At 60.2% G+C, this 69,398-nt stretch overlaps 4 protein-coding genes across 4 annotated transcripts; all 4 read left to right on the forward strand.

The window, feature by feature from the left end:
* Window positions 1–8,407: 8,407 nt before the first annotated feature.
* On the forward strand, window positions 8,408–10,540 carry LOC132344591 (testis-specific Y-encoded protein 1-like; the record flags this gene model as incomplete). Its single annotated transcript, XM_059884257.1, has 6 exons — window positions 8,408–8,423; window positions 8,520–8,935; window positions 9,733–9,810; window positions 9,994–10,105; window positions 10,201–10,346; window positions 10,463–10,540. Coding segments are annotated over 6 exons (846 nt in total), but the record flags the coding sequence as incomplete, so codon positions are not given.
* Window positions 10,541–23,204: 12,664 nt separating this feature from the next.
* LOC132344592 (testis-specific Y-encoded protein 1-like) lies at window positions 23,205–25,337 on the forward strand (the record flags this gene model as incomplete). Its single annotated transcript, XM_059884258.1, has 6 exons — window positions 23,205–23,220; window positions 23,317–23,732; window positions 24,530–24,607; window positions 24,791–24,902; window positions 24,998–25,143; window positions 25,260–25,337. Coding segments are annotated over 6 exons (846 nt in total), but the record flags the coding sequence as incomplete, so codon positions are not given.
* A 5,264-nt stretch (window positions 25,338–30,601) lies between these two features.
* LOC132344593 (testis-specific Y-encoded protein 1-like) lies at window positions 30,602–32,734 on the forward strand (the record flags this gene model as incomplete). Its single annotated transcript, XM_059884259.1, has 6 exons — window positions 30,602–30,617; window positions 30,714–31,129; window positions 31,927–32,004; window positions 32,188–32,299; window positions 32,395–32,540; window positions 32,657–32,734. Coding segments are annotated over 6 exons (846 nt in total), but the record flags the coding sequence as incomplete, so codon positions are not given.
* A 5,264-nt stretch (window positions 32,735–37,998) lies between these two features.
* LOC132344594 (testis-specific Y-encoded protein 1-like) lies at window positions 37,999–40,125 on the forward strand (the record flags this gene model as incomplete). The annotated part of the gene is made up of 6 exons (XM_059884260.1): window positions 37,999–38,014; window positions 38,111–38,526; window positions 39,318–39,395; window positions 39,579–39,690; window positions 39,786–39,931; window positions 40,048–40,125. Coding segments are annotated over 6 exons (846 nt in total), but the record flags the coding sequence as incomplete, so codon positions are not given.
* Window positions 40,126–69,398: the final 29,273 nt, after the last annotated feature.

Genomic DNA, 69,398 nt, shown 5'->3' on the forward strand with positions numbered 1-69,398 from the left:
ACCAGCGCCTGCTACACACGCGGAAGGACTGCCCAACACAGTGCTATGCCAGAAGCAAAGATACAGAGACACAGAGCGAGCGCTGTACACTAAGGCGCTGGTGTTCCCGAACAGTGGAGATCCACTGTAGCACTGTAGGTGGGGTTCTTCCCTACTCCCCTAGCATCCGGACAGCAGCAGGCTCTCTGTCCCTTGAAGAAAAGTATCCAGCCCCTTGGCACCCCTGCGTATCCCTTGGATACTCAGGGAGAGCTCTCAGTTATTGCCAGTCCCAGGGGACACAGGAGTGTGCGGTTCGGACTGCGGAGCAGGAACCCGTGCTTGGAATTTCCAGAGCCAGGTCAATGACAGCGCCTGGGGCTAGCCCGGCCACATGCAAAACCCTGTCCCTCCCTGGAGCAGAATCTGGCCACGTGGGGGCGCTGGAGCAGCACAGGAACCCCGGAAGATGCCCTCCGGTCTGGGGGCGTGTCCATAAGAGTGCCGCCCACTACCCTGTCGGCCATTGGTCTAGATTTGGGCCAGCAGTCTGTGCATGGCTCACAGCCTAGGCCCCCGCCTGTTCGCCGGATCTCCTAGGGCCCGTTCACCCCGTCCTGCGTTTCTGGCACCCCTTTCTTCGGCCTCACGCCAACACCCCCACACAGCAGCCCCCGCCTTCTGACAATCCCCCTCACTCCCCGCCCCCAAAAGAGCTAGTCGGTCCCACAGGTTTACTGCAGCCTGGGCCGCCATTACGCCCCACTTGTTGTGCTCTTATGTCGCGTCCCTTCGCCTCTGCCCCAGCTCGGGGTCACCGCCAAGGCCAAGAGGAACGTGAGAGGCGGTCAGAGGAAGGCGGGAGCGTCCCGGGACCCCGCACCTTCCAAGTTGTGAGCCCAGGTACTCAGGGGGCAGGGCCCCGCCCCCACCCCCCCTCCCCCACCCCGCAGCCTGCCGTCGTGATGCAGTGCGCAGCTGGGACCTTGTCACCAGCAGTTGTCACGCCAGGCCAAGAGGCCACCCTCTTCAGGGTGGAGGCGGTGGAGGAGGGTGAGGCCCTGGTGGACGGAGACGTGGCGGGGATCGGGCGGGAGTTCCAGCTGCTTGCGGAAGACATCGTGGAGGAGGTGGAGGTTGTGGCGGATGAGGAGCAGGAACAGCGGCCCTCCCAGGAGCTAGAGGAGAAGACGGTGGAGGAGCAGGGCCAGGAAAGGCCCGGAGGCCCTTGTGAGCGCCAGGAGCTGGATGCCCTGCAGGCACTGGCCGCCCTGCAGGTAGAACTGAGCTCTGAGCGTGAGCAAAACCGCAGGGCTTACGTTCAGTTCATGCGCAAGAACCATCAGAGGAGGAAGCGTCACTTGGCTCGGAGGAGCACCATCATCCAGGGCATCCCTGGCTTCTGGGCCAAAGCTGTATCCTTTGCGCTGCTCCTTGGGGTCCGCTGCTCAGGAGGACGAGGAAGGGGAGAAGGGGCAGGAGCAGGCGGAGGGGGTGGAGGCGAGGGCACAGGAAGGGCGCCGGAGGCCACTGAAGGAAATGCGGTCCTGGGCAATTGGCAGGCTCCAAAGGCACAGCCGAGTAGGGCCTGGGCAGGGCCACAGGTGGACGTGTCGCAGCCATGCCTTTGAGTGTCTCCTTCAGGCCTGCATCTGAGGAGGCGCAGCCCCCGAGGCCTCTAAGTCAACATTGACCAGAGACGGTACACAAGAGCAGCGTTCGCAGACAGTTATTGGTGTAAATGTGGGTGATCCCGGCACATTGCTGGGGCATGTGAGTCATTCACACACACACGCACACACGCACACGCACACGCACACACACACACACGTACACATAAACACACACACACATACCCAAGAAGCCCTTTACTTTCAGACACGGTTTGTCACAAGGACTGCAAGTCTGACCGTATAAGCAGTGACAGGCCACTACCCAGCATACACAGGTCTGGAGGAGCAGAGTAGCGGTCAGAAACAGCCCCTGCTTGGGGAATGCAGATGCACACCATCCCAAGGGGCCCAGAGCCATGAGCGTGTCTGATGGTATGGCAGGTCCTGAGGATATCAGCAGTGGCCGGGCAAGAGGCAGTGCCCGCCAAGCTCCTTGCAGATGCGTGTTCCAGTATCCTTGTTCCACCCCAGACTAGGGCTGATGCTCCTGGCTCTTCTTGGCCGGCATGTGGCCTGAATGGCTCCTTGACCTAAAGCAGATTATGAGCCACCCTCAAGTCTCCGTCCTGATCAGCGACCAAGATCAAGACTTTCTCGGCTACATGATGGACTTGAAGGTCAGTGAGGGAGACTGAGGAAGGGTGGGTATGGGACCTGGCGGGGAGTGGGAGGAACGTGTTAGCCATGTTCCTGTGCTGTGAGACTTTGGAGAGGCATCGGGGAAGCTGATCATGCCTGCCTTGGAGGCAAGCTGAGGCCCCTAGAAGCTTGCACCTTTTCCCTCCTCGCTATCCTGGCAGGTGCAGGTGCGGAGCCATCCGCCGTCCCGCTGCAAGCTGATCTTTTCCTTTCGGGACAACCCCTACTTCTTGAACTCGGTGATCATTAAGGAGTATTACCTTGACATCACTGGTAAAAGGTGGCTCCCGGGGTGATGAGTGTGGGTGTGCAAGCGTGTGGATGATGCACCTGCGGTGTCCACCCCAGTCTCCCCTGTCTGTCTGCAGGGTACAGGGCACGTCGATCCACTCCAGTCCACTGGTTCTGGGACTTTGAACGGGGAGCCCCCAGCCGCAGGCTGGACACCAGGAGCCTTAACTTTCTCAACTGGCTGTCAGGCCACAACGGCCCAGAATCGAACAGGATTGCTGAGGTGGGGTTGCTTTGGGCTTGCACACAGTTGGTGGTTGATGTTGGAGTTCTTGGCTGCTCATGGGAGGGTTGGGAGCCTGGTCAGCCCCTGGCTGACCTTGCTCGTGTTGCCTGCAGATCATCAGCGAAGACGTGTGGGACGATCCCCTGAAGTACTACCTCAGGGAGGAAGGTTCGTCCGTGAGAGACAACTGACAGAAACACATGTGGTGATGGGGTCTGGAGGTAGGCCCCGTAGGGACAGCCGAATAGTAGCTGGGGCACAGTACTTTCTTTCGCAAGTGGGGATGCTCAGGCTCATGCAAACTGGCTGCAGAGCCAGAGCCTGAGTCAAGCATGTAGCAGGTGACTTGCTGAGACTGGGTGCTGGGGGGGACTCGGTGTGTCCGAGAGCGCAGTAAGTCCCCCTCCAGTCAGCTGTGGTGGCAGCGCGAGAGTCCTAGGTGATACGACTAGAGGCAGGGTGAATTAAGTGCCTGTGTCAGAATCATCTGTCCTTGGGTCCTGCCATTCCCCCGGCGTCCTTCCTCTCACTGAGTTTGAGAATGCCTGGGCCCTTCACTTCCGCCCCTTAACCTAGGATGGCCTGTCATTGAAAGGGCGTCCTGTCCAGGGCCCCAGTGCACCTGTGCGCTGACTTTGGGATCTTGTGTGAATTTCCAGATCCAATACTCTGATCTCACCAGCACCACACCTGCTGAGCTTAAAGTTGCTTCAGGGAAAATCCGGACGTCTCTGGGAGGAGGTGGACAGGGAGCCCCAAGGGCAGGACATGGTGCCTAGTGACACCATCTCCGTCATTGCTGGACACGGGTCTTCGGCTCCTGAAACCCCTGTGTTCCCTGTTTGCGTCCGTGTCCACGTGCCAAGCATGTGTGTGTGTACACGCGTGTGCTTGTGTCACCTGTCTTTATGCGGGGGTGTGTGTGTGTGTCCGGCCCAGGGCGGACGCAGAGATGAAGGCGGCGGGAGAGGAGGTGACGAGCGACCAGAAGAGGAGGCACGAGGCGTCCCCAGGCTGACGGAGGTTGGTCACCGACTCTCCGCATGACCGTATCCGGGATGGGAATGAGGAAAAGATGGCCAGTGATACCTGCGGACCGTGGCTCGAGAAATCCGCAATTAGACCAAATCCAAAACACGCTCGCCACTTCTAACTTGTGGTTGTTTGTGCTTGGACCAGGGAGAGGGAAGTGCATGGTCTGAGGATTCCGCGAGGGCAAATCAGGTGGGGCGGGGCTTTGAAACCGCTGCCTGAGGAGCCCTCAGTCCATGGGGACGTGGGCCGGCCTCTGGAAATGGTGGGCGAGGGTACGGCTGGACCCGGGGTGGAGAGGAGGCCAAGTTCCTGTAGAGAAGAGCAGAGACCCGAAGGAGAAAGAGGCACAGATTGCCTGCTGCACTGGGGACTTGTTCCACACACGGAAGAAGGAGACCCGGGAGGGCCCTGGGCCAGTGCTGCCCAGGATCGGCCCATCGGCCCGCACGCTGTCTCCACGAGGGTGGCACACACTGGCATGATGCGAAACACAACGCAAGATGTGCTAAGCTAGGCTGTCCGTGCAAAACCACAGGCACGCGAGGAGAGACAGGGTGTGAGCGTGGCAGACGTCCAGGCATTTCCAGCCTCCTCGGCAGGGCAGAAAGGCGAGGGAGGCGCAGGTGTGGGTGTACGTGTGCGTCCCTCTGCCGGAGTGTGCCTGTGAGGGAGGGAAGAGGGAGGAAGCAAGGACGGTGGGCTACTTGCATGTGCCAAGGGACCTCGGGAGAATGGCAGACAGGGAAGCCCCTGGGGGCGGTTGAGAGCCTGCTGGTGGATTTCAGGGCCCAGGGGCTAGGCATTAGCGGCCCTGCCAAAGACACCCCATGGGTCGTGCTCCAAGTCCTGACGTGAATTCCTTCCTTCCTCTGGGGTCTTGCCCCCGGCTGTGGGGGTGGGGGGTGGGGGGTGCCAGAGGGGCTAAGGGGCGCGTCTGCCCCAGACGGAGGTTTCTGGCAGCGTCGCTGGAGCAGAATCTCTGATTCTGTCGTAGGGCATCTGCACCAGATGACACTCAGAGGCACCCTGCCTTCCAGGTGACCGTCTTGGATGTCCCCGGGCCCAAGCGGGGACTGGCTTCCTTGGCATGTGGGCTGTGTAGGCAAGCAGGGATGCCTGACTGTCGGGAATTCTAGCTGGGCCTAATGAGAGCAACTGAAAGAGAGTCTTGGCATTTAGCAAAGCAGTGAGGCCCGGGTGGTACAAGGCCTCTTGGTGCCTTTGAGGTAGCAAAGCTGCTTTCTGCCCAGGGAGGCATGAGCTGTGGGCCCAGACAGGGCCGGGTGCCCAGGGCAGCATCGGTTCAGGGACTGAGTGCGTCTGGGTAGTGTTAAAGAGAAGGGACGGCGTGTAGGGTTGCCGCCTTACCTTTACGGCCTCAGGTTCCGTGCCTTGTATCGGAAGAGTGCCTGTATCCACGTGCTCCTTCTTCACAAGATTGGATCAGACCCAGGCCTGTCACAGTCTCTTGGGGCCCTTGCAGGCCCGGGCGTCTCTTTGGCCTTTTCCTGCTACAGGGAGACAGGGAGACAGGTGCACTCAGCAAGCTACACAGGTGGGAAGCACAGGGGCCTCACTCGGAGTGTTGTGGGCCCTGACGGCTGGTGGGCTAGCAACAGGGCCACGCCATTGACAAGGAACGACCTAGATAGATGCACACGGAGAAAGCGGTTCTCCAAGTCAGCGGAGGCCAGCGCTCCTTGTTTTCTGGTTCCCTGAGGGAAGGCACAGACAATGGATCCGGCCAACGTGACTGGTACTGTGAAGCTGTCCAAGGTGATGGGAGAAGGCAGAACACAGGCGCCTGTCACTCAGCTGGCCACAGCGAGCAAATCCTGGGTCCTGCCCTTGCCCAAACCCCCGACAAATACTCCTGAGCGCACATCTCGGTTCCCTGCACCGAACCAGGCCAGGTCCTGCACTTCTTCAAGCCCCCGACCGACACTCCTGGGCCAGCATCGGACTCTCAGGCTTGTTCCTGGCCTTAGTCAAGCCCCCGGAACACATTCCTGAGCCCACAACGCGCTCTGTACCCCTGAACTACGGTGTGTCCTCCCCTTGTTCAAGCCCCCAGGAAACACTACTGAGCCCGCATCTCACTCGCTGCATTGAACCTGGCTGGCTCCTTGTCTTGTTCAAGCCCCCGACAGATACTCCGGAACCCACATCTCGGTCCCTGAACTGATCCCGGCTGGGTGCTGCCCTTGTTCCCGACCCCGACAAATACTCCTGAGCCCACATCTCGGGCCCTGCACTGAATCGGGTGGGCCCTGCCCATCTTCCAGCCCCGACAAACTCTCCTGAGCCCACATCACGGTCCCTGCACTGAAGCAGGCTGGGTGCTTCCCATGTTCAAGCCCCGACAAGCACTCCTGAGCCCACATCTCGGGCCCTGCACCGACGCAGTCTGGGTCCTGCCCTTGTTCAAGCCGCTGAACAAATACCCCTGAGCCGGCTTCTCTGTCCCTGCCGTGAACCAGGCCAGGAGCTGCACGTGTTGAAGCCACTGACCAACACTTCTGGGCCTGCCTCTGATTCTCAGGCTGGTTCCTGGCCTGAGGTAAGCCCCCAGCAAACAGTATTGAGCCCACAGCTGGCTCCCTGCTCCTGAACTCAACTAAGGTGTGTCCTCCCCTTGTTCAACCACCCTCCCCACCCCCACCCCCCAGGAAACACCACTGTGCCCGCATCTCACTCGCTGCATTGAACCAGGCTGGGTCCTGCGCTTGTTCAAACCCCCGACAAATCCTCCTGAGCCCACCCCTCGGTCCCTGCACTGAACCAGGCTGGATCCTCCCTTTGTTCAAGCCCCTGACAAACACACCTGACACCACCTCTCGGTCCCGTCATCGAGCCAGGCTGGGTCCTGCCCATGATCAAGCAGCCGATAAACACTCCTTGGAGCACATCTCGGTCCCTGCACTGATCCAGGCTGGATCCTGCCCTTGTTCATCCCGACAGACACTCCCGAGGCCACAGCACAGTCCCTGTCATGACCCAGGCTGGGTCCTGCCTTTGTTCAAGCCCCTGACAAACACTCTTGAGCCCACATCTCGGTCCATGCAACTGAATCGGGTCGGCCCTGCCCATGCCCAAGCTCTTTGTAGAACGCATATATCGTGTGTCAGGACTATAGGATGGCTGGTTTAGCTTGATCCTCTTGCTGCTCCAGGCCCCACAGGCTTGGGCCACAGGGCAGGCTGGGATGTGTTCTCACATGGAGAACAGAACCACTTTGAAAGGGCCTCCATAGGGTCGATGGCAGCCGTGCATGTCTCCGACACCGGTGAGTCGTGGGACTTAACGGGGAGCTGTCCTTAGCGTCTCCCTGGCCGGCATTCGCACAAGGTTCAGGGGGGGGTCCCTCATGCCAGCAGAGCGGGCCTCGTTTCTCCCTCTGCGCACAGTGTGGCCACGGCACCTCAGGCTTGTGCAGCTTTCACGTCGGCCCAGCGAGGGAGGGAGGGTCGCCCGTCCCCTTCTGCGCTTCAGCAGTGACCGCCCACTGTTGGCTTTCAAGGTCGAGAAAGCACTCTCCGAACGTGTGGACTAAAACCCTCTGAACTCCCACCGGTGAAACTCACTCAGGACGAGAAGGGCTTGCCTTCACGCCAAGGATAAGCGTCTCTTCTGAGCGCTGGTGTCCACAGAGTTGCAGACGGCAACAGCACTACTTAGAGAGACGGAGACACACAGACACCAGCGCCTGCTACACACGCGGAAGGATTGCCCAACACAGTGCTATGCCAGAAGCAAAGATACAGAGACACAGAGCGAGCGCTGTACACTAAGGCGCTGGTGTTCCCGAACAGTGGAGATCCACTGTAGCACTGTAGGTGGGGTTCTTCCCTACTCCCCTAGCATCCGGACAGCAGCAGGCTCTCTGTCCCTTGAAGAAAAGTATCCAGCCCCTTGGCACCCCTGCGTATCCCTTGGATACTCAGGGAGAGCTCTCAGTTATTGCCAGTCCCAGGGGACACAGGAGTGTGCGGTTCGGACGGCGGAGCAGGAACCCGTGCTTGGAATTTCCAGAGCCAGGCCAATGACAGCGCCTGGGGCTAGCCCGGCCACATGCAAAACCCTGTCCCTCCCTGGAGCAGAATCTGGCCACGTGGGGGCGCTGGAGCAGCACAGGAACCCCGGAAGATGCCCTCCGGTCTGGGGGCGTGTCCATAAGAGTGCCGCCCACTACCCTGTCGGCCATTGGTCTAGATTTGGGCCAGCAGTCTGTGCATGGCTCACAGCCTAGGCCCCCGCCTGTTCGCCGGATCTCCTAGGGCCCGTTCACCCCGTCCTGCGTTTCTGGCACCCCTTTCTTCGGCCTCACGCCAACACCCCCACACAGCAGCCCCCGCCTTCTGACAATCCCCCTCACTCCCCGCCCCCAAAAGAGCTAGTCGGTCCCACAGGTTTACTGCAGCCTGGGCCGCCATTACGCCCCACTTGTTGTGCTCTTATGTCGCGTCCCTTCGCCTCTGCCCCAGCTCGGGGTCACCGCCAAGGCCAAGAGGAACGTGAGAGGCGGTCAGAGGAAGGCGGGAGCGTCCCGGGACCCCGCACCTTCCAAGTTGTGAGCCCAGGTACTCAGGGGGCAGGGCCCCGCCCCCACCCCCCCTCCCCCACCCCGCAGCCTGCCGTCGTGATGCAGTGCGCAGCTGGGACCTTGTCACCAGCAGTTGTCACGCCAGGCCAAGAGGCCACCCTCTTCAGGGTGGAGGCGGTGGAGGAGGGCGAGGCCCTGGTGGACGGAGACGTGGCGGGGATCGGGCGGGAGTTCCAGCTGCTTGCGGAAGACATCGTGGAGGAGGTGGAGGTTGTGGCGGATGAGGAGCAGGAACAGCGGCCCTCCCAGGAGCTAGAGGAGAAGACGGTGGAGGAGCAGGGCCAGGAAAGGCCCGGAGGCCCTTGTGAGCGCCAGGAGCTGGATGCCCTGCAGGCACTGGCCGCCCTGCAGGTAGAACTGAGCTCTGAGCGTGAGCAAAACCGCAGGGCTTACGTTCAGTTCATGCGCAAGAACCATCAGAGGAGGAAGCGTCACTTGGCTCGGAGGAGCGCCATCATCCAGGGCATCCCTGGCTTCTGGGCCAAAGCTGTATCCTTTGCGCTGCTCCTTGGGGTCCGCTGCTCAGGAGGACGAGGAAGGGGAGAAGGGGCAGGAGCAGGCGGAGGGGGTGGAGGCGAGGGCACAGGAAGGGCGCCGGAGGCCACTGAAGGAAATGCGGTCCTGGGCAATTGGCAGGCTCCAAAGGCACAGCCGAGTAGGGCCTGGGCAGGGCCACAGGTGGACGTGTCGCAGCCATGCCTTTGAGTGTCTCCTTCAGGCCTGCATCTGAGGAGGCGCAGCCCCCGAGGCCTCTAAGTCAACATTGACCAGAGACGGTACACAAGAGCAGCGTTCGCAGACAGTTATTGGTGTAAATGTGGGTGATCCCGGCACATTGCTGGGGCATGTGAGTCATTCACACACACACGCACACACGCACACGCACACGCACACACACACACACGTACACATAAACACACACACACATACCCAAGAAGCCCTTTACTTTCAGACACGGTTTGTCACAAGGACTGCAAGTCTGACCGTATAAGCAGTGACAGGCCACTACCCAGCATACACAGGTCTGGAGGAGCAGAGTAGCGGTCAGAAACAGCCCCTGCTTGGGGAATGCAGATGCACACCATCCCAAGGGGCCCAGAGCCATGAGCGTGTCTGATGGTATGGCAGGTCCTGAGGATATCAGCAGTGGCCGGGCAAGAGGCAGTGCCCGCCAAGCTCCTTGCAGATGCGTGTTCCAGTATCCTTGTTCCACCCCAGACTAGGGCTGATGCTCCTGGCTCTTCTTGGCCGGCATGTGGCCTGAATGGCTCCTTGACCTAAAGCAGATTATGAGCCACCCTCAAGTCTCCGTCCTGATCAGCGACCAAGATCAAGACTTTCTCGGCTACATGATGGACTTGAAGGTCAGTGAGGGAGACTGAGGAAGGGTGGGTATGGGACCTGGCGGGGAGTGGGAGGAACGTGTTAGCCATGTTCCTGTGCTGTGAGACTTTGGAGAGGCATCGGGGAAGCTGATCATGCCTGCCTTGGAGGCAAGCTGAGGCCCCTAGAAGCTTGCACCTTTTCCCTCCTCGCTATCCTGGCAGGTGCAGGTGCGGAGCCATCCGCCGTCCCGCTGCAAGCTGATCTTTTCCTTTCGGGACAACCCCTACTTCTTGAACTCGGTGATCATTAAGGAGTATTACCTTGACATCACTGGTAAAAGGTGGCTCCCGGGGTGATGAGTGTGGGTGTGCAAGCGTGTGGATGATGCACCTGCGGTGTCCACCCCAGTCTCCCCTGTCTGTCTGCAGGGTACAGGGCACGTCGATCCACTCCAGTCCACTGGTTCTGGGACTTTGAACGGGGAGCCCCCAGCCGCAGGCTGGACACCAGGAGCCTTAACTTTCTCAACTGGCTGTCAGGCCACAACGGCCCAGAATCGAACAGGATTGCTGAGGTGGGGTTGCTTTGGGCTTGCACACAGTTGGTGGTTGATGTTGGAGTTCTTGGCTGCTCATGGGAGGGTTGGGAGCCTGGTCAGCCCCTGGCTGACCTTGCTCGTGTTGCCTGCAGATCATCAGCGAAGACGTGTGGGACGATCCCCTGAAGTACTACCTCAGGGAGGAAGGTTCGTCCATGAGAGACAACTGACAGAAACACATGTGGTGATGGGGTCTGGAGGTAGGCCCCGTAGGGACAGCCGAATAGTAGCTGGGACACAGTACTTTCTTTCGCAAGTGGGGATGCTCAGGCTCATGCAAACTGGCTGCAGAGCCAGAGCCTGAGTCAAGCATGTAGCAGGTGACTTGCTGAGACTGGGGGCTGGGGGGGACTCGGTGTGTCCGAGAGCGCAGTAAGTCCCCCTCCAGTCAGCTGTGGTGGCAGCGCGAGAGTCCTAGGTGATACGACTAGAGGCAGGGTGAATTAAGTGCCTGTGTCAGAATCATCTGTCCTTGGGTCCTGCCATTCCCCCGGCGTCCTTCCTCTCACTGAGTTTGAGAATGCCTGGGCCCTTCACTTCCGCCCCTTAACCTAGGATGGCCTGTCATTGAAAGGGCGTCCTGTCCAGGGCCCCAGTGCACCTGTGCGCTGACTTTGGGATCTTGTGTGAATTTCCACATCCAATACTCTGATCTCACCAGCACCACACCTGCTGAGCTTGAAGTTGCTTCAGGGAAAATCCGGACGTCTCTGGGAGGAGGTGGACAGGGAGCCCCAAGGGCAGGACATGGTGCCTAGTGACACCATCTCCGTCATTGCTGGACACGGGTCTTCGGCTCCTGAAACCCCTGTGTTCCCTGTTTGCGTCCGTGTCCACGTGCCAAGCATGTGTGTGTGTACACGCGTGTGCTTGTGTCACCTGTCTTTATGCGGGGGTGTGTGTGTGTGTCCGGCCCAGGGCGGACGCAGAGATGAAGGCGACGGGAGAGGAGGTGACGAGCGACCAGAAGAGGAGGCACGAGGCGTCCCCAGGCTGACGGAGGTTGGTCACCGACTCTCCGCATGACCGTATCCGGGATGGGAATGAGGAAAAGATGGCCAGTGATACCTGCGGACCGTGGCTCGAGAAATCCGCAATTAGACCAAATCCAAAACACGCTCGCCACTTCTAACTTGTGGTTGTGTGTGCTTGGACCAGGGAGAGGGAAGTGCATGGTCTGAGGATTCCGCGAGGGCAAATCAGGTGGGGCGGGGCTTTGAAACCGCTGCCTGAGGAGCCCTCAGTCCATGGGGACGTGGGCCGGCCTCTGGAAATGGTGGGCGAGGGTACGGCTGGACCCGGGGTGGAGAGGAGGCCAAGTTCCTGTAGAGAAGAGCAGAGACCCGAAGGAGAAAGAGGCACAGATTGCCTGCTGCACTGGGGACTTGTTCCACACACGGAAGAAGGAGACCCGGGAGGGCCCTGGGCCAGTGCTGCCCAGGATCGGCCCATCGGCCCGCACGCTGTCTCCGCGAGGGTGGCACACACTGGCATGATGCGAAACACAACGCAAGATGTGCTAAGCTAGGCTGTCCGTGCAAAACCACAGGCACGCGAGGAGAGACAGGGTGTGAGCGTGGCAGACGTCCAGGCATTTCCAGCCTCCTCGGCAGGGCAGAAAGGCGAGGGAGGCGCAGGTGTGGGTGTACGTGTGCGTCCCTCTGCCGGAGTGTGCCTGTGAGGGAGGGAAGAGGGAGGAAGCAAGGACGGTGGGCTACTTGCATGTGCCAAGGGACCTCGGGAGAATGGCAGACAGGGAAGCCCCTGGGGGCGGTTGAGAGCCTGCTGGTGGATTTCAGGGCCCAGGGGCTAGGCATTAGCGGCCCTGCCAAAGACACCCCATGGGTCGTGCTCCAAGTCCTGACGTGAATTCCTTCCTTCCTCTGGGGTCTTGCCCCCGGCTGTGGGGGTGGGGGGTGGGGGGGGGCCAGAGGGGCTAAGGGGCGCGTCTGCCCCAGACGGAGGTTTCTGGCAGCGTCGCTGGAGCAGAATCTCTGATTCTGTCGTAGGGCATCTGCACCAGATGACACTCAGAGGCACCCTGCCTTCCAGGTGACCGTCTTGGATGTCCCCGGGCCCAAGCGGGGACTGGCTTCCTTGGCATGTGGGCTGTGTAGGCAAGCAGGGATGCCTGACTGTCGGGAATTCTAGCTGGGCCTAATGAGAGCAACTGAAAGAGAGTCTTGGCATTTAGCAAAGCAGTGAGGCCCGGGTGGTACAAGGCCTCTTGGTGCCTTTGAGGTAGCAAAGCTGCTTTCTGCCCAGGGAGGCATGAGCTGTGGGCCCAGACAGGGCCGGGTGCCCAGGGCAGCATCGGTTCAGGGACTGAGTGGGTCTGGGTAGTGTTAAAGAGAAGGGACGGCGTGTAGGGTTGCCGCCTTACCTTTACGGCCTCAGGTTCCGTGCCTTGTATCGGAAGAGTGCCTGTATCCACGTGCTCCTTCTTCACAAGACTGGATCAGACCCAGGCCTGTCACAGTCTCTTGGGGCCCTTGCAGGCCCGGGCGTCTCTTTGGCCTTTTCCTGCTACAGGGAGACAGGGAGACAGGTGCACTCAGCAAGCTACACAGGTGGGAAGCACAGGGGCCTCACTCGGAGTGTTGTGGGCCCTGACGGCTGGTGGGCTAGCAACAGGGCCACGCCATTGACAAGGAACGACCTAGATAGATGCACACGGAGAAAGCGGTTCTCCAAGTCAGCGGAGGCCAGCGCTCCTTGTTTTCTGGTTCCCTGAGGGAAGGCACAGACAATGGATCCGGCCAACGTGACTGGTACTGTGAAGCTGTCCAAGGTGATGGGAGAAGGCAGAACACAGGCGCCTGTCACTCAGCTGGCCACAGCGAGCAAATCCTGGGTCCTGCCCTTGCCCAAACCCCCGACAAATACTCCTGAGCGCACATCTCGGTTCCCTGCACCGAACCAGGCCAGGTCCTGCACTTCTTCAAGCCCCCGACCGACACTCCTGGGCCAGCATCGGACTCTCAGGCTTGTTCCTGGCCTTAGTCAAGCCCCCGGAACACATTCCTGAGCCCACAACGCGCTCTGTACCCCTGAACTACGGTGTGTCCTCCCCTTGTTCAAGCCCCCAGGAAACACTACTGAGCCCGCATCTCACTCGCTGCATTGAACCTGGCTGGCTCCTTGTCTTGTTCAAGCCCCCGACAGATACTCCGGAACCCACATCCCGGTCCCTGCACTGAAGCAGTCTGGGTGCTTCCCATGTTCAAGCCCCGACAAGCACTCCTGAGCCCACATCTCGGGCCCTGCACCGACGCAGTCTGGGTCCTGCCCTTGTTCAAGCCGCTGAACAAATACCCCTGAGCCGGCTTCTCTGTCCCTGCCGTGAACCAGGCCAGGAGCTGCACGTGTTGAAGCCACTGACCAACACTTCTGGGCCTGCCTCTGATTCTCAGGCTGGTTCCTGGCCTGAGGTAAGCCCCCAGCAAACAGTATTGAGCCCACAGCTGGCTCCCTGCTCCTGAACTCAACTAAGGTGTGTCCTCCCCTTGTTCAACCACCCTCCCCCCCCCCCCACCCCCCAGGAAACACCACTGTGCCCGCATCTCACTCGCTGCATTGAACCAGGCTGGGTCCTGCGCTTGTTCAAACCCCCGACAAATCCTCCTGAGCCCACCCCTCGGTCCCTGCACTGAACCAGGCTGGATCCTCCCTTTGTTCAAGCCCCTGACAAACACACCTGACACCACCTCTCGGTCCCGTCATCGAGCCAGGCTGGGTCCTGCCCATGATCAAGCAGCCGATAAACACTCCTTGGAGCACATCTCGGTCCCTGCACTGATCCAGGCTGGATCCTGCCCTTGTTCATCCCGACAGACACTCCCGAGGCCACAGCACAGTCCCTGTCATGACCCAGGCTGGGTCCTGCCTTTGTTCAAGCCCCTGACAAACACTCTTGAGCCCACATCTCGGTCCATGCAACTGAATCGGGTCGGCCCTGCCCATGCCCAAGCTCTTTGTAGAACGCATATATCGTGTGTCAGGACTATAGGATGGCTGGTTTAGCTTGATCCTCTTGCTGCTCCAGGCCCCACAGGCTTGGGCCACAGGGCAGGCTGGGATGTGTTCTCACATGGAGAACAGAACCACTTTGAAAGGGCCTCCATAGGGTCGATGGCAGCCGTGCATGTCTCCGACACCGGTGAGTCGTGGGACTTAACGGGGAGCTGTCCTTAGCGTCTCCCTGGCCGGCATTCGCACAAGGTTCAGGGGGGGGTCCCTCATGCCAGCAGAGCGGGCCTCGTTTCTCCCTCTGCGCACAGTGTGGCCACGGCACCTCAGGCTTGTGCAGCTTTCACGTCGGCCCAGCGAGGGAGGGAGGGTCGCCCGTCCCCTTCTGCGCTTCAGCAGTGACCGCCCACTGTTGGCTTTCAAGGTCGAGAAAGCACTCTCCGAACGTGTGGACTAAAACCCTCTGAACTCCCACCGGTGAAACTCACTCAGGACGAGAAGGGCTTGCCTTCACGCCAAGGATAAGCGTCTCTTCTGAGCGCTGGTGTCCACAGAGTTGCAGACGGCAACAGCACTACTTAGAGAGACGGAGACACACAGACACCAGCGCCTGCTACACACGCGGAAGGATTGCCCAACACAGTGCTATGCCAGAAGCAAAGATACAGAGACACAGAGCGAGCGCTGTACACTAAGGCGCTGGTGTTCCCGAACAGTGGAGATCCACTGTAGCACTGTAGGTGGGGTTCTTCCCTACTCCCCTAGCATCCGGACAGCAGCAGGCTCTCTGTCCCTTGAAGAAAAGTATCCAGCCCCTTGGCACCCCTGCGTATCCCTTGGATACTCAGGGAGAGCTCTCAGTTATTGCCAGTCCCAGGGGACACAGGAGTGTGCGGTTCGGACGGCGGAGCAGGAACCCGTGCTTGGAATTTCCAGAGCCAGGCCAATGACAGCGCCTGGGGCTAGCCCGGCCACATGCAAAACCCTGTCCCTCCCTGGAGCAGAATCTGGCCACGTGGGGGCGCTGGAGCAGCACAGGAACCCCGGAAGATGCCCTCCGGTCTGGGGGCGTGTCCATAAGAGTGCCGCCCACTACCCTGTCGGCCATTGGTCTAGATTTGGGCCAGCAGTCTGTGCATGGCTCACAGCCTAGGCCCCCGCCTGTTCGCCGGATCTCCTAGGGCCCGTTCACCCCGTCCTGCGTTTCTGGCACCCCTTTCTTCGGCCTCACGCCAACACCCCCACACAGCAGCCCCCGCCTTCTGACAATCCCCCTCACTCCCCGCCCCCAAAAGAGCTAGTCGGTCCCACAGGTTTACTGCAGCCTGGGCCGCCATTACGCCCCACTTGTTGTGCTCTTATGTCGCGTCCCTTCGCCTCTGCCCCAGCTCGGGGTCACCGCCAAGGCCAAGAGGAACGTGAGAGGCGGTCAGAGGAAGGCGGGAGCGTCCCGGGACCCCGCACCTTCCAAGTTGTGAGCCCAGGTACTCAGGGGGCAGGGCCCCGCCCCCACCCCCCCTCCCCCACCCCGCAGCCTGCCGTCGTGATGCAGTGCGCAGCTGGGACCTTGTCACCAGCAGTTGTCACGCCAGGCCAAGAGGCCACCCTCTTCAGGGTGGAGGCGGTGGAGGAGGGCGAGGCCCTGGTGGACGGAGACGTGGCGGGGATCGGGCGGGAGTTCCAGCTGCTTGCGGAAGACATCGTGGAGGAGGTGGAGGTTGTGGCGGATGAGGAGCAGGAACAGCGGCCCTCCCAGGAGCTAGAGGAGAAGACGGTGGAGGAGCAGGGCCAGGAAAGGCCCGGAGGCCCTTGTGAGTGCCAGGAGCTGGATGCCCTGCAGGCACTGGCCGCCCTGCAGGTAGAACTGAGCTCTGAGCGTGAGCAAAACCGCAGGGCTTACGTTCAGTTCATGCGCAAGAACCATCAGAGGAGGAAGCGTCACTTGGCTCGGAGGAGCGCCATCATCCAGGGCATCCCTGGCTTCTGGGCCAAAGCTGTATCCTTTGCGCTGCTCCTTGGGGTCCGCTGCTCAGGAGGACGAGGAAGGGGAGAAGGGGCAGGAGCAGGCGGAGGGGGTGGAGGCGAGGGCACAGGAAGGGCGCCGGAGGCCACTGAAGGAAATGCGGTCCTGGGCAATTGGCAGGCTCCAAAGGCAGAGCCGAGTAGGGCCTGGGCAGGGCCACAGGTGGACGTGTCGCAGCCATGCCTTTGAGTGTCTCCTTCAGGCCTGCATCTGAGGAGGCGCAGCCCCCGAGGCCTCTAAGTCAACATTGACCAGAGACGGTACACAAGAGCAGCGTTCGCAGACAGTTATTGGTGTAAATGTGGGTGATCCCGGCACATTGCTGGGGCATGTGAGTCATTCACACACACACGCACACACGCACACGCACACGCACACACACACACACGTACACATAAACACACACACACATACCCAAGAAGCCCTTTACTTTCAGACACGGTTTGTCACAAGGACTGCAAGTCTGACCGTATAAGCAGTGACAGGCCACTACCCAGCATACACAGGTCTGGAGGAGCAGAGTAGCGGTCAGAAACAGCCCCTGCTTGGGGAATGCAGATGCACACCATCCCAAGGGGCCCAGAGCCATGAGCGTGTCTGATGGTATGGCAGGTCCTGAGGATATCAGCAGTGGCCGGGCAAGAGGCAGTGCCCGCCAAGCTCCTTGCAGATGCGTGTTCCAGTATCCTTGTTCCACCCCAGACTAGGGCTGATGCTCCTGGCTCTTCTTGGCCGGCATGTGGCCTGAATGGCTCCTTGACCTAAAGCAGATTATGAGCCACCCTCAAGTCTCCGTCCTGATCAGCGACCAAGATCAAGACTTTCTCGGCTACATGATGGACTTGAAGGTCAGTGAGGGAGACTGAGGAAGGGTGGGTATGGGACCTGGCGGGGAGTGGGAGGAACGTGTTAGCCATGTTCCTGTGCTGTGAGACTTTGGAGAGGCATCGGGGAAGCTGATCATGCCTGCCTTGGAGGCAAGCTGAGGCCCCTAGAAGCTTGCACCTTTTCCCTCCTCGCTATCCTGGCAGGTGCAGGTGCGGAGCCATCCGCCGTCCCGCTGCAAGCTGATCTTTTCCTTTCGGGACAACCCCTACTTCTTGAACTCGGTGATCATTAAGGAGTATTACCTTGACATCACTGGTAAAAGGTGGCTCCCGGGGTGATGAGTGTGGGTGTGCAAGCGTGTGGATGATGCACCTGCGGTGTCCACCCCAGTCTCCCCTGTCTGTCTGCAGGGTACAGGGCACGTCGATCCACTCCAGTCCACTGGTTCTGGGACTTTGAACGGGGAGCCCCCAGCCGCAGGCTGGACACCAGGAGCCTTAACTTTCTCAACTGGCTGTCAGGCCACAACGGCCCAGAATCGAACAGGATTGCTGAGGTGGGGTTGCTTTGGGCTTGCACACAGTTGGTGGTTGATGTTGGAGTTCTTGGCTGCTCATGGGAGGGTTGGGAGCCTGGTCAGCCCCTGGCTGACCTTGCTCGTGTTGCCTGCAGATCATCAGCGAAGACGTGTGGGACGATCCCCTGAAGTACTACCTCAGGGAGGAAGGTTCGTCCGTGAGAGACAACTGACAGAAACACATGTGGTGATGGGGTCTGGAGGTAGGCCCCGTAGGGACAGCCGAATAGTAGCTGGGGCACAGTACTTTCTTTCGCAAGTGGGGATGCTCAGGCTCATGCAAACTGGCTGCAGAGCCAGAGCCTGAGTCAAGCATGTAGCAGGTGACTTGCTGAGACTGGGGGCTGGGGGGGACTCGGTGTGTCCGAGAGCGCAGTAAGTCCCCCTCCAGTCAGCTGTGGTGGCAGCGCGAGAGTCCTAGGTGATACGACTAGAGGCAGGGTGAATTAAGTGCCTGTGTCAGAATCATCTGTCCTTGGGTCCTGCCATTCCCCCGGCGTCCTTCCTCTCACTGAGTTTGAGAATGCCTGGGCCCTTCACTTCCGCCCCTTAACCTAGGATGGCCTGTCATTGAAAGGGCGTCCTGTCCAGGGCCCCAGTGCACCTGTGCGCTGACTTTGGGATCTTGTGTGAATTTCCACATCCAATACTCTGATCTCACCAGCACCACACCTGCTGAGCTTGAAGTTGCTTCAGGGAAAATCCGGACGTCTCTGGGAGGAGGTGGACAGGGAGCCCCAAGGGCAGGACATGGTGCCTAGTGACACCATCTCCGTCATTGCTGGACACGGGTCTTCGGCTCCTGAAACCCCTGTGTTCCCTGTTTGCGTCCGTGTCCACGTGCCAAGCATGTGTGTGTGTACACGCGTGTGCTTGTGTCACCTGTCTTTATGCGGGGGTGTGTGTGTGTGTCCGGCCCAGGGCGGACGCAGAGATGAAGGCGACGGGAGAGGAGGTGACGAGCGACCAGAAGAGGAGGCACGAGGCGTCCCCAGGCTGACGGAGGTTGGTCACCGACTCTCCGCATGACCGTATCCGGGATGGGAATGAGGAAAAGATGGCCAGTGATACCTGCGGACCGTGGCTCGAGAAATCCGCAATTAGACCAAATCCAAAACACGCTCGCCACTTCTAACTTGTGGTTGTGTGTGCTTGGACCAGGGAGAGGGAAGTGCATGGTCTGAGGATTCCGCGAGGGCAAATCAGGTGGGGCGGGGCTTTGAAACCGCTGCCTGAGGAGCCCTCAGTCCATGGGGACGTGGGCCGGCCTCTGGAAATGGTGGGCGAGGGTACGGCTGGACCCGGGGTGGAGAGGAGGCCAAGTTCCTGTAGAGAAGAGCAGAGACCCGAAGGAGAAAGAGGCACAGATTGCCTGCTGCACTGGGGACTTGTTCCACACACGGAAGAAGGAGACCCGGGAGGGCCCTGGGCCAGTGCTGCCCAGGATCGGCCCATCGGCCCGCACGCTGTCTCCACGAGGGTGGCACACACTGGCATGATGCGAAACACAACGCAAGATGTGCTAAGCTAGGCTGTCCGTGCAAAACCACAGGCACGCGAGGAGAGACAGGGTGTGAGCGTGGCAGACGTCCAGGCATTTCCAGCCTCCTCGGCAGGGCAGAAAGGCGAGGGAGGCGCAGGTGTGGGTGTACGTGTGCGTCCCTCTGCCGGAGTGTGCCTGTGAGGGAGGGAAGAGGGAGGAAGCAAGGACGGTGGGCTACTTGCATGTGCCAAGGGACCTCGGGAGAATGGCAGACAGGGAAGCCCCTGGGGGCGGTTGAGAGCCTGCTGGTGGATTTCAGGGCCCAGGGGCTAGGCATTAGCGGCCCTGCCAAAGACACCCCATGGGTCGTGCTCCAAGTCCTGACGTGAATTCCTTCCTTCCTCTGGGGTCTTGCCCCCGGCTGTGGGGGTGGGGGGTGGGGGGGGCCAGAGGGGCTAAGGGGCGCGTCTGCCCCAGACGGAGGTTTCTGGCAGCGTCGCTGGAGCAGAATCTCTGATTCTGTCGTAGGGCATCTGCACCAGATGACACTCAGAGGCACCCTGCCTTCCAGGTGACCGTCTTGGATGTCCCCGGGCCCAAGCGGGGACTGGCTTCCTTGGCATGTGGGCTGTGTAGGCAAGCAGGGATGCCTGACTGTCGGGAATTCTAGCTGGGCCTAATGAGAGCAACTGAAAGAGAGTCTTGGCATTTAGCAAAGCAGTGAGGCCCGGGTGGTACAAGGCCTCTTGGTGCCTTTGAGGTAGCAAAGCTGCTTTCTGCCCAGGGAGGCATGAGCTGTGGGCTCAGACAGGGCCGGGTGCCCAGGGCAGCATCGGTTCAGGGACTGAGTGCGTCTGGGTAGTGTTAAAGAGAAGGGACGGCGTGTAGGGTTGCCGCCTTACCTTTACGGCCTCAGGTTCCGTGCCTTGTATCGGAAGAGTGCCTGTATCCACGTGCTCCTTCTTCACAAGACTGGATCAGACCCAGGCCTGTCACAGTCTCTTGGGGCCCTTGCAGGCCCGGGCGTCTCTTTGGCCTTTTCCTGCTACAGGGAGACAGGGAGACAGGTGCACTCAGCAAGCTACACAGGTGGGAAGCACAGGGGCCTCACTCGGAGTGTTGTGGGCCCTGACGGCTGGTGGGCTAGCAACAGGGCCACGCCATTGACAAGGAACGACCTAGATAGATGCACACGGAGAAAGCGGTTCTCCAAGTCAGCGGAGGCCAGCGCTCCTTGTTTTCTGGTTCCCTGAGGGAAGGCACAGACAATGGATCCGGCCAACGTGACTGGTACTGTGAAGCTGTCCAAGGTGATGGGAGAAGGCAGAACACAGGCGCCTGTCACTCAGCTGGCCACAGCGAGCAAATCCTGGGTCCTGCCCTTGCCCAAACCCCCGACAAATACTCCTGAGCGCACATCTCGGTTCCCTGCACCGAACCAGGCCAGGTCCTGCACTTCTTCAAGCCCCCGACCGACACTCCTGGGCCAGCATCGGACTCTCAGGCTTGTTCCTGGCCTTAGTCAAGCCCCCGGAACACATTCCTGAGCCCACAACGCGCTCTGTACCCCTGAACTACGGTGTGTCCTCCCCTTGTTCAAGCCCCCAGGAAACACTACTGAGCCCGCATCTCACTCGCTGCATTGAACCTGGCTGGCTCCTTGTCTTGTTCAAGCCCCCGACAGATACTCCGGAACCCACATCCCGGTCCCTGCACTGAAGCAGCCTGGGTGCTTCCCATGTTCAAGCCCCGACAAGCACTCCTGAGCCCACATCTCGGGCCCTGCACCGACGCAGTCTGGGTCCTGCCCTTGTTCAAGCCGCTGAACAAATACCCCTGAGCCGGCTTCTCTGTCCCTGCCGTGAACCAGGCCAGGAGCTGCACGTGTTGAAGCCACTGACCAACACTTCTGGGCCTGCCTCTGATTCTCAGGCTGGTTCCTGGCCTGAGGTAAGCCCCCAGCAAACAGTATTGAGCCCACAGCTGGCTCCCTGCTCCTGAACTCAACTAAGGTGTGTCCTCCCCTTGTTCAACCACCCTCCCCCCCCCCACCCCCCAGGAAACACCACTGTGCCCGCATCTCACTCGCTGCATTGAACCAGGCTGGGTCCTGCGCTTGTTCAAACCCCCGACAAATCCTCCTGAGCCCACCCCTCGGTCCCTGCACTGAACCAGGCTGGATCCTCCCTTTGTTCAAGCCCCTGACAAACACACCTGACACCACCTCTCGGTCCCGTCATCGAGCCAGGCTGGGTCCTGCCCATGATCAAGCAGCCGATAAACACTCCTTGGAGCACATCTCGGTCCCTGCACTGATCCAGGCTGGATCCTGCCCTTGTTCATCCCGACAGACACTCCCGAGGCCACAGCACAGTCCCTGTCATGACCCAGGCTGGGTCCTGCCTTTGTTCAAGCCCCTGACAAACACTCTTGAGCCCACATCTCGGTCCATGCAACTGAATCGGGTCGGCCCTGCCCATGCCCAAGCTCTTTGTAGAACGCATATATCGTGTGTCAGGACTATAGGATGGCTGGTTTAGCTTGATCCTCTTGCTGCTCCAGGCCCCACAGGCTTGGGCCACAGGGCAGGCTGGGATGTGTTCTCACATGGAGAACAGAACCACTTTGAAAGGGCCTCCATAGGGTCGATGGCAGCCGTGCATGTCTCCGACACCGGTGAGTCGTGGGACTTAACGGGGAGCTGTCCTTAGCGTCTCCCTGGCCGGCATTCGCACAAGGTTCAGGGGGGGGTCCCTCATGCCAGCAGAGCGGGCCTCGTTTCTCCCTCTGCGCACAGTGTGGCCACGGCACCTCAGGCTTGTGCAGCTTTCACGTCGGCCCAGCGAGGGAGGGAGGGTCGCCCGTCCCCTTCTGCGCTTCAGCAGTGACCGCCCACTGTTGGCTTTCAAGGTCGAGAAAGCACTCTCCGAACGTGTGGACTAAAACCCTCTGAACTCCCACCGGTGAAACTCACTCAGGACGAGAAGGGCTTGCCTTCACGCCAAGGATAAGCGTCTCTTCTGAGCGCTGGTGTCCACAGAGTTGCAGACGGCAACAGCACTACTTAGAGAGACGGAGACACACAGACACCAGCGCCTGCTACACACGCGGAAGGATTGCCCAACACAGTGCTATGCCAGAAGCAAAGATACAGAGACACAGAGCGAGCGCTGTACACTAAGGCGCTGGTGTTCCCGAACAGTGGAGATCCACTGTAGCACTGTAGGTGGGGTTCTTCCCTACTCCCCTAGCATCCGGACAGCAGCAGGCTCTCTGTCCCTTGAAGAAAAGTATCCAGCCCCTTGGCACCCCTGCGTATCCCTTGGATACTCAGGGAGAGCTCTCAGTTATTGCCAGTCCCAGGGGACACAGGAGTGTGCGGTTCGGACTGCGGAGCAGGAACCCGTGCTTGGAATTTCCAGAGCCAGGTCAATGACAGCGCCTGGGGCTAGCCCGGCCACATGCAAAACCCTGTCCCTCCCTGGAGCAGAATCTGGCCACGTGGGGGCGCTGGAGCAGCACAGGAACCCCGGAAGATGCCCTCCGGTCTGGGGGCGTGTCCATAAGAGTGCCGCCCACTACCCTGTCGGCCATTGGTCTAGATTTGGGCCAGCAGTCTGTGCATGGCTCACAGCCTAGGCCCCCGCTTGTTCGCCGGATCTCCTAGGGCCCGTTCACCCCGTCCTGCGTTTCTGGCACCCCTTTCTTCGGCCTCACGCCAACACCCCCACACAGCAGCCCCCGCCTTCTGACAATCCCCCTCACTCCCCGCCCCCAAAAGAGCTAGTCGGTCCCACAGGTTTACTGCAGCCTGGGCCGCCATTACGCCCCACTTGTTGTGCTCTTATGTCGCGTCCCTTCGCCTCTGCCCCAGCTCGGGGTCACCGCCAAGGCCAAGAGGAACGTGAGAGGCGGTCAGAGGAAGGCGGGAGCGTCCCGGGACCCCGCACCTTCCAAGTTGTGAGCCCAGGTACTCAGGGGGCAGGGCCCCGCCCCCACCCCCCCTCCCCCACCCCGCAGCCTGCCGTCGTGATGCAGTGCGCAGCTGGGACCTTGTCACCAGCAGTTGTCACGCCAGGCCAAGAGGCCACCCTCTTCAGGGTGGAGGCGGTGGAGGAGGGCGAGGCCCTGGTGGACGGAGACGTGGCGGGGATCGGGCGGGAGTTCCAGCTGCTTGCGGAAGACATCGTGGAGGAGGTGGAGGTTGTGGCGGATGAGGAGCAGGAACAGCGGCCCTCCCAGGAGCTAGAGGAGAAGACGGTGGAGGAGCAGGGCCAGGAAAGGCCCGGAGGCCCTTGTGAGCGCCAGGAGCTGGATGCCCTGCAGGCACTGGCCGCCCTGCAGGTAGAACTGAGCTCTGAGCGTGAGCAAAACCGCAGGGCTTACGTTCAGTTCATGCGCAAGAACCATCAGAGGAGGAAGCGTCACTTGGCTCGGAGGAGCGCCATCATCCAGGGCATCCCTGGCTTCTGGGCCAAAGCTGTATCCTTTGCGCTGCTCCTTGGGGTCCGCTGCTCAGGAGGACGAGGAAGGGGAGAAGGGGCAGGAGCAGGCGGAGGGGGTGGAGGCGAGGGCACAGGAAGGGCGCCGGAGGCCACTGAAGGAAATGCGGTCCTGGGCAATTGGCAGGCTCCAAAGGCACAGCCGAGTAGGGCCTGGGCAGGGCCACAGGTGGACGTGTCGCAGCCATGCCTTTGAGTGTCTCCTTCAGGCCTGCATCTGAGGAGGCGCAGCCCCCGAGGCCTCTAAGTCAACATTGACCAGAGACGGTACACAAGAGCAGCGTTCGCAGACAGTTATTGGTGTAAATGTGGGTGATCCCGGCACATTGCTGGGGCATGTGAGTCATTCACACACACACGCACACACGCACACGCACACGCACACACACACACACGTACACATAAACACACACACACATACCCAAGAAGCCCTTTACTTTCAGACACGGTTTGTCACAAGGACTGCAAGTCTGACCGTATAAGCAGTGACAGGCCACTACCCAGCATACACAGGTCTGGAGGAGCAGAGTAGCGGTCAGAAACAGCCCCTGCTTGGGGAATGCAGATGCACACCATCCCAAGGGGCCCAGAGCCATGAGCGTGTCTGATGGTATGGCAGGTCCTGAGGATATCAGCAGTGGCCGGGCAAGAGGCAGTGCCCGCCAAGCTCCTTGCAGATGCGTGTTCCAGTATCCTTGTTCCACCCCAGACTAGGGCTGATGCTCCTGGCTCTTCTTGGCCGGCATGTGGCCTGAATGGCTCCTTGACCTAAAGCAGATTATGAGCCACCCTCAAGTCTCCGTCCTGATCAGCGACCAAGATCAAGACTTTCTCGGCTACATGATGGACTTGAAGGTCAGTGAGGGAGACTGAGGAAGGGTGGGTATGGGACCTGGCGGGGAGTGGGAGGAACGTGTTAGCCATGTTCCTGTGCTGTGAGACTTTGGAGAGGCATCGGGGAAGCTGATCATGCCTGCCTTGGAGGCAAGCTGAGGCCCCTAGAAGCTTGCACCTTTTCCCTCCTCGCTATCCTGGCAGGTGCAGGTGCGGAGCCATCCGCCGTCCCGCTGCAAGCTGATCTTTTCCTTTCGGGACAACCCCTACTTCTTGAACTCGGTGATCATTAAGGAGTATTACCTTGACATCACTGGTAAAAGGTGGCTCCCGGGGTGATGAGTGTGGGTGTGCAAGCGTGTGGATGATGCACCTGCGGTGTCCACCCCAGTCTCCCCTGTCTGTCTGCAGGGTACAGGGCACGTCGATCCACTCCAGTCCACTGGTTCTGGGACTTTGAACGGGGAGCCCCCAGCCGCAGGCTGGACACCAGGAGCCTTAACTTTCTCAACTGGCTGTCAGGCCACAACGGCCCAGAATCGAACAGGATTGCTGAGGTGGGGTTGCTTTGGGCTTGCACACAGTTGGTGGTTGATGTTGGAGTTCTTGGCTGCTCATGGGAGGGTTGGGAGCCTGGTCAGCCCCTGGCTGACCTTGCTCGTGTTGCCTGCAGATCATCAGCGAAGACGTGTGGGACGATCCCCTGAAGTACTACCTCAGGGAGGAAGGTTCGTCCGTGAGAGACAACTGACAGAAACACATGTGGTGATGGGGTCTGGAGGTAGGCCCCGTAGGGACAGCCGAATAGTAGCTGGGGCACAGTACTTCCTTTCGCAAGTGGGGATGCTCAGGCTCATGCAAACTGGCTGCAGAGCCAGAGCCTGAGTCAAGCATGTAGCAGGTGACTTGCTGAGACTGGGGGCTGGGGGGGACTCGGTGTGTCCGAGAGCGCAGTAAGTCCCCCTCCAGTCAGCTGTGGTGGCAGCGCGAGAGTCCTAGGTGATACGACTAGAGGCAGGGTGAATTAAGTGCCTGTGTCAGAATCATCTGTCCTTGGGTCCTGCCATTCCCCCGGCGTCCTTCCTCTCACTGAGTTTGAGAATGCCTGGGCCCTTCACTTCCGCCCCTTAACCTAGGATGGCCTGTCATTGAAAGGGCGTCCTGTCCAGGGCCCCAGTGCACCTGTGCGCTGACTTTGGGATCTTGTGTGAATTTCCACATCCAATACTCTGATCTCACCAGCACCACACCTGCTGAGCTTGAAGTTGCTTCAGGGAAAATCCGGACGTCTCTGGGAGGAGGTGGACAGGGAGCCCCAAGGGCAGGACATGGTGCCTAGTGACACCATCTCCGTCATTGCTGGACACGGGTCTTCGGCTCCTGAAACCCCTGTGTTCCCTGTTTGCGTCCGTGTCCACGTGCCAAGCATGTGTGTGTGTACACGCGTGTGCTTGTGTCACCTGTCTTTATGCGGGGGTGTGTGTGTGTGTCCGGCCCAGGGCGGACGCAGAGATGAAGGCGACGGGAGAGGAGGTGACGAGCGACCAGAAGAGGAGGCACGAGGCGTCCCCAGGCTGACGGAGGTTGGTCACCGACTCTCCGCATGACCGTATCCGGGATGGGAATGAGGAAAAGATGGCCAGTGATACCTGCGGACCGTGGCTCGAGAAATCCGCAATTAGACCAAATCCAAAACACGCTCGCCACTTCTAACTTGTGGTTGTGTGTGCTTGGACCAGGGAGAGGGAAGTGCATGGTCTGAGGATTCCGCGAGGGCAAATCAGGTGGGGCGGGGCTTTGAAACCGCTGCCTGAGGAGCCCTCAGTCCATGGGGACGTGGGCCGGCCTCTGGAAATGGTGGGCGAGGGTACGGCTGGACCCGGGGTGGAGAGGAGGCCAAGTTCCTGTAGAGAAGAGCAGAGACCCGAAGGAGAAAGAGGCACAGATTGCCTGCTGCACTGGGGACTTGTTCCACACACGGAAGAAGGAGACCCGGGAGGGCCCTGGGCCAGTGCTGCCCAGGATCGGCCCATCGGCCCGCACGCTGTCTCCGCGAGGGTGGCACACACTGGCATGATGCGAAACACAACGCAAGATGTGCTAAGCTAGGCTGTCCGTGCAAAACCACAGGCACGCGAGGAGAGACAGGGTGTGAGCGTGGCAGACGTCCAGGCATTTCCAGCCTCCTCGGCAGGGCAGAAAGGCGAGGGAGGCGCAGGTGTGGGTGTACGTGTGCGTCCCTCTGCCGGAGTGTGCCTGTGAGGGAGGGAAGAGGGAGGAAGCAAGGACGGTGGGCTACTTGCATGTGCCAAGGGACCTCGGGAGAATGGCAGACAGGGAAGCCCCTGGGGGCGGTTGAGAGCCTGCTGGTGGATTTCAGGGCCCAGGGGCTAGGCATTAGCGGCCCTGCCAAAGACACCCCATGGGTCGTGCTCCAAGTCCTGACGTGAATTCCTTCCTTCCTCTGGGGTCTTGCCCCCGGCTGTGGGGGTGGGGGGTGGGGGGGGCCAGAGGGGCTAAGGGGCGCGTCTGCCCCAGACGGAGGTTTCTGGCAGCGTCGCTGGAGCAGAATCTCTGATTCTGTCGTAGGGCATCTGCACCAGATGACACTCAGAGGCACCCTGCCTTCCAGGTGACCGTCTTGGATGTCCCCGGGCCCAAGCGGGGACTGGCTTCCTTGGCATGTGGGCTGTGTAGGCAAGCAGGGATGCCTGACTGTCGGGAATTCTAGCTGGGCCTAATGAGAGCAACTGAAAGAGAGTCTTGGCATTTAGCAAAGCAGTGAGGCCCGGGTGGTACAAGGCCTCTTGGTGCCTTTGAGGTAGCAAAGCTGCTTTCTGCCCAGGGAGGCATGAGCTGTGGGCCCAGACAGGGCCGGGTGCCCAGGGCAGCATCGGTTCAGGGACTGAGTGGGTCTGGGTAGTGTTAAAGAGAAGGGACGGCGTGTAGGGTTGCCGCCTTACCTTTACGGCCTCAGGTTCCGTGCCTTGTATCGGAAGAGTGCCTGTATCCACGTGCTCCTTCTTCACAAGACTGGATCAGACCCAGGCCTGTCACAGTCTCTTGGGGCCCTTGCAGGCCCGGGCGTCTCTTTGGCCTTTTCCTGCTACAGGGAGACAGGGAGACAGGTGCACTCAGCAAGCTACACAGGTGGGAAGCACAGGGGCCTCACTCGGAGTGTTGTGGGCCCTGACGGCTGGTGGGCTAGCAACAGGGCCACGCCATTGACAAGGAACGACCTAGATAGATGCACACGGAGAAAGCGGTTCTCCAAGTCAGCGGAGGCCAGCGCTCCTTGTTTTCTGGTTCCCTGAGGGAAGGCACAGACAATGGATCCGGCCAACGTGACTGGTACTGTGAAGCTGTCCAAGGTGATGGGAGAAGGCAGAACACAGGCGCCTGTCACTCAGCTGGCCACAGCGAGCAAATCCTGGGTCCTGCCCTTGCCCAAACCCCCGACAAATACTCCTGAGCGCACATCTCGGTTCCCTGCACCGAACCAGGCCAGGTCCTGCACTTCTTCAAGCCCCCGACCGACACTCCTGGGCCAGCATCGGACTCTCAGGCTTGTTCCTGGCCTTAGTCAAGCCCCCGGAACACATTCCTGAGCCCACAACGCGCTCTGTACCCCTGAACTACGGTGTGTCCTCCCCTTGTTCAAGCCCCCAGGAAACACTACTGAGCCCGCATCTCACTCGCTGCATTGAACCTGGCTGGCTCCTTGTCTTGTTCAAGCCCCCGACAGATACTCCGGAACCCACATCCCGGTCCCTGCACTGAAGCAGCCTGGGTGCTTCCCATGTTCAAGCCCCGACAAGCACTCCTGAGCCCACATCTCGGGCCCTGCACCGACGCAGTCTGGGTCCTGCCCTTGTTCAAGCCGCTGAACAAATACCCCTGAGCCGGCTTCTCTGTCCCTGCCGTGAACCAGGCCAGGAGCTGCACGTGTTGAAGCCACTGACCAACACTTCTGGGCCTGCCTCTGATTCTCAGGCTGGTTCCTGGCCTGAGGTAAGCCCCCAGCAAACAGTATTGAGCCCACAGCTGGCTCCCTGCTCCTGAACTCAACTAAGGTGTGTCCTCCCCTTGTTCAACCACCCTCCCCCCCCCCACCCCCCAGGAAACACCACTGTGCCCGCATCTCACTCGCTGCATTGAACCAGGCTGGGTCCTGCGCTTGTTCAAACCCCCGACAAATCCTCCTGAGCCCACCCCTCGGTCCCTGCACTGAACCAGGCTGGATCCTCCCTTTGTTCAAGCCCCTGACAAACACACCTGACACCACCTCTCGGTCCCGTCATCGAGCCAGGCTGGGTCCTGCCCATGATCAAGCAGCCGATAAACACTCCTTGGAGCACATCTCGGTCCCTGCACTGATCCAGGCTGGATCCTGCCCTTGTTCATCCCGACAGACACTCCCGAGGCCACAGCACAGTCCCTGTCATGACCCAGGCTGGGTCCTGCCTTTGTTCAAGCCCCTGACAAACACTCTTGAGCCCACATCTCGGTCCATGCAACTGAATCGGGTCGGCCCTGCCCATGCCCAAGCTCTTTGTAGAACGCATATATCGTGTGTCAGGACTATAGGATGGCTGGTTTAGCTTGATCCTCTTGCTGCTCCAGGCCCCACAGGCTTGGGCCACAGGGCAGGCTGGGATGTGTTCTCACATGGAGAACAGAACCACTTTGAAAGGGCCTCCATAGGGTCGATGGCAGCCGTGCATGTCTCCGACACCGGTGAGTCGTGGGACTTAACGGGGAGCTGTCCTTAGCGTCTCCCTGGCCGGCATTCGCACAAGGTTCAGGGGGGGGTCCCTCATGCCAGCAGAGCGGGCCTCGTTTCTCCCTCTGCGCACAGTGTGGCCACGGCACCTCAGGCTTGTGCAGCTTTCACGTCGGCCCAGCGAGGGAGGGAGGGTCGCCCGTCCCCTTCTGCGCTTCAGCAGTGACCGCCCACTGTTGGCTTTCAAGGTCGAGAAAGCACTCTCCGAACGTGTGGACTAAAACCCTCTGAACTCCCACCGGTGAAACTCACTCAGGACGAGAAGGGCTTGCCTTCACGCCAAGGATAAGCGTCTCTTCTGAGCGCTGGTGTCCACAGAGTTGCAGACGGCAACAGCACTACTTAGAGAGACGGAGACACACAGACACCAGCGCCTGCTACACACGCGGAAGGATTGCCCAACACAGTGCTATGCCAGAAGCAAAGATACAGAGACACAGAGCGAGCGCTGTACACTAAGGCGCTGGTGTTCCCGAACAGTGGAGATCCACTGTAGCACTGTAGGTGGGGTTCTTCCCTACTCCCCTAGCATCCGGACAGCAGCAGGCTCTCTGTCCCTTGAAGAAAAGTATCCAGCCCCTTGGCACCCCTGCGTATCCCTTGGATACTCAGGGAGAGCTCTCAGTTATTGCCAGTCCCAGGGGACACAGGAGTGTGCGGTTCGGACTGCGGAGCAGGAACCCGTGCTTGGAATTTCCAGAGCCAGGTCAATGACAGCGCCTGGGGCTAGCCCGGCCACATGCAAAACCCTGTCCCTCCCTGGAGCAGAATCTGGCCACGTGGGGGCGCTGGAGCAGCACAGGAACCCCGGAAGATGCCCTCCGGTCTGGGGGCGTGTCCATAAGAGTGCCGCCCACTACCCTGTCGGCCATTGGTCTAGATTTGGGCCAGCAGTCTGTGCATGGCTCACAGCCTAGGCCCCCGCTTGTTCGCCGGATCTCCTAGGGCCCGTTCACCCCGTCCTGCGTTTCTGGCACCCCTTTCTTCGGCCTCACGCCAACACCCCCACACAGCAGCCCCCGCCTTCTGACAATCCCCCTCACTCCCCGCCCCCAAAAGAGCTAGTCGGTCCCACAGGTTTACTGCAGCCTGGGCCGCCATTACGCCCCACTTGTTGTGCTCTTATGTCGCGTCCCTTCGCCTCTGCCCCAGCTCGGGGTCACCGCCAAGGCCAAGAGGAACGTGAGAGGCGGTCAGAGGAAGGCGGGAGCGTCCCGGGACCCCGCACCTTCCAAGTTGTGAGCCCAGGTACTCAGGGGGCAGGGCCCCGCCCCCACCCCCCCTCCCCCACCCCGCAGCCTGCCGTCGTGATGCAGTGCGCAGCTGGGACCTTGTCACCAGCAGTTGTCACGCCAGGCCAAGAGGCCACCCTCTTCAGGGTGGAGGCGGTGGAGGAGGGCGAGGCCCTGGTGGACGGAGACGTGGCGGGGATCGGGCGGGAGTTCCAGCTGCTTGCGGAAGACATCGTGGAGGAGGTGGAGGTTGTGGCGGATGAGGAGCAGGAACAGCGGCCCTCCCAGGAGCTAGAGGAGAAGACGGTGGAGGAGCAGGGCCAGGAAAGGCCCGGAGGCCCTTGTGAGCGCCAGGAGCTGGATGCCCTGCAGGCACTGGCCGCCCTGCAGGTAGAACTGAGCTCTGAGCGTGAGCAAAACCGCAGGGCTTACGTTCAGTTCATGCGCAAGAACCATCAGAGGAGGAAGCGTCACTTGGCTCGGAGGAGCGCCATCATCCAGGGCATCCCTGGCTTCTGGGCCAAAGCTGTATCCTTTGCGCTGCTCCTTGGGGTCCGCTGCTCAGGAGGACGAGGAAGGGGAGAAGGGGCAGGAGCAGGCGGAGGGGGTGGAGGCGAGGGCACAGGAAGGGCGCCGGAGGCCACTGAAGGAAATGCGGTCCTGGGCAATTGGCAGGCTCCAAAGGCACAGCCGAGTAGGGCCTGGGCAGGGCCACAGGTGGACGTGTCGCAGCCATGCCTTTGAGTGTCTCCTTCAGGCCTGCATCTGAGGAGGCGCAGCCCCCGAGGCCTCTAAGTCAACATTGACCAGAGACGGTACACAAGAGCAGCGTTCGCAGACAGTTATTGGTGTAAATGTGGGTGATCCCGGCACATTGCTGGGGCATGTGAGTCATTCACACACACACGCACACACGCACACGCACACGCACACACACACACACGTACACATAAACACACACACACATACCCAAGAAGCCCTTTACTTTCAGACACGGTTTGTCACAAGGACTGCAAGTCTGACCGTATAAGCAGTGACAGGCCACTACCCAGCATACACAGGTCTGGAGGAGCAGAGTAGCGGTCAGAAACAGCCCCTGCTTGGGGAATGCAGATGCACACCATCCCAAGGGGCCCAGAGCCATGAGCGTGTCTGATGGTATGGCAGGTCCTGAGGATATCAGCAGTGGCCGGGCAAGAGGCAGTGCCCGCCAAGCTCCTTGCAGATGCGTGTTCCAGTATCCTTGTTCCACCCCAGACTAGGGCTGATGCTCCTGGCTCTTCTTGGCCGGCATGTGGCCTGAATGGCTCCTTGACCTAAAGCAGATTATGAGCCACCCTCAAGTCTCCGTCCTGATCAGCGACCAAGATCAAGACTTTCTCGGCTACATGATGGACTTGAAGGTCAGTGAGGGAGACTGAGGAAGGGTGGGTATGGGACCTGGCGGGGAGTGGGAGGAACGTGTTAGCCATGTTCCTGTGCTGTGAGACTTTGGAGAGGCATCGGGGAAGCTGATCATGCCTGCCTTGGAGGCAAGCTGAGGCCCCTAGAAGCTTGCACCTTTTCCCTCCTCGCTATCCTGGCAGGTGCAGGTGCGGAGCCATCCGCCGTCCCGCTGCAAGCTGATCTTTTCCTTTCGGGACAACCCCTACTTCTTGAACTCGGTGATCATTAAGGAGTATTACCTTGACATCACTGGTAAAAGGTGGCTCCCGGGGTGATGAGTGTGGGTGTGCAAGCGTGTGGATGATGCACCTGCGGTGTCCACCCCAGTCTCCCCTGTCTGTCTGCAGGGTACAGGGCACGTCGATCCACTCCAGTCCACTGGTTCTGGGACTTTGAACGGGGAGCCCCCAGCCGCAGGCTGGACACCAGGAGCCTTAACTTTCTCAACTGGCTGTCAGGCCACAACGGCCCAGAATCGAACAGGATTGCTGAGGTGGGGTTGCTTTGGGCTTGCACACAGTTGGTGGTTGATGTTGGAGTTCTTGGCTGCTCATGGGAGGGTTGGGAGCCTGGTCAGCCCCTGGCTGACCTTGCTCGTGTTGCCTGCAGATCATCAGCGAAGACGTGTGGGACGATCCCCTGAAGTACTACCTCAGGGAGGAAGGTTCGTCCGTGAGAGACAACTGACAGAAACACATGTGGTGATGGGGTCTGGAGGTAGGCCCCGTAGGGACAGCCGAATAGTAGCTGGGGCACAGTACTTCCTTTCGCAAGTGGGGATGCTCAGGCTCATGCAAACTGGCTGCAGAGCCAGAGCCTGAGTCAAGCATGTAGCAGGTGACTTGCTGAGACTGGGGGCTGGGGGGGACTCGGTGTGTCCGAGAGCGCAGTAAGTCCCCCTCCAGTCAGCTGTGGTGGCAGCGCGAGAGTCCTAGGTGATACGACTAGAGGCAGGGTGAATTAAGTGCCTGTGTCAGAATCATCTGTCCTTGGGTCCTGCCATTCCCCCGGCGTCCTTCCTCTCACTGAGTTTGAGAATGCCTGGGCCCTTCACTTCCGCCCCTTAACCTAGGATGGCCTGTCATTGAAAGGGCGTCCTGTCCAGGGCCCCAGTGCACCTGTGCGCTGACTTTGGGATCTTGTGTGAATTTCCACATCCAATACTCTGATCTCACCAGCACCACACCTGCTGAGCTTGAAGTTGCTTCAGGGAAAATCCGGACGTCTCTGGGAGGAGGTGGACAGGGAGCCCCAAGGGCAGGACATGGTGCCTAGTGACACCATCTCCGTCATTGCTGGACACGGGTCTTCGGCTCCTGAAACCCCTGTGTTCCCTGTTTGCGTCCGTGTCCACGTGCCAAGCATGTGTGTGTGTACACGCGTGTGCTTGTGTCACCTGTCTTTATGCGGGGGTGTGTGTGTGTGTCCGGCCCAGGGCGGACGCAGAGATGAAGGCGACGGGAGAGGAGGTGACGAGCGACCAGAAGAGGAGGCACGAGGCGTCCCCAGGCTGACGGAGGTTGGTCACCGACTCTCCGCATGACCGTATCCGGGATGGGAATGAGGAAAAGATGGCCAGTGATACCTGCGGACCGTGGCTCGAGAAATCCGCAATTAGACCAAATCCAAAACACGCTCGCCACTTCTAACTTGTGGTTGTGTGTGCTTGGACCAGGGAGAGGGAAGTGCATGGTCTGAGGATTCCGCGAGGGCAAATCAGGTGGGGCGGGGCTTTGAAACCGCTGCCTGAGGAGCCCTCAGTCCATGGGGACGTGGGCCGGCCTCTGGAAATGGTGGGCGAGGGTACGGCTGGACCCGGGGTGGAGAGGAGGCCAAGTTCCTGTAGAGAAGAGCAGAGACCCGAAGGAGAAAGAGGCACAGATTGCCTGCTGCACTGGGGACTTGTTCCACACACGGAAGAAGGAGACCCGGGAGGGCCCTGGGCCAGTGCTGCCCAGGATCGGCCCATCGGCCCGCACGCTGTCTCCGCGAGGGTGGCACACACTGGCATGATGCGAAACACAACGCAAGATGTGCTAAGCTAGGCTGTCCGTGCAAAACCACAGGCACGCGAGGAGAGACAGGGTGTGAGCGTGGCAGACGTCCAGGCATTTCCAGCCTCCTCGGCAGGGCAGAAAGGCGAGGGAGGCGCAGGTGTGGGTGTACGTGTGCGTCCCTCTGCCGGAGTGTGCCTGTGAGGGAGGGAAGAGGGAGGAAGCAAGGACGGTGGGCTACTTGCATGTGCCAAGGGACCTCGGGAGAATGGCAGACAGGGAAGCCCCTGGGGGCGGTTGAGAGCCTGCTGGTGGATTTCAGGGCCCAGGGGCTAGGCATTAGCGGCCCTGCCAAAGACACCCCATGGGTCGTGCTCCAAGTCCTGACGTGAATTCCTTCCTTCCTCTGGGGTCTTGCCCCCGGCTGTGGGGGTGGGGGGTGGGGGGGGCCAGAGGGGCTAAGGGGCGCGTCTGCCCCAGACGGAGGTTTCTGGCAGCGTCGCTGGAGCAGAATCTCTGATTCTGTCGTAGGGCATCTGCACCAGATGACACTCAGAGGCACCCTGCCTTCCAGGTGACCGTCTTGGATGTCCCCGGGCCCAAGCGGGGACTGGCTTCCTTGGCATGTGGGCTGTGTAGGCAAGCAGGGATGCCTGACTGTCGGGAATTCTAGCTGGGCCTAATGAGAGCAACTGAAAGAGAGTCTTGGCATTTAGCAAAGCAGTGAGGCCCGGGTGGTACAAGGCCTCTTGGTGCCTTTGAGGTAGCAAAGCTGCTTTCTGCCCAGGGAGGCATGAGCTGTGGGCCCAGACAGGGCCGGGTGCCCAGGGCAGCATCGGTTCAGGGACTGAGTGGGTCTGGGTAGTGTTAAAGAGAAGGGACGGCGTGTAGGGTTGCCGCCTTACCTTTACGGCCTCAGGTTCCGTGCCTTGTATCGGAAGAGTGCCTGTATCCACGTGCTCCTTCTTCACAAGACTGGATCAGACCCAGGCCTGTCACAGTCTCTTGGGGCCCTTGCAGGCCCGGGCGTCTCTTTGGCCTTTTCCTGCTACAGGGAGACAGGGAGACAGGTGCACTCAGCAAGCTACACAGGTGGGAAGCACAGGGGCCTCACTCGGAGTGTTGTGGGCCCTGACGGCTGGTGGGCTAGCAACAGGGCCACGCCATTGACAAGGAACGACCTAGATAGATGCACACGGAGAAAGCGGTTCTCCAAGTCAGCGGAGGCCAGCGCTCCTTGTTTTCTGGTTCCCTGAGGGAAGGCACAGACAATGGATCCGGCCAACGTGACTGGTACTGTGAAGCTGTCCAAGGTGATGGGAGAAGGCAGAACACAGGCGCCTGTCACTCAGCTGGCCACAGCGAGCAAATCCTGGGTCCTGCCCTTGCCCAAACCCCCGACAAATACTCCTGAGCGCACATCTCGGTTCCCTGCACCGAACCAGGCCAGGTCCTGCACTTCTTCAAGCCCCCGACCGACACTCCTGGGCCAGCATCGGACTCTCAGGCTTGTTCCTGGCCTTAGTCAAGCCCCCGGAACACATTCCTGAGCCCACAACGCGCTCTGTACCCCTGAACTACGGTGTGTCCTCCCCTTGTTCAAGCCCCCAGGAAACACTACTGAGCCCGCATCTCACTCGCTGCATTGAACCTGGCTGGCTCCTTGTCTTGTTCAAGCCCCCGACAGATACTCCGGAACCCACATCCCGGTCCCTGCACTGAAGCAGCCTGGGTGCTTCCCATGTTCAAGCCCCGACAAGCACTCCTGAGCCCACATCTCGGGCCCTGCACCGACGCAGTCTGGGTCCTGCCCTTGTTCAAGCCGCTGAACAAATACCCCTGAGCCGGCTTCTCTGTCCCTGCCGTGAACCAGGCCAGGAGCTGCACGTGTTGAAGCCACTGACCAACACTTCTGGGCCTGCCTCTGATTCTCAGGCTGGTTCCTGGCCTGAGGTAAGCCCCCAGCAAACAGTATTGAGCCCACAGCTGGCTCCCTGCTCCTGAACTCAACTAAGGTGTGTCCTCCCCTTGTTCAACCACCCTCCCCCCCCCCACCCCCCAGGAAACACCACTGTGCCCGCATCTCACTCGCTGCATTGAACCAGGCTGGGTCCTGCGCTTGTTCAAACCCCCGACAAATCCTCCTGAGCCCACCCCTCGGTCCCTGCACTGAACCAGGCTGGATCCTCCCTTTGTTCAAGCCCCTGACAAACACACCTGACACCACCTCTCGGTCCCGTCATCGAGCCAGGCTGGGTCCTGCCCATGATCAAGCAGCCGATAAACACTCCTTGGAGCACATCTCGGTCCCTGCACTGATCCAGGCTGGATCCTGCCCTTGTTCATCCCGACAGACACTCCCGAGGCCACAGCACAGTCCCTGTCATGACCCAGGCTGGGTCCTGCCTTTGTTCAAGCCCCTGACAAACACTCTTGAGCCCACATCTCGGTCCATGCAACTGAATCGGGTCGGCCCTGCCCATGCCCAAGCTCTTTGTAGAACGCATATATCGTGTGTCAGGACTATAGGATGGCTGGTTTAGCTTGATCCTCTTGCTGCTCCAGGCCCCACAGGCTTGGGCCACAGGGCAGGCTGGGATGTGTTCTCACATGGAGAACAGAACCACTTTGAAAGGGCCTCCATAGGGTCGATGGCAGCCGTGCATGTCTCCGACACCGGTGAGTCGTGGGACTTAACGGGGAGCTGTCCTTAGCGTCTCCCTGGCCGGCATTCGCACAAGGTTCAGGGGGGGGTCCCTCATGCCAGCAGAGCGGGCCTCGTTTCTCCCTCTGCGCACAGTGTGGCCACGGCACCTCAGGCTTGTGCAGCTTTCACGTCGGCCCAGCGAGGGAGGGAGGGTCGCCCGTCCCCTTCTGCGCTTCAGCAGTGACCGCCCACTGTTGGCTTTCAAGGTCGAGAAAGCACTCTCCGAACGTGTGGACTAAAACCCTCTGAACTCCCACCGGTGAAACTCACTCAGGACGAGAAGGGCTTGCCTTCACGCCAAGGATAAGCGTCTCTTCTGAGCGCTGGTGTCCACAGAGTTGCAGACGGCAACAGCACTACTTAGAGAGACGGAGACACACAGACACCAGCGCCTGCTACACACGCGGAAGGATTGCCCAACACAGTGCTATGCCAGAAGCAAAGATACAGAGACACAGAGCGAGCGCTGTACACTAAGGCGCTGGTGTTCCCGAACAGTGGAGATCCACTGTAGCACTGTAGGTGGGGTTCTTCCCTACTCCCCTAGCATCCGGACAGCAGCAGGCTCTCTGTCCCTTGAAGAAAAGTATCCAGCCCCTTGGCACCCCTGCGTATCCCTTGGATACTCAGGGAGAGCTCTCAGTTATTGCCAGTCCCAGGGGACACAGGAGTGTGCGGTTCGGACGGCGGAGCAGGAACCCGTGCTTGGAATTTCCAGAGCCAGGCCAATGACAGCGCCTGGGGCTAGCCCGGCCACATGCAAAACCCTGTCCCTCCCTGGAGCAGAATCTGGCCACGTGGGGGCGCTGGAGCAGCACAGGAACCCCGGAAGATGCCCTCCGGTCTGGGGGCGTGTCCATAAGAGTGCCGCCCACTACCCTGTCGGCCATTGGTCTAGATTTGGGCCAGCAGTCTGTGCATGGCTCACAGCCTAGGCCCCCGCCTGTTCGCCGGATCTCCTAGGGCCCGTTCACCCCGTCCTGCGTTTCTGGCACCCCTTTCTTCGGCCTCACGCCAACACCCCCACACAGCAGCCCCCGCCTTCTGACAATCCCCCTCACTCCCCGCCCCCAAAAGAGCTAGTCGGTCCCACAGGTTTACTGCAGCCTGGGCCGCCATTACGCCCCACTTGTTGTGCTCTTATGTCGCGTCCCTTCGCCTCTGCCCCAGCTCGGGGTCACCGCCAAGGCCAAGAGGAACGTGAGAGGCGGTCAGAGGAAGGCGGGAGCGTCCCGGGACCCCGCACCTTCCAAGTTGTGAGCCCAGGTACTCAGGGGGCAGGGCCCCGCCCCCACCCCCCCTCCCCCACCCCGCAGCCTGCCGTCGTGATGCAGTGCGCAGCTGGGACCTTGTCACCAGCAGTTGTCACGCCAGGCCAAGAGGCCACCCTCTTCAGGGTGGAGGCGGTGGAGGAGGGCGAGGCCCTGGTGGACGGAGACGTGGCGGGGATCGGGCGGGAGTTCCAGCTGCTTGCGGAAGACATCGTGGAGGAGGTGGAGGTTGTGGCGGATGAGGAGCAGGAACAGCGGCCCTCCCAGGAGCTAGAGGAGAAGACGGTGGAGGAGCAGGGCCAGGAAAGGCCCGGAGGCCCTTGTGAGCGCCAGGAGCTGGATGCCCTGCAGGCACTGGCCGCCCTGCAGGTAGAACTGAGCTCTGAGCGTGAGCAAAACCGCAGGGCTTACGTTCAGTTCATGCGCAAGAACCATCAGAGGAGGAAGCGTCACTTGGCTCGGAGGAGCGCCATCATCCAGGGCATCCCTGGCTTCTGGGCCAAAGCTGTATCCTTTGCGCTGCTCCTTGGGGTCCGCTGCTCAGGAGGACGAGGAAGGGGAGAAGGGGCAGGAGCAGGCGGAGGGGGTGGAGGCGAGGGCACAGGAAGGGCGCCGGAGGCCACTGAAGGAAATGCGGTCCTGGGCAATTGGCAGGCTCCAAAGGCACAGCCGAGTAGGGCCTGGGCAGGGCCACAGGTGGACGTGTCGCAGCCATGCCTTTGAGTGTCTCCTTCAGGCCTGCATCTGAGGAGGCGCAGCCCCCGAGGCCTCTAAGTCAACATTGACCAGAGACGGTACACAAGAGCAGCGTTCGCAGACAGTTATTGGTGTAAATGTGGGTGATCCCGGCACATTGCTGGGGCATGTGAGTCATTCACACACACACGCACACACGCACACGCACACACACACACACGTACACATAAACACACACACACATACCCAAGAAGCCCTTTACTTTCAGACACGGTTTGTCACAAGGACTGCAAGTCTGACCGTATAAGCAGTGACAGGCCACTACCCAGCATACACAGGTCTGGAGGAGCAGAGTAGCGGTCAGAAACAGCCCCTGCTTGGGGAATGCAGATGCACACCATCCCAAGGGGCCCAGAGCCATGAGCGTGTCTGATGGTATGGCAGGTCCTGAGGATATCAGCAGTGGCCGGGCAAGAGGCAGTGCCCGCCAAGCTCCTTGCAGATGCGTGTTCCAGTATCCTTGTTCCACCCCAGACTAGGGCTGATGCTCCTGGCTCTTCTTGGCCGGCATGTGGCCTGAATGGCTCCTTGACCTAAAGCAGATTATGAGCCACCCTCAAGTCTCCGTCCTGATCAGCGACCAAGATCAAGACTTTCTCGGCTACATGATGGACTTGAAGGTCAGTGAGGGAGACTGAGGAAGGGTGGGTATGGGACCTGGCGGGGAGTGGGAGGAACGTGTTAGCCATGTTCCTGTGCTGTGAGACTTTGGAGAGGCATCGGGGAAGCTGATCATGCCTGCCTTGGAGGCAAGCTGAGGCCCCTAGAAGCTTGCACCTTTTCCCTCCTCGCTATCCTGGCAGGTGCAGGTGCGGAGCCATCCGCCGTCCCGCTGCAAGCTGATCTTTTCCTTTCGGGACAACCCCTACTTCTTGAACTCGGTGATCATTAAGGAGTATTACCTTGACATCACTGGTAAAAGGTGGCTCCCGGGGTGATGAGTGTGGGTGTGCAAGCGTGTGGATGATGCACCTGCGGTGTCCACCCCAGTCTCCCCTGTCTGTCTGCAGGGTACAGGGCACGTCGATCCACTCCAGTCCACTGGTTCTGGGACTTTGAACGGGGAGCCCCCAGCCGCAGGCTGGACACCAGGAGCCTTAACTTTCTCAACTGGCTGTCAGGCCACAACGGCCCAGAATCGAACAGGATTGCTGAGGTGGGGTTGCTTTGGGCTTGCACACAGTTGGTGGTTGATGTTGGAGTTCTTGGCTGCTCATGGGAGGGTTGGGAGCCTGGTCAGCCCCTGGCTGACCTTGCTCGTGTTGCCTGCAGATCATCAGCGAAGACGTGTGGGACGATCCCCTGAAGTACTACCTCAGGGAGGAAGGTTCGTCCGTGAGAGACAACTGACAGAAACACATGTGGTGATGGGGTCTGGAGGTAGGCCCCGTAGGGACAGCCGAATAGTAGCTGGGGCACAGTACTTCCTTTCGCAAGTGGGGATGCTCAGGCTCATGCAAACTGGCTGCAGAGCCAGAGCCTGAGTCAAGCATGTAGCAGGTGACTTGCTGAGACTGGGGGCTGGGGGGGACTCGGTGTGTCCGAGAGCGCAGTAAGTCCCCCTCCAGTCAGCTGTGGTGGCAGCGCGAGAGTCCTAGGTGATACGACTAGAGGCAGGGTGAATTAAGTGCCTGTGTCAGAATCATCTGTCCTTGGGTCCTGCCATTCCCCCGGCGTCCTTCCTCTCACTGAGTTTGAGAATGCCTGGGCCCTTCACTTCCGCCCCTTAACCTAGGATGGCCTGTCATTGAAAGGGCGTCCTGTCCAGGGCCCCAGTGCACCTGTGCGCTGACTTTGGGATCTTGTGTGAATTTCCACATCCAATACTCTGATCTCACCAGCACCACACCTGCTGAGCTTGAAGTTGCTTCAGGGAAAATCCGGACGTCTCTGGGAGGAGGTGGACAGGGAGCCCCAAGGGCAGGACATGGTGCCTAGTGACACCATCTCCGTCATTGCTGGACACGGGTCTTCGGCTCCTGAAACCCCTGTGTTCCCTGTTTGCGTCCGTGTCCACGTGCCAAGCATGTGTGTGTGTACACGCGTGTGCTTGTGTCACCTGTCTTTATGCGGGGGTGTGTGTGTGTGTCCGGCCCAGGGCGGACGCAGAGATGAAGGCGACGGGAGAGGAGGTGACGAGCGACCAGAAGAGGAGGCACGAGGCGTCCCCAGGCTGACGGAGGTTGGTCACCGACTCTCCGCATGACCGTATCCGGGATGGGAATGAGGAAAAGATGGCCAGTGATACCTGCGGACCGTGGCTCGAGAAATCCGCAATTAGACCAAATCCAAAACACGCTCGCCACTTCTAACTTGTGGTTGTGTGTGCTTGGACCAGGGAGAGGGAAGTGCATGGTCTGAGGATTCCGCGAGGGCAAATCAGGTGGGGCGGGGCTTTGAGACCGCTGCCTGAGGAGCCCTCAGTCCATGGGGACGTGGGCCGGCCTCTGGAAATGGTGGGCGAGGGTACGGCTGGACCCGGGGTGGAGAGGAGGCCAAGTTCCTGTAGAGAAGAGCAGAGACCCGAAGGAGAAAGAGGCACAGATTGCCTGCTGCACTGGGGACTTGTTCCACACACGGAAGAAGGAGACCCGGGAGGGCCCTGGGCCAGTGCTGCCCAGGATCGGCCCATCGGCCCGCACGCTGTCTCCACGAGGGTGGCACACACTGGCATGATGCGAAACACAACGCAAGATGTGCTAAGCTAGGCTGTCCGTGCAAAACCACAGGCACGCGAGGAGAGACAGGGTGTGAGCGTGGCAGACGTCCAGGCATTTCCAGCCTCCTCGGCAGGGCAGAAAGGCGAGGGAGGCGCAGGTGTGGGTGTACGTGTGCGTCCCTCTGCCGGAGTGTGCCTGTGAGGGAGGGAAGAGGGAGGAAGCAAGGACGGTGGGCTACTTGCATGTGCCAAGGGACCTCGGGAGAATGGCAGACAGGGAAGCCCCTGGGGGCGGTTGAGAGCCTGCTGGTGGATTTCAGGGCCCAGGGGCTAGGCATTAGCGGCCCTGCCAAAGACACCCCATGGGTCGTGCTCCAAGTCCTGACGTGAATTCCTTCCTTCCTCTGGGGTCTTGCCCCCAGCTGTGGGGGTGGGGGGGGGGGGCAGAGGGGCTAAGGGGCGCGTCTGCCCCAGACGGAGGTTTCTGGCAGCGTCGCTGGAGCAGAATCTCTGATTCTGTCGTAGGGCATCTGCACCAGATGACACTCAGAGGCACCCTGCCTTCCAGGTGACCGTCTTGGATGTCCCCGGGCCCAAGCGGGGACTGGCTTCCTTGGCATGTGGGCTGTGTAGGCAAGCAGGGATGCCTGACTGTCGGGAATTCTAGCTGGGCCTAATGAGAGCAACTGAAAGAGAGTCTTGGCATTTAGCAAAGCAGTGAGGCCCGGGTGGTACAAGGCCTCTTGGTGCCTTTGAGGTAGCAAAGCTGCTTTCTGCCCAGGGAGGCATGAGCTGTGGGCCCAGACAGGGCCGGGTGCCCAGGGCAGCATCGGTTCAGGGACTGAGTGGGTCTGGGTAGTGTTAAAGAGAAGGGACGGCGTGTAGGGTTGCCGCCTTACCTTTACGGCCTCAGGTTCCGTGCCTTGTATCGGAAGAGTGCCTGTATCCACGTGCTCCTTCTTCACAAGACTGGATCAGACCCAGGCCTGTCACAGTCTCTTGGGGCCCTTGCAGGCCCGGGCGTCTCTTTGGCCTTTTCCTGCTACAGGGAGACAGGGAGACAGGTGCACTCAGCAAGCTACACAGGTGGGAAGCACAGGGGCCTCACTCGGAGTGTTGTGGGCCCTGACGGCTGGTGGGCTAGCAACAGGGCCACGCCATTGACAAGGAACGACCTAGATAGATGCACACGGAGAAAGCGGTTCTCCAAGTCAGCGGAGGCCAGCGCTCCTTGTTTTCTGGTTCCCTGAGGGAAGGCACAGACAATGGATCCGGCCAACGTGACTGGTACTGTGAAGCTGTCCAAGGTGATGGGAGAAGGCAGAACACAGGCGCCTGTCACTCAGCTGGCCACAGCGAGCAAATCCTGGGTCCTGCCCTTGCCCAAACCCCCGACAAATACTCCTGAGCGCACATCTCGGTTCCCTGCACCGAACCAGGCCAGGTCCTGCACTTCTTCAAGCCCCCGACCGACACTCCTGGGCCAGCATCGGACTCTCAGGCTTGTTCCTGGCCTTAGTCAAGCCCCCGGAACACATTCCTGAGCCCACAACGCGCTCTGTACCCCTGAACTACGGTGTGTCCTCCCCTTGTTCAAGCCCCCAGGAAACACTACTGAGCCCGCATCTCACTCGCTGCATTGAACCTGGCTGGCTCCTTGTCTTGTTCAAGCCCCCGACAGATACTCCGGAACCCACATCCCGGTCCCTGCACTGAAGCAGCCTGGGTGCTTCCCATGTTCAAGCCCCGACAAGCACTCCTGAGCCCACATCTCGGGCCCTGCACCGACGCAGTCTGGGTCCTGCCCTTGTTCAAGCCGCTGAACAAATACCCCTGAGCCGGCTTCTCTGTCCCTGCCGTGAACCAGGCCAGGAGCTGCACGTGTTGAAGCCACTGACCAACACTTCTGGGCCTGCCTCTGATTCTCAGGCTGGTTCCTGGCCTGAGGTAAGCCCCCAGCAAACAGTATTGAGCCCACAGCTGGCTCCCTGCTCCTGAACTCAACTAAGGTGTGTCCTCCCCTTGTTCAACAACCCCCCCCCCAACCCCCCAGGAAACACCACTGTGCCCGCATCTCACTCGCTGCATTGAACCAGGCTGGGTCCTGCGCTTGTTCAAACCCCCGACAAATCCTCCTGAGCCCACCCCTCGGTCCCTGCACTGAACCAGGCTGGATCCTCCCTTTGTTCAAGCCCCTGACAAACACACCTGACACCACCTCTCGGTCCCGTCATCGAGCCAGGCTGGGTCCTGCCCATGATCAAGCAGCCGATAAACACTCCTTGGAGCACATCTCGGTCCCTGCACTGATCCAGGCTGGATCCTGCCCTTGTTCATCCCGACAGACACTCCCGAGGCCACAGCACAGTCCCTGTCATGACCCAGGCTGGGTCATGACCCAGGCTGGGTCCTGCCTTTGTTCAAGCCCCTGACAAACACTCTTGAGCCCACATCTCGGTCCATGCAACTGAATCGGGTCGGCCCTGCCCATGCCCAAGCTCTTTGTAGAACGCATATATCGTGTGTCAGGACTATAGGATGGCTGGTTTAGCTTGATCCTCTTGCTGCTCCAGGCCCCACAGGCTTGGGCCACAGGGCAGGCTGGGATGTGTTCTCACATGGAGAACAGAACCACTTTGAAAGGGCCTCCATAGGGTCGATGGCAGCCGTGCATGTCTCCGACACCGGTGAGTCGTGGGACTTAACGGGGAGCTGTCCTTAGCGTCTCCCTGGCCGGCATTCGCACAAGGTTCAGGGGGGGGTCCCTCATGCCAGCAGAGCGGGCCTCGTTTCTCCCTCTGCGCACAGTGTGGCCACGGCACCTCAGGCTTGTGCAGCTTTCACGTCGGCCCAGCGAGGGAGGGAGGGTCGCCCGTCCCCTTCTGCGCTTCAGCAGTGACCGCCCACTGTTGGCTTTCAAGGTCGAGAAAGCACTCTCCGAACGTGTGGACTAAAACCCTCTGAACTCCCACCGGTGAAACTCACTCAGGACGAGAAGGGCTTGCCTTCACGCCAAGGATAAGCGTCTCTTCTGAGCGCTGGTGTCCACAGAGTTGCAGACGGCAACAGCACTACTTAGAGAGACGGAGACACACAGACACCAGCGCCTGCTACACACGCGGAAGGATTGCCCAACACAGTGCTATGCCAGAAGCAAAGATACAGAGACACAGAGCGAGCGCTGTACACTAAAGCGCTGGTGTTCCCGAACAGTGGAGATCCACTGTAGCACTGTAGGTGGGGTTCTTCCCTACTCCCCTAGCATCCGGACAGCAGCAGGCTCTCTGTCCCTTGAAGAAAAGTATCCAGCCCCTTGGCACCCCTGCGTATCCCTTGGATACTCAGGGAGAGCTCTCAGTTATTGCCAGTCCCAGGGGACACAGGAGTGTGCGGTTCGGACGGCGGAGCAGGAACCCTTGCTTGGAATTTCCAGAGCCAGGTCAATGACAGCGCCTGGGGCTAGCCCGGCCACATGCAAAACCCTGTCCCTCCCTGGAGCAGAATCTGGCCACGTGGGGGCGCTGGAGCAGCACAGGAACCCCGGAAGATGCCCTCCGGTCTGGGGGCGTGTCCATAAGAGTGCCGCCCACTACCCTGTCGGCCATTGGTCTAGATTTGGGCCAGCAGTCTGTGCATGGCTCACAGCCTAGGCCCCCGCCTGTTCGCCGGATCTCCTAGGGCCCGTTCACCCCGTCCTGCGTTTCTGGCACCCCTTTCTTCGGCCTCACGCCAACACCCCCACACAGCAGCCCCCGCCTTCTGACAATCCCCCTCACTCCCCGCCCCCAAAAGAGCTAGTCGGTCCCACAGGTTTACTGCAGCCTGGGCCGCCATTACGCCTCACTTGTTGTGCTCTTATGTCGCGTCCCTTCGCCTCTGCCCCAGCTCGGGGTCACCGCCAAGGCCAAGAGGAACGTGAGAGGCGGTCAGAGGAAGGCGGGAGCGTCCCGGGACCCCGCACCTTCCAAGTTGTGAGCCCAGGTACTCAGGGGGCAGGGCCCCGCCCCCACCCCCCCTCCCCCACCCCGCAGCCTGCCGTCGTGATGCAGTGCGCAGCTGGGACCTTGTCACCAGCAGTTGTCACGCCAGGCCAAGAGGCCACCCTCTTCAGGGTGGAGGCGGTGGAGGAGGGCGAGGCCCTGGTGGACGGAGACGTGGCGGGGATCGGGCGGGAGTTCCAGCTGCTTGCGGAAGACATCGTGGAGGAGGTGGAGGTTGTGGCGGATGAGGAGCAGGAACAGCGGCCCTCCCAGGAGCTAGAGGAGAAGACGGTGGAGGAGCAGGGCCAGGAAAGGCCCGGAGGCCCTTGTGAGCGCCAGGAGCTGGATGCCCTGCAGGCACTGGCCGCCCTGCAGGTAGAACTGAGCTCTGAGCGTGAGCAAAACCGCAGGGCTTACGTTCAGTTCATGCGCAAGAACCATCAGAGGAGGAAGCGTCACTTGGCTCGGAGGAGCACCATCATCCAGGGCATCCCTGGCTTCTGGGCCAAAGCTGTATCCTTTGCGCTGCTCCTTGGGGTCCGCTGCTCAGGAGGACGAGGAAGGGGAGAAGGGGCAGGAGCAGGCGGAGGGGGTGGAGGCGAGGGCACAGGAAGGGCGCCGGAGGCCACTGAAGGAAATGCGGTCCTGGGCAATTGGCAGGCTCCAAAGGCACAGCCGAGTAGGGCCTGGGCAGGGCCACAGGTGGACGTGTCGCAGCCATGCCTTTGAGTGTCTCCTTCAGGCCTGCATCTGAGGAGGCGCAGCCCCCGAGGCCTCTAAGTCAACATTGACCAGAGACGGTACACAAGAGCAGCGTTCGCAGACAGTTATTGGTGTAAATGTGGGTGATCCCGGCACATTGCTGGGGCATGTGAGTCATTCACACACACACGCACACACGCACACGCACACGCACACACACACACACACGTACACATAAACACACACACACATACCCAAGAAGCCCTTTACTTTCAGACACGGTTTGTCACAAGGACTGCAAGTCTGACCGTATAAGCAGTGACAGGCCACTACCCAGCATACACAGGTCTGGAGGAGCAGAGTAGCGGTCAGAAACAGCCCCTGCTTGGGGAATGCAGATGCACACCATCTCAAGGGGCCCAGAGCCATGAGCGTGTCTGATGGTATGGCAGGTCCTGAGGATATCAGCAGTGGCCGGGCAAGAGGCAGTGCCCGCCAAGCTCCTTGCAGATGCGTGTTCCAGTATCCTTGTTCCACCCCAGACTAGGGCTGATGCTCCTGGCTCTTCTTGGCCGGCATGTGGCCTGAATGGCTCCTTGACCTAAAGCAGATTATGAGCCACCCTCAAGTCTCCGTCCTGATCAGCGACCAAGATCAAGACTTTCTCGGCTACATGATGGACTTGAAGGTCAGTGAGGGAGACTGAGGAAGGGTGGGTATGGGACCTGGCGGGGAGTGGGAGGAACGTGTTAGCCATGTTCCTGTGCTGTGAGACTTTGGAGAGGCATCGGGGAAGCTGATCATGCCTGCCTTGGAGGCAAGCTGAGGCCCCTAGAAGCTTGCACCTTTTCCCTCCTCGCTATCCTGGCAGGTGCAGGTGCGGAGCCATCCGCCGTCCCGCTGCAAGCTGATCTTTTCCTTTCGGGACAACCCCTACTTCTTGAACTCGGTGATCATTAAGGAGTATTACCTTGACATCACTGGTAAAAGGTGGCTCCCGGGGTGATGAGTGTGGGTGTGCAAGCGTGTGGATGATGCACCTGCGGTGTCCACCCCAGTCTCCCCTGTCTGTCTGCAGGGTACAGGGCACGTCGATCCACTCCAGTCCACTGGTTCTGGGACTTTGAACGGGGAGCCCCCAGCCGCAGGCTGGACACCAGGAGCCTTAACTTTCTCAACTGGCTGTCAGGCCACAACGGCCCAGAATCGAACAGGATTGCTGAGGTGGGGTTGCTTTGGGCTTGCACACAGTTGGTGGTTGATGTTGGAGTTCTTGGCTGCTCATGGGAGGGTTGGGAGCCTGGTCAGCCCCTGGCTGACCTTGCTCGTGTTGCCTGCAGATCATCAGCGAAGACGTGTGGGACGATCCCCTGAAGTACTACCTCAGGGAGGAAGGTTCGTCCGTGAGAGACAACTGACAGAAACACATGTGGTGATGGGGTCTGGAGGTAGGCCCCGTAGGGACAGCCGAATAGTAGCTGGGGCACAGTACTTTCTTTCGCAAGTGGGGATGCTCAGGCTCATGCAAACTGGCTGCAGAGCCAGAGCCTGAGTCAAGCATGTAGCAGGTGACTTGCTGAGACTGGGGGCTGGGGGGGACTCGGTGTGTCCGAGAGCGCAGTAAGTCCCCCTCCAGTCAGCTGTGGTGGCAGCGCGAGAGTCCTAGGTGATACGACTAGAGGCAGGGTGAATTAAGTGCCTGTGTCAGAATCATCTGTCCTTGGGTCCTGCCATTCCCCCGGCGTCCTTCCTCTCACTGAGTTTGAGAATGCCTGGGCCCTTCACTTCCGCCCCTTAACCTAGGATGGCCTGTCATTGAAAGGGCGTCCTGTCCAGGGCCCCAGTGCACCTGTGCGCTGACTTTGGGATCTTGTGTGAATTTCCACATCCAATACTCTGATCTCACCAGCACCACACCTGCTGAGCTTGAAGTTGCTTCAGGGAAAATCCGGACGTCTCTGGGAGGAGGTGGACAGGGAGCCCCAAGGGCAGGACATGGTGCCTAGTGACACCATCTCCGTCATTGCTGGACACGGGTCTTCGGCTCCTGAAACCCCTGTGTTCCCTGTTTGCGTCCGTGTCCACGTGCCAAGCATGTGTGTGTGTACACGCGTGTGCTTGTGTCACCTGTCTTTATGCGGGGGTGTGTGTGTGTGTCCGGCCCAGGGTGGACGCAGAGATGAAGGCGACGGGAGAGGAGGTGACGAGCGACCAGAAGAGGAGGCACGAGGCGTCCCCAGGCTGACGGAGGTTGGTCACCGACTCTCCGCATGACCGTATCCGGGATGGGAATGAGGAAAAGATGGCCAGTGATACCTGCGGACCGTGGCTCGAGAAATCCGCAATTAGACCAAATCCAAAACACGCTCGCCACTTCTAACTTGTGGTTGTGTGTGCTTGGACCAGGGAGAGGGAAGTGCATGGTCTGAGGATTCCACGAGGGCAAATCAGGTGGGGCGGGGCTTTGAAACCGCTGCCTGAGGAGCCCTCAGTCCATGGGGACGTGGGCCGGCCTCTGGAAATGGTGGGCGAGGGTACGGCTGGACCCGGGGTGGAGAGGAGGCCAAGTTCCTGTAGAGAAGAGCAGAGACCCGAAGGAGAAAGAGGCACAGATTGCCTGCTGCACTGGGGACTTGTTCCACACACGGAAGAAGGAGACCCGGGAGGGCCCTGGGCCAGTGCTGCCCAGGATCGGCCCATCGGCCCGCACGCTGTCTCCACGAGGGTGGCACACACTGGCATGATGCGAAACACAACGCAAGATGTGCTAAGCTAGGCTGTCCGTGCAAAACCACAGGCACGCGAGGAGAGACAGGGTGTGAGCGTGGCAGACGTCCAGGCATTTCCAGCCTCCTCGGCAGGGCAGAAAGGCGAGGGAGGCGCAGGTGTGGGTGTACGTGTGCGTCCCTCTGCCGGAGTGTGCCTGTGAGGGAGGGAAGAGGGAGGAAGCAAGGACGGTGGGCTACTTGCATGTGCCAAGGGACCTCGGGAGAATGGCAGACAGGGAAGCCCCTGGGGGCGGTTGAGAGCCTGCTGGTGGATTTCAGGGCCCAGGGGCTAGGCATTAGCGGCCCTGCCAAAGACACCCCATGGGTCGTGCTCCAAGTCCTGACGTGAATTCCTTCCTTCCTCTGGGGTCTTGCCCCCGGCTGTGGGGGGGGGGCCAGAGGGGCTAAGGGGCGCGTCTGCCCCAGACGGAGGTTTCTGGCAGCGTCGCTGGAGCAGAATCTCTGATTCTGTCGTAGGGCATCTGCACCAGATGACACTCAGAGGCACCCTGCCTTCCAGGTGACCGTCTTGGATGTCCCCGGGCCCAAGCGGGGACTGGCTTCCTTGGCATGTGGGCTGTGTAGGCAAGCAGGGATGCCTGACTGTCGGGAATTCTAGCTGGGCCTAATGAGAGCAACTGAAAGAGAGTCTTGGCATTTAGCAAAGCAGTGAGGCCCGGGTGGTACAAGGCCTCTTGGTGCCTTTGAGGTAGCAAAGCTGCTTTCTGCCCAGGGAGGCATGAGCTGTGGGCCCAGACAGGGCCGGGTGCCCAGGGCAGCATCGGTTCAGGGACTGAGTGCGTCTGGGTAGTGTTAAAGAGAAGGGACGGCGTGTAGGGTTGCCGCCTTACCTTTACGGCCTCAGGTTCCGTGCCTTGTATCGGAAGAGTGCCTGTATCCACGTGCTCCTTCTTCACAAGACTGGATCAGACCCAGGCCTGTCACAGTCTCTTGGGGCCCTTGCAGGCCCGGGCGTCTCTTTGGCCTTTTCCTGCTACAGGGAGACAGGGAGACAGGTGCACTCAGCAAGCTACACAGGTGGGAAGCACAGGGGCCTCACTCGGAGTGTTGTGGGCCCTGACGGCTGGTGGGCTAGCAACAGGGCCACGCCATTGACAAGGAACGACCTAGATAGATGCACACGGAGAAAGCGGTTCTCCAAGTCAGCGGAGGCCAGCGCTCCTTGTTTTCTGGTTCCCTGAGGGAAGGCACAGACAATGGATCCGGCCAACGTGACTGGTACTGTGAAGCTGTCCAAGGTGATGGGAGAAGGCAGAACACAGGCGCCTGTCACTCAGCTGGCCACAGCGAGCAAATCCTGGGTCCTGCCCTTGCCCAAACCCCCGACAAATACTCCTGAGCGCACATCTCGGTTCCCTGCACCGAACCAGGCCAGGTCCTGCACTTCTTCAAGCCCCCGACCGACACTCCTGGGCCAGCATCGGACTCTCAGGCTTGTTCCTGGCCTTAGTCAAGCCCCCGGAACACATTCCTGAGCCCACAACGCGCTCTGTACCCCTGAACTACGGTGTGTCCTCCCCTTGTTCAAGCCCCCAGGAAACACTACTGAGCCCGCATCTCACTCGCTGCATTGAACCTGGCTGGCTCCTTGTCTTGTTCAAGCCCCCGACAGATACTCCGGAACCCACATCCCGGTCCCTGCACTGAAGCAGCCTGGGTGCTGCCCATGTTCAAGCCCCGACAAGCACTCCTGAGCCCACATCTCGGGCCCTGCACCGACGCAGTCTGGGTCCTGCCCTTGTTCAAGCCGCTGAACAAATACCCCTGAGCCGGCTTCTCTGTCCCTGCCGTGAACCAGGCCAGGAGCTGCACGTGTTGAAGCCACTGACCAACACTTCTGGGCCTGCCTCTGATTCTCAGGCTGGTTCCTGGCCTGAGGTAAGCCCCCAGCAAACAGTATTGAGCCCACAGCTGGCTCCCTGCTCCTGAACTCAACTAAGGTGTGTCCTCCCCTTGTTCAACCACCCTCCCCCCCCCACCCCCCAGGAAACACCACTGTGCCCGCATCTCACTCGCTGCATTGAACCAGGCTGGGTCCTGCGCTTGTTCAAACCCCCGACAAATCCTCCTGAGCCCACCCCTCGGTCCCTGCACTGAACCAGGCTGGATCCTCCCTTTGTTCAAGCCCCTGACAAACACACCTGACACCACCTCTCGGTCCCGTCATCGAGCCAGGCTGGGTCCTGCCCATGATCAAGCAGCCGATAAACACTCCTTGGAGCACATCTCGGTCCCTGCACTGATCCAGGCTGGATCCTGCCCTTGTTCATCCCGACAGACACTCCCGAGGCCACAGCACAGTCCCTGTCATGACCCAGGCTGGGTCCTGCCTTTGTTCAAGCCCCTGACAAACACTCTTGAGCCCACATCTCGGTCCATGCAACTGAATCGGGTCGGCCCTGCCCATGCCCAAGCTCTTTGTAGAACGCATATATCGTGTGTCAGGACTATAGGATGGCTGGTTTAGCTTGATCCTCTTGCTGCTCCAGGCCCCACAGGCTTGGGCCACAGGGCAGGCTGGGATGTGTTCTCACATGGAGAACAGAACCACTTTGAAAGGGCCTCCATAGGGTCGATGGCAGCCGTGCATGTCTCCGACACCGGTGAGTCGTGGGACTTAACGGGGAGCTGTCCTTAGCGTCTCCCTGGCCGGCATTCGCACAAGGTTCAGGGGGGGGTCCCTCATGCCAGCAGAGCGGGCCTCGTTTCTCCCTCTGCGCACAGTGTGGCCACGGCACCTCAGGCTTGTGCAGCTTTCACGTCGGCCCAGCGAGGGAGGGAGGGTCGCCCGTCCCCTTCTGCGCTTCAGCAGTGACCGCCCACTGTTGGCTTTCAAGGTTGAGAAAGCACTCTCCGAACGTGTGGACTAAAACCCTCTGAACTCCCACCGGTGAAACTCACTCAGGACGAGAAGGGCTTGCCTTCACGCCAAGGATAAGCGTCTCTTCTGAGCGCTGGTGTCCACAGAGTTGCAGACGGCAACAGCACTACTTAGAGAGACGGAGACACACAGACACCAGCGCCTGCTACACACGCGGAAGGATTGCCCAACACAGTGCTATGCCAGAAGCAAAGATACAGAGACACAGAGCGAGCGCTGTACACTAAGGCGCTGGTGTTCCCGAACAGTGGAGATCCACTGTAGCACTGTAGGTGGGGTTCTTCCCTACTCCCCTAGCATCCGGACAGCAGCAGGCTCTCTGTCCCTTGAAGAAAAGTATCCAGCCCCTTGGCACCCCTGCGTATCCCTTGGATACTCAGGGAGAGCTCTCAGTTATTGCCAGTCCCAGGGGACACAGGAGTGTGCGGTTCGGACGGCGGAGCAGGAACCCTTGCTTGGAATTTCCAGAGCCAGGTCAATGACAGCGCCTGGGGCTAGCCCGGCCACATGCAAAACCCTGTCCCTCCCTGGAGCAGAATCTGGCCACGTGGGGGCGCTGGAGCAGCACAGGAACCCCGGAAGATGCCCTCCGGTCTGGGGGCGTGTCCATAAGAGTGCCGCCCACTACCCTGTCGGCCATTGGTCTAGATTTGGGCCAGCAGTCTGTGCATGGCTCACAGCCTAGGCCCCCGCCTGTTCGCCGGATCTCCTAGGGCCCGTTCACCCCGTCCTGCGTTTCTGGCACCCCTTTCTTCGGCCTCACGCCAACACCCCCACACAGCAGCCCCCGCCTTCTGACAATCCCCCTCACTCCCCGCCCCCAAAAGAGCTAGTCGGTCCCACAGGTTTACTGCAGCCTGGGCCGCCATTACGCCTCACTTGTTGTGCTCTTATGTCGCGTCCCTTCGCCTCTGCCCCAGCTCGGGGTCACCGCCAAGGCCAAGAGGAACGTGAGAGGCGGTCAGAGGAAGGCGGGAGCGTCCCGGGACCCCGCACCTTCCAAGTTGTGAGCCCAGGTACTCAGGGGGCAGGGCCCCGCCCCCACCCCCCCTCCCCCACCCCGCAGCCTGCCGTCGTGATGCAGTGCGCAGCTGGGACCTTGTCACCAGCAGTTGTCACGCCAGGCCAAGAGGCCACCCTCTTCAGGGTGGAGGCGGTGGAGGAGGGCGAGGCCCTGGTGGACGGAGACGTGGCGGGGATCGGGCGGGAGTTCCAGCTGCTTGCGGAAGACATCGTGGAGGAGGTGGAGGTTGTGGCGGATGAGGAGCAGGAACAGCGGCCCTCCCAGGAGCTAGAGGAGAAGACGGTGGAGGAGCAGGGCCAGGAAAGGCCCGGAGGCCCTTGTGAGCGCCAGGAGCTGGATGCCCTGCAGGCACTGGCCGCCCTGCAGGTAGAACTGAGCTCTGAGCGTGAGCAAAACCGCAGGGCTTACGTTCAGTTCATGCGCAAGAACCATCAGAGGAGGAAGCGTCACTTGGCTCGGAGGAGCACCATCATCCAGGGCATCCCTGGCTTCTGGGCCAAAGCTGTATCCTTTGCGCTGCTCCTTGGGGTCCGCTGCTCAGGAGGACGAGGAAGGGGAGAAGGGGCAGGAGCAGGCGGAGGGGGTGGAGGCGAGGGCACAGGAAGGGCGCCGGAGGCCACTGAAGGAAATGCGGTCCTGGGCAATTGGCAGGCTCCAAAGGCACAGCCGAGTAGGGCCTGGGCAGGGCCACAGGTGGACGTGTCGCAGCCATGCCTTTGAGTGTCTCCTTCAGGCCTGCATCTGAGGAGGCGCAGCCCCCGAGGCCTCTAAGTCAACATTGACCAGAGACGGTACACAAGAGCAGCGTTCGCAGACAGTTATTGGTGTAAATGTGGGTGATCCCGGCACATTGCTGGGGCATGTGAGTCATTCACACACACACGCACACACGCACACGCACACGCACACACACACACACACGTACACATAAACACACACACACATACCCAAGAAGCCCTTTACTTTCAGACACGGTTTGTCACAAGGACTGCAAGTCTGACCGTATAAGCAGTGACAGGCCACTACCCAGCATACACAGGTCTGGAGGAGCAGAGTAGCGGTCAGAAACAGCCCCTGCTTGGGGAATGCAGATGCACACCATCCCAAGGGGCCCAGAGCCATGAGCGTGTCTGATGGTATGGCAGGTCCTGAGGATATCAGCAGTGGCCGGGCAAGAGGCAGTGCCCGCCAAGCTCCTTGCAGATGCGTGTTCCAGTATCCTTGTTCCACCCCAGACTAGGGCTGATGCTCCTGGCTCTTCTTGGCCGGCATGTGGCCTGAATGGCTCCTTGACCTAAAGCAGATTATGAGCCACCCTCAAGTCTCCGTCCTGATCAGCGACCAAGATCAAGACTTTCTCGGCTACATGATGGACTTGAAGGTCAGTGAGGGAGACTGAGGAAGGGTGGGTATGGGACCTGGCGGGGAGTGGGAGGAACGTGTTAGCCATGTTCCTGTGCTGTGAGACTTTGGAGAGGCATCGGGGAAGCTGATCATGCCTGCCTTGGAGGCAAGCTGAGGCCCCTAGAAGCTTGCACCTTTTCCCTCCTCGCTATCCTGGCAGGTGCAGGTGCGGAGCCATCCGCCGTCCCGCTGCAAGCTGATCTTTTCCTTTCGGGACAACCCCTACTTCTTGAACTCGGTGATCATTAAGGAGTATTACCTTGACATCACTGGTAAAAGGTGGCTCCCGGGGTGATGAGTGTGGGTGTGCAAGCGTGTGGATGATGCACCTGCGGTGTCCACCCCAGTCTCCCCTGTCTGTCTGCAGGGTACAGGGCACGTCGATCCACTCCAGTCCACTGGTTCTGGGACTTTGAACGGGGAGCCCCCAGCCGCAGGCTGGACACCAGGAGCCTTAACTTTCTCAACTGGCTGTCAGGCCACAACGGCCCAGAATCGAACAGGATTGCTGAGGTGGGGTTGCTTTGGGCTTGCACACAGTTGGTGGTTGATGTTGGAGTTCTTGGCTGCTCATGGGAGGGTTGGGAGCCTGGTCAGCCCCTGGCTGACCTTGCTCGTGTTGCCTGCAGATCATCAGCGAAGACGTGTGGGACGATCCCCTGAAGTACTACCTCAGGGAGGAAGGTTCGTCCGTGAGAGACAACTGACAGAAACACATGTGGTGATGGGGTCTGGAGGTAGGCCCCGTAGGGACAGCCGAATAGTAGCTGGGGCACAGTACTTTCTTTCGCAAGTGGGGATGCTCAGGCTCATGCAAACTGGCTGCAGAGCCAGAGCCTGAGTCAAGCATGTAGCAGGTGACTTGCTGAGACTGGGGGCTGGGGGGGACTCGGTGTGTCCGAGAGCGCAGTAAGTCCCCCTCCAGTCAGCTGTGGTGGCAGCGCGAGAGTCCTAGGTGATACGACTAGAGGCAGGGTGAATTAAGTGCCTGTGTCAGAATCATCTGTCCTTGGGTCCTGCCATTCCCCCGGCGTCCTTCCTCTCACTGAGTTTGAGAATGCCTGGGCCCTTCACTTCCGCCCCTTAACCTAGGATGGCCTGTCATTGAAAGGGCGTCCTGTCCAGGGCCCCAGTGCACCTGTGCGCTGACTTTGGGATCTTGTGTGAATTTCCACATCCAATACTCTGATCTCACCAGCACCACACCTGCTGAGCTTGAAGTTGCTTCAGGGAAAATCCGGACGTCTCTGGGAGGAGGTGGACAGGGAGCCCCAAGGGCAGGACATGGTGCCTAGTGACACCATCTCCGTCATTGCTGGACACGGGTCTTCGGCTCCTGAAACCCCTGTGTTCCCTGTTTGCGTCCGTGTCCACGTGCCAAGCATGTGTGTGTGTACACGCGTGTGCTTGTGTCACCTGTCTTTATGCGGGGGTGTGTGTGTGTGTCCGGCCCAGGGTGGACGCAGAGATGAAGGCGACGGGAGAGGAGGTGACGAGCGACCAGAAGAGGAGGCACGAGGCGTCCCCAGGCTGACGGAGGTTGGTCACCGACTCTCCGCATGACCGTATCCGGGATGGGAATGAGGAAAAGATGGCCAGTGATACCTGCGGACCGTGGCTCGAGAAATCCGCAATTAGACCAAATCCAAAACACGCTCGCCACTTCTAACTTGTGGTTGTGTGTGCTTGGACCAGGGAGAGGGAAGTGCATGGTCTGAGGATTCCACGAGGGCAAATCAGGTGGGGCGGGGCTTTGAAACCGCTGCCTGAGGAGCCCTCAGTCCATGGGGACGTGGGCCGGCCTCTGGAAATGGTGGGCGAGGGTACGGCTGGACCCGGGGTGGAGAGGAGGCCAAGTTCCTGTAGAGAAGAGCAGAGACCCGAAGGAGAAAGAGGCACAGATTGCCTGCTGCACTGGGGACTTGTTCCACACACGGAAGAAGGAGACCCGGGAGGGCCCTGGGCCAGTGCTGCCCAGGATCGGCCCATCGGCCCGCACGCTGTCTCCACGAGGGTGGCACACACTGGCATGATGCGAAACACAACGCAAGATGTGCTAAGCTAGGCTGTCCGTGCAAAACCACAGGCACGCGAGGAGAGACAGGGTGTGAGCGTGGCAGACGTCCAGGCATTTCCAGCCTCCTCGGCAGGGCAGAAAGGCGAGGGAGGCGCAGGTGTGGGTGTACGTGTGCGTCCCTCTGCCGGAGTGTGCCTGTGAGGGAGGGAAGAGGGAGGAAGCAAGGACGGTGGGCTACTTGCATGTGCCAAGGGACCTCGGGAGAATGGCAGACAGGGAAGCCCCTGGGGGCGGTTGAGAGCCTGCTGGTGGATTTCAGGGCCCAGGGGCTAGGCATTAGCGGCCCTGCCAAAGACACCCCATGGGTCGTGCTCCAAGTCCTGACGTGAATTCCTTCCTTCCTCTGGGGTCTTGCCCCCGGCTGTGGGGGGGGGCCAGAGGGGCTAAGGGGCGCGTCTGCCCCAGACGGAGGTTTCTGGCAGCGTCGCTGGAGCAGAATCTCTGATTCTGTCGTAGGGCATCTGCACCAGATGACACTCAGAGGCACCCTGCCTTCCAGGTGACCGTCTTGGATGTCCCCGGGCCCAAGCGGGGACTGGCTTCCTTGGCATGTGGGCTGTGTAGGCAAGCAGGGATGCCTGACTGTCGGGAATTCTAGCTGGGCCTAATGAGAGCAACTGAAAGAGAGTCTTGGCATTTAGCAAAGCAGTGAGGCCCGGGTGGTACAAGGCCTCTTGGTGCCTTTGAGGTAGCAAAGCTGCTTTCTGCCCAGGGAGGCATGAGCTGTGGGCCCAGACAGGGCCGGGTGCCCAGGGCAGCATCGGTTCAGGGACTGAGTGCGTCTGGGTAGTGTTAAAGAGAAGGGACGGCGTGTAGGGTTGCCGCCTTACCTTTACGGCCTCAGGTTCCGTGCCTTGTATCGGAAGAGTGCCTGTATCCACGTGCTCCTTCTTCACAAGACTGGATCAGACCCAGGCCTGTCACAGTCTCTTGGGGCCCTTGCAGGCCCGGGCGTCTCTTTGGCCTTTTCCTGCTACAGGGAGACAGGGAGACAGGTGCACTCAGCAAGCTACACAGGTGGGAAGCACAGGGGCCTCACTCGGAGTGTTGTGGGCCCTGACGGCTGGTGGGCTAGCAACAGGGCCACGCCATTGACAAGGAACGACCTAGATAGATGCACACGGAGAAAGCGGTTCTCCAAGTCAGCGGAGGCCAGCGCTCCTTGTTTTCTGGTTCCCTGAGGGAAGGCACAGACAATGGATCCGGCCAACGTGACTGGTACTGTGAAGCTGTCCAAGGTGATGGGAGAAGGCAGAACACAGGCGCCTGTCACTCAGCTGGCCACAGCGAGCAAATCCTGGGTCCTGCCCTTGCCCAAACCCCCGACAAATACTCCTGAGCGCACATCTCGGTTCCCTGCACCGAACCAGGCCAGGTCCTGCACTTCTTCAAGCCCCCGACCGACACTCCTGGGCCAGCATCGGACTCTCAGGCTTGTTCCTGGCCTTAGTCAAGCCCCCGGAACACATTCCTGAGCCCACAACGCGCTCTGTACCCCTGAACTACGGTGTGTCCTCCCCTTGTTCAAGCCCCCAGGAAACACTACTGAGCCCGCATCTCACTCGCTGCATTGAACCTGGCTGGCTCCTTGTCTTGTTCAAGCCCCCGACAGATACTCCGGAACCCACATCCCGGTCCCTGCACTGAAGCAGCCTGGGTGCTGCCCATGTTCAAGCCCCGACAAGCACTCCTGAGCCCACATCTCGGGCCCTGCACCGACGCAGTCTGGGTCCTGCCCTTGTTCAAGCCGCTGAACAAATACCCCTGAGCCGGCTTCTCTGTCCCTGCCGTGAACCAGGCCAGGAGCTGCACGTGTTGAAGCCACTGACCAACACTTCTGGGCCTGCCTCTGATTCTCAGGCTGGTTCCTGGCCTGAGGTAAGCCCCCAGCAAACAGTATTGAGCCCACAGCTGGCTCCCTGCTCCTGAACTCAACTAAGGTGTGTCCTCCCCTTGTTCAACCACCCTCCCCCCCCCACCCCCCAGGAAACACCACTGTGCCCGCATCTCACTCGCTGCATTGAACCAGGCTGGGTCCTGCGCTTGTTCAAACCCCCGACAAATCCTCCTGAGCCCACCCCTCGGTCCCTGCACTGAACCAGGCTGGATCCTCCCTTTGTTCAAGCCCCTGACAAACACACCTGACACCACCTCTCGGTCCCGTCATCGAGCCAGGCTGGGTCCTGCCCATGATCAAGCAGCCGATAAACACTCCTTGGAGCACATCTCGGTCCCTGCACTGATCCAGGCTGGATCCTGCCCTTGTTCATCCCGACAGACACTCCCGAGGCCACAGCACAGTCCCTGTCATGACCCAGGCTGGGTCCTGCCTTTGTTCAAGCCCCTGACAAACACTCTTGAGCCCACATCTCGGTCCATGCAACTGAATCGGGTCGGCCCTGCCCATGCCCAAGCTCTTTGTAGAACGCATATATCGTGTGTCAGGACTATAGGATGGCTGGTTTAGCTTGATCCTCTTGCTGCTCCAGGCCCCACAGGCTTGGGCCACAGGGCAGGCTGGGATGTGTTCTCACATGGAGAACAGAACCACTTTGAAAGGGCCTCCATAGGGTCGATGGCAGCCGTGCATGTCTCCGACACCGGTGAGTCGTGGGACTTAACGGGGAGCTGTCCTTAGCGTCTCCCTGGCCGGCATTCGCACAAGGTTCAGGGGGGGGTCCCTCATGCCAGCAGAGCGGGCCTCGTTTCTCCCTCTGCGCACAGTGTGGCCATGGCACCTCAGGCTTGTGCAGCTTTCACGTCGGCCCAGCGAGGGAGGGAGGGTCGCCCGTCCCCTTCTGCGCTTCAGCAGTGACCGCCCACTGTTGGCTTTCAAGGTCGAGAAAGCACTCTCCGAACGTGTGGACTAAAACCCTCTGAACTCCCACCGGTGAAACTCACTCAGGACGAGAAGGGCTTGCCTTCACGCCAAGGATAAGCGTCTCTTCTGAGCGCTGGTGTCCACAGAGTTGCAGACGGCAACAGCACTACTTAGAGAGACGGAGACACACAGACACCAGCGCCTGCTACACACGCGGAAGGATTGCCCAACACAGTGCTATGCCAGAAGCAAAGATACAGAGACACAGAGCGAGCGCTGTACACTAAGGCGCTGGTGTTCCCGAACAGTGGAGATCCACTGTAGCACTGTAGGTGGGGTTCTTCCCTACTCCCCTAGCATCCGGACAGCAGCAGGCTCTCTGTCCCTTGAAGAAAAGTATCCAGCCCCTTGGCACCCCTGCGTATCCCTTGGATACTCAGGGAGAGCTCTCAGTTATTGCCAGTCCCAGGGGACACAGGAGTGTGCGGTTCGGACGGCGGAGCAGGAACCCGTGCTTGGAATTTCCAGAGCCAGGCCAATGACAGCGCCTGGGGCTAGCCCGGCCACATGCAAAACCCTGTCCCTCCCTGGAGCAGAATCTGGCCACGTGGGGGCGCTGGAGCAGCACAGGAACCCCGGAAGATGCCCTCCGGTCTGGGGGCGTGTCCATAAGAGTGCCGCCCACTACCCTGTCGGCCATTGGTCTAGATTTGGGCCAGCAGTCTGTGCATGGCTCACAGCCTAGGCCCCCGCCTGTTCGCCGGATCTCCTAGGGCCCGTTCACCCCGTCCTGCGTTTCTGGCACCCCTTTCTTCGGCCTCACGCCAACACCCCCACACAGCAGCCCCCGCCTTCTGACAATCCCCCTCACTCCCCGCCCCCAAAAGAGCTAGTCGGTCCCACAGGTTTACTGCAGCCTGGGCCGCCATTACGCCCCACTTGTTGTGCTCTTATGTCGCGTCCCTTCGCCTCTGCCCCAGCTCGGGGTCACCGCCAAGGCCAAGAGGAACGTGAGAGGCGGTCAGAGGAAGGCGGGAGCGTCCCGGGACCCCGCACCTTCCAAGTTGTGAGCCCAGGTACTCAGGGGGCAGGGCCCCGCCCCCACCCCCCCTCCCCCACCCCGCAGCCTGCCGTCGTGATGCAGTGCGCAGCTGGGACCTTGTCACCAGCAGTTGTCACGCCAGGCCAAGAGGCCACCCTCTTCAGGGTGGAGGCGGTGGAGGAGGGCGAGGCCCTGGTGGACGGAGACGTGGCGGGGATCGGGCGGGAGTTCCAGCTGCTTGCGGAAGACATCGTGGAGGAGGTGGAGGTTGTGGCGGATGAGGAGCAGGAACAGCGGCCCTCCCAGGAGCTAGAGGAGAAGACGGTGGAGGAGCAGGGCCAGGAAAGGCCCGGAGGCCCTTGTGAGTGCCAGGAGCTGGATGCCCTGCAGGCACTGGCCGCCCTGCAGGTAGAACTGAGCTCTGAGCGTGAGCAAAACCGCAGGGCTTACGTTCAGTTCATGCGCAAGAACCATCAGAGGAGGAAGCGTCACTTGGCTCGGAGGAGCACCATCATCCAGGGCATCCCTGGCTTCTGGGCCAAAGCTGTATCCTTTGCGCTGCTCCTTGGGGTCCGCTGCTCAGGAGGACGAGGAAGGGGAGAAGGGGCAGGAGCAGGCGGAGGGGGTGGAGGCGAGGGCACAGGAAGGGCGCCGGAGGCCACTGAAGGAAATGCGGTCCTGGGCAATTGGCAGGCTCCAAAGGCACAGCCGAGTAGGGCCTGGGCAGGGCCACAGGTGGACGTGTCGCAGCCATGCCTTTGAGTGTCTCCTTCAGGCCTGCATCTGAGGAGGCGCAGCCCCCGAGGCCTCTAAGTCAACATTGACCAGAGACGGTACACAAGAGCAGCGTTCGCAGACAGTTATTGGTGTAAATGTGGGTGATCCCGGCACATTGCTGGGGCATGTGAGTCATTCACACACACACGCACACACGCACACGCACACGCACACACACACACACGTACACATAAACACACACACACATACCCAAGAAGCCCTTTACTTTCAGACACGGTTTGTCACAAGGACTGCAAGTCTGACCGTATAAGCAGTGACAGGCCACTACCCAGCATACACAGGTCTGGAGGAGCAGAGTAGCGGTCAGAAACAGCCCCTGCTTGGGGAATGCAGATGCACACCATCCCAAGGGGCCCAGAGCCATGAGCGTGTCTGATGGTATGGCAGGTCCTGAGGATATCAGCAGTGGCCGGGCAAGAGGCAGTGCCCGCCAAGCTCCTTGCAGATGCGTGTTCCAGTATCCTTGTTCCACCCCAGACTAGGGCTGATGCTCCTGGCTCTTCTTGGCCGGCATGTGGCCTGAATGGCTCCTTGACCTAAAGCAGATTATGAGCCACCCTCAAGTCTCCGTCCTGATCAGCGACCAAGATCAAGACTTTCTCGGCTACATGATGGACTTGAAGGTCAGTGAGGGAGACTGAGGAAGGGTGGGTATGGGACCTGGCGGGGAGTGGGAGGAACGTGTTAGCCATGTTCCTGTGCTGTGAGACTTTGGAGAGGCATCGGGGAAGCTGATCATGCCTGCCTTGGAGGCAAGCTGAGGCCCCTAGAAGCTTGCACCTTTTCCCTCCTCGCTATCCTGGCAGGTGCAGGTGCGGAGCCATCCGCCGTCCCGCTGCAAGCTGATCTTTTCCTTTCGGGACAACCCCTACTTCTTGAACTCGGTGATCATTAAGGAGTATTACCTTGACATCACTGGTAAAAGGTGGCTCCCGGGGTGATGAGTGTGGGTGTGCAAGCGTGTGGATGATGCACCTGCGGTGTCCACCCCAGTCTCCCCTGTCTGTCTGCAGGGTACAGGGCACGTCGATCCACTCCAGTCCACTGGTTCTGGGACTTTGAACGGGGAGCCCCCAGCCGCAGGCTGGACACCAGGAGCCTTAACTTTCTCAACTGGCTGTCAGGCCACAACGGCCCAGAATCGAACAGGATTGCTGAGGTGGGGTTGCTTTGGGCTTGCACACAGTTGGTGGTTGATGTTGGAGTTCTTGGCTGCTCATGGGAGGGTTGGGAGCCTGGTCAGCCCCTGGCTGACCTTGCTCGTGTTGCCTGCAGATCATCAGCGAAGACGTGTGGGACGATCCCCTGAAGTACTACCTCAGGGAGGAAGGTTCGTCCATGAGAGACAACTGACAGAAACACATGTGGTGATGGGGTCTGGAGGTAGGCCCCGTAGGGACAGCCGAATAGTAGCTGGGGCACAGTACTTTCTTTCGCAAGTGGGGATGCTCAGGCTCATGCAAACTGGCTGCAGAGCCAGAGCCTGAGTCAAGCATGTAGCAGGTGACTTGCTGAGACTGGGGGCTGGGGGGGACTCGGTGTGTCCGAGAGCGCAGTAAGTCCCCCTCCAGTCAGCTGTGGTGGCAGCGCGAGAGTCCTAGGTGATACGACTAGAGGCAGGGTGAATTAAGTGCCTGTGTCAGAATCATCTGTCCTTGGGTCCTGCCATTCCCCCGGCGTCCTTCCTCTCACTGAGTTTGAGAATGCCTGGGCCCTTCACTTCCGCCCCTTAACCTAGGATGGCCTGTCATTGAAAGGGCGTCCTGTCCAGGGCCCCAGTGCACCTGTGCGCTGACTTTGGGATCTTGTGTGAATTTCCACATCCAATACTCTGATCTCACCAGCACCACACCTGCTGAGCTTGAAGTTGCTTCAGGGAAAATCCGGACGTCTCTGGGAGGAGGTGGACAGGGAGCCCCAAGGGCAGGACATGGTGCCTAGTGACACCATCTCCGTCATTGCTGGACACGGGTCTTCGGCTCCTGAAACCCCTGTGTTCCCTGTTTGCGTCCGTGTCCACGTGCCAAGCATGTGTGTGTGTACACGCGTGTGCTTGTGTCACCTGTCTTTATGCGGGGGGGTGTGTGTGTGTCCGGCCCAGGGCGGACGCAGAGATGAAGGCGACGGGAGAGGAGGTGACGAGCGACCAGAAGAGGAGGCACGAGGCGTCCCCAGGCTGACGGAGGTTGGTCACCGACTCTCCGCATGACCGTATCCGGGATGGGAATGAGGAAAAGATGGCCAGTGATACCTGCGGACCGTGGCTCGAGAAATCCGCAATTAGACCAAATCCAAAACACGCTCGCCACTTCTAACTTGTGGTTGTGTGTGCTTGGACCAGGGAGAGGGAAGTGCATGGTCTGAGGATTCCGCGAGGGCAAATCAGGTGGGGCGGGGCTTTGAAACCGCTGCCTGAGGAGCCCTCAGTCCATGGGGACGTGGGCCGGCCTCTGGAAATGGTGGGCGAGGGTACGGCTGGACCCGGGGTGGAGAGGAGGCCAAGTTCCTGTAGAGAAGAGCAGAGACCCGAAGGAGAAAGAGGCACAGATTGCCTGCTGCACTGGGGACTTGTTCCACACACGGAAGAAGGAGACCCGGGAGGGCCCTGGGCCAGTGCTGCCCAGGATCGGCCCATCGGCCCGCACGCTGTCTCCACGAGGGTGGCACACACTGGCATGATGCGAAACACAACGCAAGATGTGCTAAGCTAGGCTGTCCGTGCAAAACCACAGGCACGCGAGGAGAGACAGGGTGTGAGCGTGGCAGACGTCCAGGCATTTCCAGCCTCCTTGGCAGGGCAGAAAGGCGAGGGAGGCGCAGGTGTGGGTGTACGTGTGCGTCCCTCTGCCGGAGTGTGCCTGTGAGGGAGGGAAGAGGGAGGAAGCAAGGACGGTGGGCTACTTGCATGTGCCAAGGGACCTCGGGAGAATGGCAGACAGGGAAGCCCCTGGGGGCGGTTGAGAGCCTGCTGGTGGATTTCAGGGCCCAGGGGCTAGGCATTAGCGGCCCTGCCAAAGACACCCCATGGGTCGTGCTCCAAGTCCTGACGTGAATTCCTTCCTTCCTCTGGGGTCTTGCCCCCGGCTGTGGGGGTGGGGGGGGGCAGAGGGGCTAAGGGGCGCGTCTGCCCCAGACGGAGGTTTCTGGCAGCGTCGCTGGAGCAGAATCTCTGATTCTGTCGTAGGGCATCTGCACCAGATGACACTCAGAGGCACCCTGCCTTCCAGGTGACCGTCTTGGATGTCCCCGGGCCCAAGCGGGGACTGGCTTCCTTGGCATGTGGGCTGTGTAGGCAAGCAGGGATGCCTGACTGTCGGGAATTCTAGCTGGGCCTAATGAGAGCAACTGAAAGAGAGTCTTGGCATTTAGCAAAGCAGTGAGGCCCGGGTGGTACAAGGCCTCTTGGTGCCTTTGAGGTAGCAAAGCTGCTTTCTGCCCAGGGAGGCATGAGCTGTGGGCCCAGACAGGGCCGGGTGCCCAGGGCAGCATCGGTTCAGGGACTGAGTGCGTCTGGGTAGTGTTAAAGAGAAGGGACGGCGTGTAGGGTTGCCGCCTTACCTTTACGGCCTCAGGTTCCGTGCCTTGTATCGGAAGAGTGCCTGTATCCACGTGCTCCTTCTTCACAAGACTGGATCAGACCCAGGCCTGTCACAGTCTCTTGGGGCCCTTGCAGGCCCGGGCGTCTCTTTGGCCTTTTCCTGCTACAGGGAGACAGGGAGACAGGTGCACTCAGCAAGCTACACAGGTGGGAAGCACAGGGGCCTCACTCGGAGTGTTGTGGGCCCTGACGGCTGGTGGGCTAGCAACAGGGCCACGCCATTGACAAGGAACGACCTAGATAGATGCACACGGAGAAAGCGGTTCTCCAAGTCAGCGGAGGCCAGCGCTCCTTGTTTTCTGGTTCCCTGAGGGAAGGCACAGACAATGGATCCGGCCAACGTGACTGGTACTGTGAAGCTGTCCAAGGTGATGGGAGAAGGCAGAACACAGGCGCCTGTCACTCAGCTGGCCACAGCGAGCAAATCCTGGGTCCTGCCCTTGCCCAAACCCCCGACAAATACTCCTGAGCGCACATCTCGGTTCCCTGCACCGAACCAGGCCAGGTCCTGCACTTCTTCAAGCCCCCGACCGACACTCCTGGGCCAGCATCGGACTCTCAGGCTTGTTCCTGACCTTAGTCAAGCCCCCGGAACACATTCCTGAGCCCACAACGCGCTCTGTACCCCTGAACTACGGTGTGTCCTCCCCTTGTTCAAGCCCCCAGGAAACACTACTGAGCCCGCATCTCACTCGCTGCATTGAACCTGGCTGGCTCCTTGTCTTGTTCAAGCCCCCGACAGATACTCCGGAACCCACATCCCGGTCCCTGCACTGAAGCAGCCTGGGTGCTTCCCATGTTCAAGCCCCGACAAGCACTCCTGAGCCCACATCTCGGGCCCTGCACCGACGCAGTCTGGGTCCTGCCCTTGTTCAAGCCGCTGAACAAATACCCCTGAGCCGGCTTCTCTGTCCCTGCCGTGAACCAGGCCAGGAGCTGCACGTGTTGAAGCCACTGACCAACACTTCTGGGCCTGCCTCTGATTCTCAGGCTGGTTCCTGGCCTGAGGTAAGCCCCCAGCAAACAGTATTGAGCCCACAGCTGGCTCCCTGCTCCTGAACTCAACTAAGGTGTGTCCTCCCCTTGTTCAACCACCCTCCCCCCCCCCCACCCCCCAGGAAACACCACTGTGCCCGCATCTCACTCCCTGCATTGAACCAGGCTGGGTCCTGCGCTTGTTCAAACCCCCGACAAATCCTCCTGAGCCCACCCCTCGGTCCCTGCACTGAACCAGGCTGGATCCTCCCTTTGTTCAAGCCCCTGACAAACACACCTGACACCACCTCTCGGTCCCGTCATCGAGCCAGGCTGGGTCCTGCCCATGATCAAGCAGCCGATAAACACTCCTTGGAGCACATCTCGGTCCCTGCACTGATCCAGGCTGGATCCTGCCCTTGTTCATCCCGACAGACACTCCCGAGGCCACAGCACAGTCCCTGTCATGACCCAGGCTGGGTCCTGCCTTTGTTCAAGCCCCTGACAAACACTCTTGAGCCCACATCTCGGTCCATGCAACTGAATCGGGTCGGCCCTGCCCATGCCCAAGCTCTTTGTAGAACGCATATATCGTGTGTCAGGACTATAGGATGGCTGGTTTAGCTTGATCCTCTTGCTGCTCCAGGCCCCACAGGCTTGGGCCACAGGGCAGGCTGGGATGTGTTCTCACATGGAGAACAGAACCACTTTGAAAGGGCCTCCATAGGGTCGATGGCAGCCGTGCATGTCTCCGACACCGGTGAGTCGTGGGACTTAACGGGGAGCTGTCCTTAGCGTCTCCCTGGCCGGCATTCGCACAAGGTTCAGGGGGGGGTCCCTCATGCCAGCAGAGCGGGCCTCGTTTCTCCCTCTGCGCACAGTGTGGCCACGGCACCTCAGGCTTGTGCAGCTTTCACGTCGGCCCAGCGAGGGAGGGAGGGTCGCCCGTCCCCTTCTGCGCTTCAGCAGTGACCGCCCACTGTTGGCTTTCAAGGTCGAGAAAGCACTCTCCGAACGTGTGGACTAAAACCCTCTGAACTCCCACCGGTGAAACTCACTCAGGACGAGAAGGGCTTGCCTTCACGCCAAGGATAAGCGTCTCTTCTGAGCACTGGTGTCCACAGAGTTGCAGACGGCAACAGCACTACTTAGAGAGACGGAGACACACAGACACCAGCGCCTGCTACACACGCGGAAGGATTGCCCAACACAGTGCTATGCCAGAAGCAAAGATACAGAGACACAGAGCGAGCGCTGTACACTAAGGCGCTGGTGTTCCCGAACAGTGGAGATCCACTGTAGCACTGTAGGTGGGGTTCTTCCCTACTCCCCTAGCATCCGGACAGCAGCAGGCTCTCTGTCCCTTGAAGAAAAGTATCCAGCCCCTTGGCACCCCTGCGTATCCCTTGGATACTCAGGGAGAGCTCTCAGTTATTGCCAGTCCCAGGGGACACAGGAGTGTGCGGTTCGGACGGCGGAGCAGGAACCCGTGCTTGGAATTTCCAGAGCCAGGCCAATGACAGCGCCTGGGGCTAGCCCGGCCACATGCAAAACCCTGTCCCTCCCTGGAGCAGAATCTGGCCACGTGGGGGCGCTGGAGCAGCACAGGAACCCCGGAAGATGCCCTCCGGTCTGGGGGCGTGTCCATAAGAGTGCCGCCCACTACCCTGTCGGCCATTGGTCTAGATTTGGGCCAGCAGTCTGTGCATGGCTCACAGCCTAGGCCCCCGCCTGTTCGCCGGATCTCCTAGGGCCCGTTCACCCCGTCCTGCGTTTCTGGCACCCCTTTCTTCGGCCTCACGCCAACACCCCCACACAGCAGCCCCCGCCTTCTGACAATCCCCCTCACTCCCCGCCCCCAAAAGAGCTAGTCGGTCCCACAGGTTTACTGCAGCCTGGGCCGCCATTACGCCCCACTTGTTGTGCTCTTATGTCGCGTCCCTTCGCCTCTGCCCCAGCTCGGGGTCACCGCCAAGGCCAAGAGGAACGTGAGAGGCGGTCAGAGGAAGGCGGGAGCGTCCCGGGACCCCGCACCTTCCAAGTTGTGAGCCCAGGTACTCAGGGGGCAGGGCCCCGCCCCCACCCCCCCTCCCCCACCCCGCAGCCTGCCGTCGTGATGCAGTGCGCAGCTGGGACCTTGTCACCAGCAGTTGTCACGCCAGGCCAAGAGGCCACCCTCTTCAGGGTGGAGGCGGTGGAAGAGGGCGAGGCCCTGGTGGATGGAGACGTGGCGGGGATCGGGCGGGAGTTCCAGCTGCTTGCGGAAGACATCGTGGAGGAGGTGGAGGTTGTGGCGGATGAGGAGCAGGAACAGCGGCCCTCCCAGGAGCTAGAGGAGAAGACGGTGGAGGAGCAGGGCCAGGAAAGGCCCGGAGGCCCTTGTGAGCGCCAGGAGCTGGATGCCCTGCAGGCACTGGCCGCCCTGCAGGTAGAACTGAGCTCTGAGCGTGAGCAAAACCGCAGGGCTTACGTTCAGTTCATGCGCAAGAACCATCAGAGGAGGAAGCGTCACTTGGCTCGGAGGAGCACCATCATCCAGGGCATCCCTGGCTTCTGGGCCAAAGCTGTATCCTTTGCGCTGCTCCTTGGGGTCCGCTGCTCAGGAGGACGAGGAAGGGGAGAAGGGGCAGGAGCAGGCGGAGGGGGTGGAGGCGAGGGCACAGGAAGGGCGCCGGAGGCCACTGAAGGAAATGCGGTCCTGGGCAATTGGCAGGCTCCAAAGGCACAGCCGAGTAGGGCCTGGGCAGGGCCACAGGTGGACGTGTCGCAGCCATGCCTTTGAGTGTCTCCTTCAGGCCTGCATCTGAGGAGGCGCAGCCCCCGAGGCCTCTAAGTCAACATTGACCAGAGACGGTACACAAGAGCAGCGTTCGCAGACAGTTATTGGTGTAAATGTGGGTGATCCCGGCACATTGCTGGGGCATGTGAGTCATTCACACACACACGCACACACGCACACACGCACACGCACACACACACACACGTACACATAAACACACACACACATACCCAAGAAGCCCTTTACTTTCAGACACGGTTTGTCACAAGGACTGCAAGTCTGACCGTATAAGCAGTGACAGGCCACTACCCAGCATACACAGGTCTGGAGGAGCAGAGTAGCGGTCAGAAACAGCCCCTGCTTGGGGAATGCAGATGCACACCATCCCAAGGGGCCCAGAGCCATGAGCGTGTCTGATGGTATGGCAGGTCCTGAGGATATCAGCAGTGGCCGGGCAAGAGGCAGTGCCCGCCAAGCTCCTTGCAGATGCGTGTTCCAGTATCCTTGTTCCACCCCAGACTAGGGCTGATGCTCCTGGCTCTTCTTGGCCGGCATGTGGCCTGAATGGCTCCTTGACCTAAAGCAGATTATGAGCCACCCTCAAGTCTCCGTCCTGATCAGCGACCAAGATCAAGACTTTCTCGGCTACATGATGGACTTGAAGGTCAGTGAGGGAGACTGAGGAAGGGTGGGTATGGGACCTGGCGGGGAGTGGGAGGAACGTGTTAGCCATGTTCCTGTGCTGTGAGACTTTGGAGAGGCATCGGGGAAGCTGATCATGCCTGCCTTGGAGGCAAGCTGAGGCCCCTAGAAGCTTGCACCTTTTCCCTCCTCGCTATCCTGGCAGGTGCAGGTGCGGAGCCATCCGCCGTCCCGCTGCAAGCTGATCTTTTCCTTTCGGGACAACCCCTACTTCTTGAACTCGGTGATCATTAAGGAGTATTACCTTGACATCACTGGTAAAAGGTGGCTCCCGGGGTGATGAGTGTGGGTGTGCAAGCGTGTGGATGATGCACCTGCGGTGTCCACCCCAGTCTCCCCTGTCTGTCTGCAGGGTACAGGGCACGTCGATCCACTCCAGTCCACTGGTTCTG

The sequence above is a fragment of the Bos taurus genome, chromosome Y, assembly GCF_002263795.3.
Source record: "Bos taurus isolate L1 Dominette 01449 registration number 42190680 breed Hereford chromosome Y, ARS-UCD2.0, whole genome shotgun sequence".
In the NCBI taxonomy this organism is placed as follows: Eukaryota; Metazoa; Chordata; class Mammalia; order Artiodactyla; family Bovidae; genus Bos; species Bos taurus.